The sequence below is a fragment of the Wasmannia auropunctata genome, unplaced genomic scaffold (genome assembly GCF_000956235.1).
Source record: "Wasmannia auropunctata unplaced genomic scaffold, wasmannia.A_1.0 LD336050.1, whole genome shotgun sequence".
Lineage (NCBI taxonomy): Eukaryota > Metazoa > Arthropoda > Insecta > Hymenoptera > Formicidae > Wasmannia > Wasmannia auropunctata.
In genome coordinates, this window is record NW_012026840.1 from 307,464 (window position 1) to 379,552 (window position 72,089).

Sequence of the window (72,089 nt, forward strand, 5' to 3'; positions counted from 1 at the left end):
CTTTAAAAATACGAAACCGATTATAGCGATTGCAATCGTCGTTCTCCATCGAGCGACTCGTCGGAAACTCTCTTTTCTCTCTCTCTCTCTCTCTCTCTCTCTCTTTCCCTGTCTCTCTTTCAGAACACGCGGACATCCGGGTTTTTGCCGAGGCCGAAGTTCGTAAGCGCATGAAACGACAGAGCCCCGCGCATTCGAATGCGTTTTAGCGCGGATCAAATGCATTACGCGTATTGCGTGCGGAGACCGCACGCATACACGGAGCTTATAGGCTGCATGCGGAAAGGATTACTGTTCACCGGGGAAATTATTGGCGCGCCGCGCCACGAAGAGCCTAAACCGGCCGCGACAGCGGTTACGCCGCCGCCGTCGAAACGGTTTAAACTGTCATTACCTGTCGATCAAAGAAAGCGGAGCCCCTCCCTCCCTCGATCGATGACCGCTCCCGTACGTCAGATTTGCGGATAACAATGGGCTGCGCGCGCGTAACGACCCCTTATCAGGGCTTAATAACGACTCCGCGCTGGAGATTTCGATTCTACACGGCAAAGTTTGGAAATTACGTCAGTACGTTTGATTACACCCCGCATACGTAAACAGTCTCGACGCGTAAACAGTGCCTGCACTTCGCCACGCAGACAAATTGCACGCTACCATCAGAGTCATTCTCTCCCGACTTTCTCGTTAAAGCGAAAAGGATCTCTATCCAGTTTTACAGACTGACAAATAAATATATATATCAACCGTAGCATCCCTGTTATTTTTCTAAAATTTATTAGGAATTTATTCGAAGGCGTCGTGTCTCTATTGATATTCGTGGCTTCGTTTTCGAACAAAGAAGAAAAAAAAAGGTTGAAATTTGAAACATCGCGCGCAGATTTCGCGAGAATCCAACAGGCGCGCGTTTATTAGACTTTAAAAATACTATTCTTTATTTCTTTTTATTTCTCTGTCTCTCTTTTTTTTCTCCATCTTACTAGGAATGATTTATTTCTTCGGCTCGCGACACGGATTGCTAACGGCTAGAGGTCGTTCTTAAGGAAGTCAAGCGCGAGTAGAAGGGAGTAAAAAGCGGCGGTGTAGTGCCGTCGTAAAAATTGGTGAGCTCTCAACAGGGAGGAACCTCAAATGCCCTCGGGGAGGTGCTAAAATCTGGGGCATAAACACTGACCGCGACATAAAATGAGTCCCGAAGTATCGAATCGTCCGCCTGCCGCTTCTTTTCTCTCGGCCGCATAAATCACCGCCGCCTTCGTATTTATATTCATAGGCGCGTTGAGGAAGATTGAAGAGCCGCGGGACCGTTGGGAGTTGCTCGTAAAATCCGTTAGATTGTAAAATATTGTTGCGACCGAGCGAAAGGCCGAACCCGTCTTCCGGCGGATACGGAAGGTTACAAGAAGAACCTCGTCATTATACATATATATGTATATATATACGTCGGCAATCGGCCGTCGGTTGGCGCTTCCTTTTGAACATTGTGTGTATATCAAATTACAGGGCGCGGTGAAATGACCTAATGATTTATCGCGGCGTATGATTGCGAGCGAGCAGTGAAAAGGGACAATTGCTCCTAACGACGATAGTATCGTATTAAGCCGCTATTTTCTCATTCTTGCTTAATCTTCGTTCAACTCTGTTGCGCATTGCAAGAGAGAGAGAGAGAGAGAGAGAGAGAGAGAGAGAGAGAGAGAGAGATTGCAACGTCATCTCCCGTGAACGAAAACGTCGCGTATATACCGCGCCGCTTCACGTGAATTATTACGGATTATAGTCGCTCTTGTGAGACGTACAGATTTCATTTCCTAATGGTTAACGACAACAACAACAACAAGGAAAAGGTAATTTCACGAAAAAGCTGTAAAGTCTGCTTGGGTACGCGCGTTATGCGGTACACCGCCGCATATCTCATCGGTGTAGGCCGTAAATATTTATCGCCGTTGTGCGGTAACGATATTTGACATACGATCTAGGAGGTCGATTACGGCGAAAAAATCGTCATCCGCGATATTACGTCATCGCGCGGACGCTCGCCGCCTGCAAATAACATTCGCGCCGCGGCGTTTAGGCGAGCGAGCGGGTGGCGTCGTGGGCCGCGCCGCGGGTCGTCTAGCTGGCGTAACCGCAGCCGACTCGTATAACGCCTCGTCTGGCGGAAGTCTACGAGGCGCACGAGACGTCGATGAGTAATGCGACGTGAACGGCCAGTTATTAATCACTACTCAAGCCCAAGGAGTCGCGCCGCGTGTTTAACGGAGGCATCTCCGACGCGCGAGCATGCTGTCTGAATATCGATCGCGTCTTCCGCTCGAAGAGCGGACGCGCGTCTAATTGCTCGGTTACGTCATCTGCTATACTCGTGACAAATGATTTTTTTTTTTTTCTAAGCGTGAAACAATTATGCCTTTTCGTGCATTCTTACTCGTCGCGAATTCTGCTTTCGAGCGATCTCTTACCAGTCTTACCTCACGATTTTCCACCCGTAATTCCAGCCGCACCTTCTCGGCAAAGCGCGAACGAATAATTCAGAACGTAATAGAATTAATCGACCGTCTCCTATATTTGTGGAAACCTCTCTTTGTTCAGCAACTTCCTTCCCTCACTCCCCCCCCCCTCCCCCGATGATACCTTGGAGCACTCTCTAAATTAGATATAGATCTCGCATCTCGTGCCGATTGCGTAAGCGCGCCAAGCGTTGCCCAAGCGAGAGGCGAGTGGCGCGGCATCGCAGCGTAATTGTTGATTTTGAATTATGGATCGGTTTGCTAACCTTTCACGTTCGCAAATATCGCATTAACTTGAGTACGGCCCGAGGCACCGTTTCGAGGCCTTGATTAAGCGGTTTCCTAGCATTGTAGGTAGTACCACTCCGAGATGCCTCGGTACGTATCACAATCGGGCGGATGGCAATGAGTACCTACTGCGGCGCGGTAGACGTCGCGCGCGAGATATCGCATCGACGTTTACAGACGTATATTAGACGTACAAGATTGGCGAGCGAGCACGGAGGCGAGCGCGAGACGTCAATCCATTAACCCTTCCCTCGTCAGTTCTCTCTCCCTCCCTTCCCACCCTCTCTCTCTACCTATCATCCTTACTAACAGCATTAATCGCGTGTATCGAAATTAGTTCGATTAGACGCACGAATGTTTCGCCGATGAACTCGCGTGATAGTAGTCGTGGAGGAATATAACGCTCTAAATGCGGGGTGGCACGTGTTTAGCGAGCCTCTATCAGCGCACGAAGCAACAACCTTGAGGCCACACCGGGAGCAGCCGACATCGCCGCTCGATCGTAATTAACGCAGTATGGCGCTTTATTTATATCCGCGCGTATACGCATTACGTGTCTCACGATATATATCCGTGTATACGCGCGCGTATATATAATATGTGTACGAAGCGATGCGCGATCGGGGTCCGGGAGCGTATAGACATCGGCACGTGTTACCGGGAATACGGAGGGAGGGTTCGATCCTCCCTTTGCCTCGTCGTCCTCCTTCCTCACTCGACGACGGCGACGCCACCCGGCCGACCGTAAGGCATACCGGGTGATGGTGGTGGGGCTTGACAGTGACAGATGACCGCTGTCCAGAGTCCAATACGTATACCCACTGGACTGGCCGACAGTCCATAGTGCCCTGGAAGCACCTCCGTAACATTCCCCGTTCTCGCGCGCGCGCGCACACACCACGTGCAGAACGTGCTACAACGCCGCGTGCTACTACACGCTAGTAATTCGACGCCGCAACGGCCACGGATACACCGCGAAATGTCACGTACCTATCTCCCGACGACACAGGTCGCACCATTCATCGCCACTGACATTTTAACCCCTCCCTTCCTCTCTCTCTCTCTCTCTCTCTCAATTTCGCCCCCGCGGCGAGTGCGCTCCGAATGTTAGCATTCTTTATATATGAAACGCGGGGCCTCGACAGACAGAGAGACAACCCATTGGGCTCATCGCGGATCACGGGTCACGTTCCATCGAATGGAGATCCGGGCTATTCATGATGCTCGATGGTATTTTGGAAGACCCGATGCGTCCCGGCGCGGCGCGCGGTGGCGTGGATATAATACCCGCGGCTTAATGGATGTATATATGGAAAAAAAAATGCGCGTTCCACAGGCGCGCGCGATGACGCGACCCGGTGCGCGCATTCGGCCGCCGCGTATGAATCGAAATTTCGCGCGGGCGAAACCATTTTCGGCCTTGATTAAATGTATTATCCCTGGTATTCGCTCGCTCCTCTCTCCGCGCCCGCGTGTAATGAAACGCCGCATTCGGCCATTTCGGAGTTTCGATTTTGGCATTCGCGGCTCCATTATGCGCACGTGGGTGAATACATTTTTCAGGAGGCGACAGTAAAAAAGCATTACCCGCGAATAATTGGTACACGTATGCGCTGTCGCGCGCTATTGGCTTCCTTAATCACTTAACAGGAATATGCTTTCGATTTTTAATGTTTTATCTTGAAAAATGTTACATATATGCAAATAAACATGTTCGAAAAATAATAGAAAAGGGCATTATTGGACTTGTCGGTTTTTATAAATTTTTGCTTTCGTGCGACTAATTATCGTAATTGTTTAACATAACTGTTCCATTCGCCATGGAAAAAGTTTAAAAACGTCTGTCATTTTATATATAAATTCTCTTGAAAAAAAAAAATACTTATTTCGCGATGATTATTTTCTATCTGTCAAACGACATTATTTTTTGCATCCGCGAGTAATTGACGAAATGGGAAAGTTTCGTATCTGCGTAGAGGATGGCCCCTGTGTACGTGTCCATCGTTATCATTAGCGGGGAGAATTCGGCCGACCGTTTGCGTTCGTGTAAGTAGTCGCGATTACTCTGCCGGAAACAATCGCGACACTCCATTCCGCGCGCGGGGCTAATCAATCAAATCCAAGCCGGACGCGAGACTTTTCCACGGTATCAGCCTGCGGATCCGGGCTTATCCTTCGTCCTTCGCCCAGAGAGAATCCAGCCCCCTCCGGTCTGTGTATGTGTGTATATCTGCCCGGGGATGATACCCGAACTCGACTCGGAATTCCTCACGGCACTCAAGCGACCCTTGACTAATTACCGAGGGATGACTGGCATCTTCTCTCACTTATCTCTATAGCCTGCTCCCTTTCAATCGAATTACTTTTTCTAGGTATTCACTGGCGCGACGCCCCAATTTTTTGGCTAATTGACCCGTGGCCGCTCCTGCGGGAGGAGGGCAGAGGATCGGGAGATGCGAGACGGCGGAGTGCAGCGGCACACATTTGTCTTGTCACCTCAGACAGATTGAATTCGTTGGCTCTCCTCCTCCGAGGAAGTAGACGAGATCCTCCCGAGATGCCGCCCGTTAACTTTTTCTCGAAGTCATCGCGAGTGATTCTCTATTTATCGAGAGAGCCCCGGAGGAAAAAAGCAGTCGCAGAAGTTTCACGACGTTTTTCCTTCCCCACGCGCGATTCTTCTTTATACATCGTTACCTTACGTCCGTTAATGCCCTTCCGTCTCGTACAAACGCGTACTAACTTAATCGCGACGTTACTACGCGCGCCACCGCGAAGTTTGTTATATCATCCTTTTACGGCGTTCTTCCGCAGCTGCAGACAGAAATGAATTTTACGATCGCGTATTAGCGATTCCCGCTGTAAAGTGCCCTTTTATGCCGACTGCCGAAATTGCCCTAACCGCAGATCTTGTTTGTAGCCGAGCGCGTTCTTTTTCCACCGCGCGCGGTGCATGCTTCCATCCCGCCTTAAGTCCTTCGAGGACTTTCAATTTAGCGTTTTACGATTGTTGATAATAAGGGTGAGGAGGACCCAGGTGGTGAGTTTCGCAGCCGGTACCGCTCCCGCATCCGTCGACTCCTCTCCCCGCCCTTCCTGCCGCCCCGTTCGTCCGTAACGACGATTTCGCGCGACGGCGGCATCGAAGGGCCTTTTGTAAACAGCCCTAATGCCTGGTTACGACTTCGGTGCCTCGTCGCGCGCGCGGCCGCCTCGCCCGGGCGTTCTTTATGATATTGCTGGATTAGACTGAAATATTTCACACTTGGAGATATCTTCCGTGCTTACGTTTTATGACAATGCGCCCCGTCCGCCCGCCTGCCCGCTCGATCCCCCGTCTCGCTTCCTTTCTTCCTGCGCTTCCTTCCTTACCGCGAACTGTCGTAAACGTACTAACTAGATGCGCTCCCGTCTCGCGAGATTCTGTCTGCCGAGATAGCGTCCCGGTTCTCTAGCTAATCTCCATTCGCAATTACATCTCCATTCGATGGTACTACCGGAGCTCGCGGGAGTTCCGGGCTCGTTCGCGTTTTCTTGCGTATAATTTTATTGCTATTATTCCCCGTACTACTTTACCTTCCTTAATTTGGAAACAGCGGTTGATTATTAGAAAAGTTCACTATTTTTTAATGACATGCTCTTTGGATGTAAACACGCATTTTATAAATTTTAATTAATTTCGAGAGATATATATATATTTTTTTTTACATATGTTGTCTCGTTATTTTTATGTATTTATCGCATGTCACGTTAATATCTATATTTCTATAATTTATGTGCTGCGCTTTGAGAAATGGAACGTGTTAATGTATCCGCGCTATCTTGGCACGCGGTAATAAGGAGACGAGTTGCCTTTCGATTGCCGGCGGAAACTGAGGCGTGGTATGATAGTGATATGAATAATTGCGGTGACAACGAGGATAAATAACACATCGACCGACGTTATCTGCCTGGCGATGAATTACGACTGCGCGAAACTTAGCCGCGGGCGAAGCGGCAAGTTGGTAGCTTTAAGGGGTAGATCTTAATCTTCTGGCTGGAACTGTGAAATGAGGGATCGTCTCGAGGTGACGAGGTCGAATTCCGACGAAAATCATCCGTTAGCTTCCCAATCTGATCTTGTCACGTATGTAATAAAGTGGAAAAGAGGGGGGGGGGGGGCGTGCTCGGCTCTCACCTATTGATTAATCTTTTTCGTAAGAGTGATTTCTGGGGAACAAATATATGAATAATATTTCACATCTCTGCGTGTGGTATATTTAAATATTTTAGAAATATTTTTATTCAGGGAGAAAAACGAGCGAGCAAGTTCATAGAGCTGTCAAAGCAATCTCATTAAAATTTGACGCGGTAGCGTTGGTCCACCCCGGACGGCGTGCCGTATTTTTTCCCCTCTCTTTCTCCACTTTCCATCTAAGCGCGGCACAAAAATAGCGTAATTTGATTGTTAAGCGCTAGCCTCTTAGGGACGAGAATACGGTTTCGGCGCGACCGGTCGAACATCTATACGAGTGTTTTCGGGGTAGGATTTGAAAAATGCCGAATCCAATTTCCTTGATGATGTCCCCCAGGGAGCAAGGGGCCGCCCTCGGTGCCAGTCCTCGATCCGGGATGCGTTTTCGTCGCTTTCGCGCACTACCCTCATCTCTCCCCGCCGCAGTCAGCTGCTGAAAACAAATAGGGTAAGAGATAACTGGTTTCCATGACCGCTTCGGCGATCGAGTTTTTCTTACGTCTCTACCCTCTAAATTTAGAAAATTAACAGCTTGTCTAAAAAGGGTGAGATCGGGTTACAACCTTTCGACCCGGGAAGCTCGTATTTCTGTTGAAAAAGGCTCGTCGGTCTTACAAATAGATGTCGAACGTGACGAACGCAAGACACAATGTTTTACCGACCAGACATTTCCAGAAGCATCGCAGTGCAGTTTTCTTGTAAAACACGCCTTTTAAAGTTAAAGTGCTTCACGTTGAATTCAATATACTGGAAATACACACAATATATCGCGCGTGAATCTGCCCGCATTATCAGTGAAAGATTCAATAGAAACCGTATTCAATTTGTCTCCGTTATCATTTTGTAGCATTCGCAACGGTGAAACATTTATATCCCGTGATTCAGTAGCCGCGCAATCAGCTAGTGGAATGTTGATAACTAATGCACACTACAAATCGACCGCATTGATCATTGGTCACGAAAGGGGCCGTTGCACGACATGGCTTCGACATTGTGATACCTTGCCATTACATTGCCACGATCAGCGCCGCCCGTATAATTACGGTAAATGGCCGGAGCTCGCGCGCGCCCGCTCTCATCAGCGTCACTACGTGCCACAGTTTAACCGTAAGGTCGCGAAATTATATCAACAAACCACCTGCACGAACTCGCGCCTTTCGAAATCGCGTGGCAGCGCGTGCACTGCAGCGAAACGTTGAATTAATGCCGCGGCCGTTATCGGGTTCTAGATCTGCTCGCGATCAAGGAACCTCACCGAGCGTGAAAGTCAGTCATTATCGCGGCGATTGAAAAATTCCATGGACACGGCCGACGACGTTTCCTCCCCGTCGCGGTCGCGATCGAGCGAACGCTGTAAGCAGTTATAAACAGTATATAAACAGTACGTGCATTTCTGTTGCTGTTGCATATGTATTGTATATAATTATCATCACGAGGAAAGGTCTGTGACATACGCCCTCGGAATATCTCGCCATATATACAATGCGGGAATTAATTAACGACGGCCGTGCTTAACCGGGTACAAAGTTCCCATCTTCGGGGTCGTCATCGGTCTTCAGGCAGTTATGCGTGGCGATCGTTTGGCAGTCGCGCTAATTAAGACTCGCGCTGTAATATCTCGGGCGCGCCATTCTCGCCGTCTCGTTGCTTTAAGCTTCGCCGGAACTTGCGAGGAGACCCCGGGTCGGGTGTTTCTCCGTGCGCGTTCGAGAAATGGGCTCGTTTCGGCGACGAACTGCGCAAGATATATCGCAAGCACATCCCGCCCGCAGGAATAATCCTCTGCGGCGCTCGCAGGAATTGCGTAACATTAAACTCCGCCCGTGAACTTAGCTCGGGGCCCAAGAGACGAACAATGAGGTGACAAATATCTTAGTCCATCGCAGCAACCCCTGCGGCGACTGCTTCGTTTACTTAAGCCGGACATCGGTAACTTCCAGTGGGGTCCGGAGAACCCGCTTAAGCGTCTGCAGGAGATCGGCGTGATACTACCAACGGCGAAATATTTGGAGCTGTAGCTCTTAATTAATATGGAGCGATTAGAATTTCTATAATAGAATCTGTCTCATTAATTTAAGTTTTACAACTCGCGTTTGCAATATCGCATTCGGATGATGACGATCGATTTTCTCATTATTCCCATCTCTCGGTTTTATTACTCAATATTCCCTTTATAGAATGTGTCGTTTTAGCATGTTCATTTCTGAGTCATCACAGACGATCATTTGGTACTAGCATTCCGAACATTTATCTTAGTCTATACGATGCTGCTTCGTGTAATATCTTTAGTTTCTGTTTTACTGCGACATGTTTGATCGGTGTAACCAACAGTTTGGAAAACGGCGATCGTTTCCTCGACGTCAATCCATCTTGATCGACAACATCGGCGTATACGTCTCGTGGAACACTATCTTCGACACGTGTCGGGGACGTGACTGGAGCCGACAATCGCCATAGACGGCGGCGCGTATAGTCGACGAAAGACAAAGAGATGCGCCGGCGGTGGCGTGACGAGGGCCCGGCGACGTTCATAAATAGCAATATCTGTCGGTTATCGAGAAGAGGCACGGTTCGGTAACGAGCCATCAGCGAGCCAGGGCCACATGGGTCCCCGATAATCCCGGGAAAAGGGGTTACCAAGTACTCTCTCTCTCTCTTTCTCTCTCGCTTCCCCCGCGGAATGATTTGCGAAAATTTGAATCCCGCCGCCTTCCCTCTTGGCTTCTCTCCCCGACCCGAAGACTCGTCTCCTCTCTCTAGTTTGCCTGTGGGTGCCGGCCTGCCTCTATTTATTCGACCATTCCCCGCCTGCTGTCCCGACTTGACAGTCGAAGCCGTCCGTGCGTCGCCTCGTCCCTCGCCTATCTCTTTACGCATTCTCCTCCCCCTTCTAATGATTTTCAGAAGACGTCTCAGTCGTGCGCCGCGACTTAAGCCGTAAGAGCGACACGATGTTAATTAGAATGGCGTCTCGGGGCGCCGCACACAGCCCCCAGAAGACGAGACTTAGTGACTTGACTTGATTTCGAGGTTTTAGGCCAGATTTGAATTAGGGGTGGCTGCCTGCCGGCTTGCATGCTGCCTGCTCGCTTGCTTGCTTGCTTGCCGGAGAGAAGAGGCGCCGTAGGCCAGAGAACCTTCGCCGCCAAATCCCGTAGGAAGTTAGCGCGGATTATAGGGCGCATCCATCACTCCACTTCTTTCGTCTTCTGGCGGCAGAGTCGCGCGGGATATTATTGTCCGTAATGCGCGTGACGTGGCGCTTGCCGACTCTTTCTGAACTCGCTATTCTTTACGGTTTGCTTGGAAAGTCGTTGCAATAGTGCCGGAGATATATCCAACTTATTCTATTGCAGCACTTCTGGCAAACATCAAGAGCAAGATACTTGCTGTAATTGCGCGTATATACAGTACATTGTATCTACTGTATACGCGCAATGATGTAAATATAAATTCATGTTTCTTGACAATAAAATTTCTTGGAACTACATTTTATAAGAGTTTATTATTATATTTGTCATACACGGAGAGAATTTTTTTTTTTAATTTACCCTGAAAATCATGTTAATTGTGGGACACTATAGTATTTAAAAAATTTTATTGTGCACTACAATAAATTTTACCGTATTTTTACTACTGTAAAATTTATTGTAGTGCACAGTAAAATTTGCCTAAATACTATATTGCCCCACAATTAACATGATTTTCAGGGTAAATTAAAAAAAAAATTCTCTCCGTGTAAGGAAATAATTGGTATAGTTAAATAATTATTTTATCTGTATTTTTATACAGAGACGATAAATACCACGATTGATAACATTTTCAAAATTCTTATATACTTTTATATATCTTTTTATTTTGCTTTTGAACGAAGAATAGAAATTAATAACTTTTAGCACTTTTACAAAGTTTCTAAATAACATGGTACATGCTTTAGTGGAGACAATATCCTATTCTAAAGAATTTAATTAAAATTGTTTTATATATCGCGTATATCTCATCAAGAAGGAGGATATGTAAGGGAGAATGCGAGGATTAAAATCGTAGGAGCTCCCGGGCGCCGTTGAGTAGACTGCAATAAACTGGATATCATATCTAGACGCTGCCTCGAAGTTTAAGAAAGTGTCGGAACTTTTCCCGGGATATTACCCGGAACCTTTCGAGAATTTTAGAATTTCACCAACTTTCGGCGACCGAGCGTGAAGTAACGACCCTTCTCGCGGGGATGATATTGTCCCCCGGCGGCTTCCCGCGCGGCACGGGACGAGGGGGAGGAGACCGAATCGAGGAAGCTCCGCGTACAAATGCGAAAGCTTTGATCCTCTGTCGCCCGCCCGACTGAAATTCACACCGCGCTCGCCGAAACGACGCTCGGCTAATTGTTTCGTTCTGAAACTCCGGCGGCATTGTGCCGCGGCGACGATCGCTCGTGACGGCCGATCGTTGACATACCCGGTCTGCAGCGCACGAAAGAGAAGCTTGATCTCCTTTTAAAAAGGCATTAAACCCGCTCGCGCTCAGAGGGGCGCGATCACGGAATAATATCTCATAATTAAAGCGAAGCCCGTGGCGGACGAGTATCAGTCAGACTTAGCGAAACGATCTGTCAAGCCGTGCCAACGAAAAGTCCGGACTGGAAAATCTCAACCCTTTTACGCACGGTCACGTGACCTGACAGGCGGGGTACCCCTCCTCGCCGGCACGTGGCTCCCGTGCTTGTGTTTTAGATACGCGTGTCAAGTCCCGAAACGTAACCTCCGTCTAACCGTTTCGTTCTTCTCCGTGTTTTTCTTCGTATTTCCCTGATTTGTTATTTTTTTCAACACCGAGCTGCCACTTGCAGAAGGCGTGGCTGTCGGCGTATCCGTTTGCCGCGACGCCAACCGCAAGCGTGCTGTCTGAAGGCGTTGGGTAAATAAGGAAATTCGTGTAAATTAAACGCACGACACACAAGAGCTCTTAATTGCACAATAATTGTATCGATCCGTTTCTGCAACCGTAGTATGTTTTGATATACTTACTACGTAACTCGTTATTAGCATGTTGTGGGAAAAGATTTAATAACGGCCAGCGTAAGTTATTAAATCTTTCCCGGCAATCAATTTGCCGAGAACATTCCGCATTCAGCTCGAGTAACTCGAATATTGCCCTTTGTCGAAGTTACGACCGCGCTGCGATACCGTAGAAGGATATACGAGGCACGAAGAAAGAACGAGTGGGACGGGAAGGGGGAGATTGGGCAACTCGTGGTCCCGGCTAATTCTTTTTCTAACTCTCTTTTGCTTCTTTTGGTCCTCTTTCACGGTGACGTCACGATGTCCAGCTCGCGTTCGGAATGGCGGAAGACGGCCACGTTAATGGCGTCGTAAAAGTTAACGACAATGTTCCCTTACGATTTTCCACTATCCTTTCGTGCCTCCGACGTAGCCCGCGCGTAGTCGGCTCCTCTTCTCAAACAGCCGCGGACTAAAATTATTGTCGCGGACATGGAATTAATTTCCGCCCTCGCTGCAGACGATTGAACTTCCGTGCCGTTTTGCAGCGGACTTCGATCGTACGTCGGGATTAGAAAAACTCGCTGGGTGCAATTCAGACGTTTTGGGCGAAACTGATTTTATGGGGTTCGACGACCGAATTACGGTCCGGAGAATCGCGAATCTCGAGATTATCAAAAACTTCTTGTTAACACGGATATCCGGATATCATTTCCTATCGTACATTTACAGACGTTTGCGAAATAAAGATTTCAAAGAGTATAATAGAAAATTGCATTTTCTTGTAAATCGCACGACTTTATTCTATATAAGTGATGTTAATTGTGTAAAAAAAAAAAAGAAACTGTATGAAACTGCATGAAACTTCGTAATCTCTTTACGGAAGATAAAACAAGATGTAACGTCTTTACATAATTATTCTCGGCGCGGTAAGATAACTATTTCGATCGTATCGCGAGTCTCTCTATTCCAGGCGATGTAATTCCGCGACTAGGAATCTCCGGTAATTGGTAGGCCGCTTAGCATATTTCTGGTTCTAATCACAGACACCAGTCAGTAAGTAAGGGCGGTTTAAAGTCTTTGGTCGATCCCTCCGCCCTCTCCCCGTCTTACCACCCTCGTTGTACCGAGATAGGGGCTTAAGGGTGAGACCAATCTGCTTACAACCCCCTTAGCCTGAATAATTAACCCGGGGGCAGTAGAAAGAAAGAGAGAGAGAGAGAGTGTGTGTGTGTGTGAGAGGTCGGGGAATGCGCGCGCTTTTTGCCCGTGTCATTTATTACTGAGACCACCTTGTTCGTTAACTTCGCATTTGAATGTGAATGGGTGTTGAACGAGCGCAGGAAGACAGGTACGTAACGCGACGGGAGGCACGGTTCGATCGATCTATCTTCCGGAATTTGTCACACCTTGGGCAAACACAGTGAGAGGGTGACTGGCGCTTTTTTCCCCCGCGATTTTCCCGCGCTGTCGCGGCTTTGAGTCTTTTTTCCTTTCTCCTTTTTTTATCTTTCTCTCTCTCTCTCTCTCTCTCTTTCCTTCGCGCCAGCAACAGCACCTGATTGTTCTCAGGTACGTTGGTACGAGCTCTCGGCGTTAATTCGCCGTCATTAGTCACACGTCGAATTCGGCAGCCGGGAGCGGCTGTGGAAAAATTTATTAACGCCCGTGCCCGGCGCTACCGGGTTTCGCGCACAAAAGTGTGTATTTGCATGCGAACGCCGCGGCTTTCATTTGCCTAAGCCGCGGAGATCCGAAACGGTCCGGGGCTTCGTTGAGGCTGATTTCAACCGCCACGGTTGTGAATGGCCGTCGCGCGGGGTGGCACCGGATTAATGGCGATTTTGAATATTTAATTAATGGAAGTGCGTGATTCGCTGGACTATGGGGTATTTATATTCTTTTTTTTTTTCACTATGCCCCTTTTGTTTTATTCAGTGCGTTTCTATCGCGTTATTTTCATGGGAAAAATTGGCGAAATTCGCCTGTAACTGCTTTATTTTATGTATGATAAATCAGTTTTATTTGTGACTCATTTATAGACGTATTATTTCCGTCTATTATTCGACAACAGCAAACTATTAATTTACGTGTGCATATAATGAATTTTTAATTTTTAATTTAAATTTATATTCTTCTTGAGATGCTGTATATAAATCAATAATGAGTGTGACCCTCAAGTAGCTCGTATTTCAATTCCGCGTTCAGTGTGGAATTTCAGAGTCTCTAAAAGTCTTTTGTTTGTCGGGTTGGACGGCGCTCGAGGAGAAGATTAAGGGCTGCCGCTGCAATTATCTCGATTTGTCAAGTGAGTGGATTATCACGCGAGGTCACTGGAACGTTACTTTTAATAACGAGGGTCGTTAGGCCTATGACAAATTTCGCGGGCGGCCGCCCGCTTCGCGCTTGGTTTGCCGGCAGATGAGAATCTTCAATAGGAATTCATTTAATCTTTGACACGGTATTAATTAATAACGGGCTAAAGATAGTATCTCGACGTGATACTGGCGGAGAGGGCCCCGATCGCAATATAGGCGTCTTTGATGTATTCATTCGCATAACGTAAATAGTAAAATGTATATTATTAATATATAACGTATTGTACTTAATTATATATTATATATTATTTATGTACACATATTATATGTATTATATAATTATATATTAGGAATGATAAGTGAAAGAAAAGCGGCAGGAAATAGAGTAAGATTGTAAAATGAGAGTGACGTAGCGTAAACATGTGACTTTCACAATAACTCGTGGAAATAACCGGTTTCGAAACAACTTGTTTACTGCAGGTACAGGAGAGTTGCGGAACAGCTGTATCCTCGTTGGAGACGTCTCCGATACGCTGCAACGTCAATTGACAAAAAAAAAGACAACACCACCGCCCGCTCTACCCTTGACAACGATCGTTAACTCTTGTTCTGCGATGACCTCGAGCCATTTGCGCTTTAGCCGTCGTCCGTGCACAGCGACTGAGTAAGTACAATCGTTTTTAGACCATACTGTATAAACCCCACGGGCGGAAAGGGGTTAGGGAAGATCATTATCAGAGGCTTAACCACGCGAGAATTTTTAATCAGAGGGTGCGCACCCCTCGGGATAATACCGTTGCTGCCGATAGACGCGAAACAATTGTCGCGCGGTCGCGCACGGCGCGGGATCGCGGCGCGAACCGGCGGCGGACAATACTTGCGCGATCGGCGCTTTTCGAGTAGGTGCTACCCCATAGGATTACCCGGTACAGGCCCAGTCATCGAAACCATGTGGTGACATTAGAAGCGCGCAGTGTTACGAGTTACCACTTCGCATTAGATTCCTCGCCGGTGCGAATGGCCCGATTAAAATATTTTAAATAAGTGGGATCTCGCCGCCCACCATTTCTCCTATGTGCCTGTTTTAATCAGCGCGAAAATTATGTTGGTCGACGTCACTCCGTCGTCAGAAGTACCTCGCGACACGCAATTGGCGAGATCACGTATACGTGTCTCGCAGTGACGATACAGAAAATAAGCTCTGCGACACAATCAGTCGAGCGATCGCTCACTCGAGCCTCGACGAAGATGACGTTACGAAAGTTCACAACACTAGAGTCGCTCGATATTAAGCTTCTCGAGGGTAATTCCAGCGTTCGACCCGGCTTTGACTCCCGAAAGCACTAAACTAAACGAACCGTGGATAGAATTCGGCTCCTGGGAGAGCACTGATTAGCATCATCTTAAAGTCGTATATACGGCGCCGTAAGTGTGCCGTCCCTTCGGCATTCATATGCAAAACTGACCAGATAGTGACCGCCGATTTACATAACGTTAGATTGACCGTGATTTCATTTAACCGAGGGTTCCGCCTCTGCACACGCCGACGGCTACCGGGGAGCTTTCTCCGAGACGCTCTGCCGGCCCGGAGGAAATTCATGCAAAGTGACATCTTGAGAAGGTATACCGCGAGCGCGCGAAGAGCCTTGTAATCGAAATTCCAAACATCCCCGTATACTATATAGCTCCCTGAATCACGCGATCCTAATTACGTTCGGTTGTATCGCAACATCGTTTCGTATACAATGTGCTCTCGGATGTGACGGGGAGATAATATATCGCTCAATATATACATATTATCGAGAAATACGTACGCGCGATAATTTCCATTTGCGTATGTATAAATCACCGTAACGAAAATGTGCCGTGTCCACGCGGTATTACTTATCGTTTACTCGCTAATGGCGTGCAAACGGCAAACCTTAAAACTTCGATTTGCAATCGCGTTTGTCACGTCAGGATTAACGCTGCGGAAAGGGTTAAACCTTTTATCGCTCGTATAAACGACGCGCGGATTCGGCCGTAGACGGCCGTGTCTTCCGTATCGAGAAAATCAATACCTACACGTCCGGAATACTTGGTTTAATATGCTTATACTCTGCTGGCGGAATCGCGGAGCCGTGAAACATGGTATTAACGGATACACCGATCCCTGATGGTAACAAATGATAGGAGCCTTAATGATCCGAGCACGTATACGCTCGTCTATATCTGTATACACATCGAACACGTCTCGACATGAGTGGAATCCACGCTTGTCCCTTTGATTGATTGCCTTTGTCACTTAGCCACCGTGAAAGGCTTTCGTGCGATCGTATCTTTTAATTACGAACTTAATTATCTTTCGCGTTCGCCAGCTTTTCTGTATTCGCGCGCCGCGCCGGCCGGCGAGAGAAATGGGGTTTGTATTTAAAGTCTTATTCCCCACGGGGCCACACGGAGGAGAGTCTGCAATACCGTATTGAGTTTGCGGGTGAACTTTTATGTACAGGGTGTAATAAAATTTTATATTTTACGCGCAAATAATTGTACCGTTATGAAATACTCGAGACAACAGTAACGCGGGAGAATATGTTTTGCAATGAAAAAAAAAAAACATATACAATGAGCCTGATATATTTAGTGCGGAGAGAGTTTGCTTCACGCACACATATTATTGGACGTTATGTAGGAACACTGTGTATACTAACGGAGCATCATAGGTATATATCCAGGGTGTATGGGATACGGGTTACTAAGGCCCCCATAATGACCGCTGCAATCCTGCCCCCGCACACAATCCCATAATTAAATCCGTTAATCAAGGCTTACGGCTCGGACTGACCCTATCGACTTGGTTTATTGTGATCTGTGTAATCTATGGTAAATTAAGACGTACCGTCGTCGCACATCTCGTTTGCGTAACTAGAACTATTCGCCCGCTATTAATTTATCGGGGGGCATTATATTTCAACGTTGATTGTTGACAATCCGACGTAATTATAATCTCGATATTATATTTGAACCGTACGATGTCGCGCGCTGTGATATCATCGTAGCGTGCAGTATACCTGTATGATATCGTCGCTTCAAGAATATTTTATAATACGCAGTAAATGTATATATTCTATATCTACGTCAAAATAATCTTGTTATTTTCAAGACTCAGAGAGGCGTACGCACACCTATATGCAATTCTATTTGAAACTGCTAATTAAAGCTCGAGTCCTTAGATTGTGCTAATTATATGAAGACGACGTACCAAAGTACATTTCGCAACAACTCGTACTCGGCGAGAGTTTCGAAAGGCTTGCGGAGCTCTTTAGCAGAAAACTGAGGGCGTACTTCCGTAAGCGAGTAAGTGATCTTTCATAACGAAGGCGCAACGCGCCTCCAAAGTCCCTCCATCTTCAGATTCGCCTTAAAATTAATTGTCCGGCTTATCTCTCCGCCTCGCTTCCTCGTCTCGCGCTTTATTGCGCCGAACGAGAGAGAGACGAGAACAAGGGACGAAGTTTTAGCATCGATCGTGGGTGCCCACGGAGGAGGATCTCTCACAACAGCGGACTATCCTCTTTCTCCGTTTCTCTCTTTCGTCCTTGTCTCACCGACGTTTCCGTTGGCTTTGAAATGACAGAAGTCAAGTAGAAGCGAAATACGGAGAACGCGGTTGAAGTGTAATTGGCACTGGAGTGTACTCGTCTTGGTTCATTAGAGAAAATATCCTCCCCATTGTCGAGGGGCTTACGTATAGCCTCCGAATATCTCTGTCGTCTTCCCTTCTTTTCGTTTTCCGCCGTTTTTCCGCGTCGGATATATATATTCCGTCGCGCTCGCACGCCGCGCCGCGCTCGCTTACGGGGATAGAATTATTTTTCTGTTTCGAGTGGATATAACGGTCACTCTCGATGCAACCGCCCCTCAGGGATAGGCCCCTCTTCTGCGCTACGTTGCGCAGGCTTATTGTGAAACGTGGAAAACGTAGAAAAGCTTGTGACAGTCTAATCTTCTCGAGTATCTCGAACGAATAGGCCCTAATTCTCGAGTGATCTCGAAGGGAATTGACCGGGATGAGTGTCCGACTTTCAATCCCGGATTTCAATTTCGCATCTCTTTCGGTCATCTCCTCCTCATCTATATTTTGATTATTTATTAAGCTTTGAACACTCGTCGTTTGCAGAATGAGTTTTCGTCTATTCACGACACGCCAAGAGAGATTTATTTTCGCTAAAAATATTTGCATTATGCAAATCATCTGTCATTGGACGCGAGATACCCATAATCGTTCGATACGAATAACCGCAGGCGAACTGGCACATCAGGGTGAGATATTCTCTAACCGCAACTTTGCCACTCGATGATTGCGCGACCCCAGAGGTCTTCGAGTGCGCGCCGTACAATGAAAACGCACGTTTAATGACCACCATGTTTCGCCAACAGCTTATTAACTGTGAAACGTTTCTGCACGCACATCTCGGAAATTTGTTTACGTCTGGCCGTACGACAATGTGCGCACTGCAATTAGCGCACGGCGGACGAAAGGAAAGGGGCGTGCGAGAGAAGAATGAGATGGAGAGAAAGAGATAGAGATAGAGAGAGAGAGAGGCGTATACTGCTGCGGCACACTTTTCGAGAGAGCCTCCTGCGAACTGTCGAGATGGAAAGCAGAAATATACGGGCCCGCTTTGTGCGCAAGTGGAGTGTGCACATGTAAGAGGTCTTCACGGGCACGAGTGCTTGCTTCCACATACCTGCGTACTTCAGCTCCGCGAAAGCACCTGTTGAAACCCACGAGCTTTCAAATTCCATGCGTTCACTTCCATGCCGATTCCGTGCCGCTTGTTCCCGCATCGGGAAAGACGATCCCGGTCAAACGATGATTCGCTCATTCAGGGTTATCAAACAGCCACTCGCGCCGGCTCGAGTACGCAGAGGTACGTTCTCCGCGATAATGTGGCGTGTTTAATTATAATTTAAAGTATCCTTCGAACAGAATCTTTCGGATTTTGACTGTACAAAGATGTTTTATTTCAAAGTTATTTTTTACGAATGCAGAAGAAAATATAGAATAATGAAATTTTCAGGCAAAAAAATTTAGTGTCACTCTCGACGAATATCATTCTGTTACAAACGCGTCCGCGAACACCTTAAATGTAGAACGAACAAATATCTCGTCGATTAGGCACCCTCGTTTATGTTCCGCGGTCCCCTCGACATGAGCGTATCCATGCCGCGCGGCATCACGAGAGGCTGGCAGGCGCTCTCGTAAGAGGCGAGAGACTCTGATTATTTATAATCAGCCGAGGGCACCTGCCGAACGGCGTTCCCATGCGCCCCGAAATAGCGCCCGGTGCCACACGAAGGGTCACCCGCGCGCGTTCCCTCCGATAAAAAGGCGAGCACGAGTTGTCGCATCTGACACGTCACAAGGTGGTGCCTTTGGCCGAGAGAGAGAGAGAGAGTACGCGCGCGCGCGCGCGCGCTAAATATAAACGGGTTCTACCATGGACGTCACTCGTTAAAAAAGACGAAACCACCGCCGCCGTAAATATAGCACGTCTCCCACGACGTGGTCGCGGCCGCCGACGTCGCCGTCACCGCCACACCGCTGCCAGATAGGTATATTTTCCCGTTTGTTTGGCATTACTCACGTTTGGCCGTATCTGAAACTGGAGAAGCCTACATCGCGTCGCCTACACCGAGTGCGTTCACGAGATGTATTATTGATCGGATTCCTCGGGACGGGTTGCTCTCTAAAGCGCGCCCGAGATCACGAAAAGCGTTAAACCCGGATGACATCCAGGGGGAACATCAGGCTTCCCTCGTAAATCAAGCCTTGCCCAGTCGTGGTTATTTATTTTAGCCGAATGTTTAGTACGCCAATGGCGCCTGCACGCGCATCGCTAATTACGCAACACCGTCGTTTTATGATTCCGTACGATTTATTGTCTTTTTTTTTTTCCTCGAAGAAGAGAGACATCGCGGTGCTGCAGTGAAGTCTAAAAATAGCACTGTAAATCGCCCGTGTCGCGTGAAACAAAGCACGCCTGTACGACGTTACAACGCTGCTGACGATTAGCGATAAAGTTTGATTAGTTGACGAGCAAACGTTAACGATGATTATGATACTTCGTATACCGCGAACATGCACACGTATCATTTATCTGCATCTTGTATAACATATTATACTTTGCGATCGAGTCGTTTTCTTAAGCATGCGAAAAATGCGGAAACGCGTCCGCGGTGAATGATACCTCGAAACGTCAAGGATCAAACGATAAATCAAACTTTTCGCAGACTGCGGCGGAGTTATAACTGAAAGGCGAGAGTGGTAGTGCGTCGACGACGACGACGACGGTGACGACGACGCTTCGAGAATGATGTATGGCGGGTGCCGAGATAAAAAGAGGCATTCCCCCACGCATCCTGATATAGATTTTATTGGGGAGTAAACCCGGGTCTACGTGACGGCTCATTACCCAGTTTCGCAGTGGACAGTCAGAAGAGAGCGGTCATCCCCTTGCCGTACGCACCGTACGCGCGCACACACACATGTACGCGCGTGTGATCACGAAAGAGCGGTAGATACACGGGCAGCCATGTGTTACAGCCTCTCATCCCGGGAGATCCCCTTTTCGGTCAACCATTCGCATTATAAAACCATAAAACGCGTCATTTTCGCGGCCACCGTCGTCCTTCATACGTGGGCCATGTGTCCGGCACTCGGTTTTTTTTTTTTTTTCAGAAAAATTGCCACCGGCGAGAAGTCACCACCTTCCCTTCCCTTGCCGAGGCTGCTTTGCGCCGCCATCGGATCCTCGTCCATCTTCGTGAGGGTCGGGGATCCAAATGGATAAAAATTGCTCCGCGAGTTGCCCGCGCGGTTGTTACGGGAGTCACAGCGATGTATTTTTTTTTTCTTCTTCTTCCTTCCATCGCGCTGCGGTGTATCATCCTCCATTTATGCCACGGGGCGCGGTTTATGCCACGTATATAGATAAGGAAAGCGAAACAGCCGCTGATGTTTCCAGCGGACGTGTTGACGCAGAACAGGCACCGCCTTATATATGCCCGGTCTGGTTATTATCTTCGCAGCTGTGTGCTGAAATATTACTCGGGCACTCGAGGATCACGGGCGAAATTTTTAATCGGGCTGCGAACGAAAGCCTCTTATCTAAATTGACGAATCTCGTTAATCGTGTTTTTCGCCGTTACATTTGCCACGTAATAACTCCTTTGCGAGGCGTTATTTATGGCCCGCGCGGCGGGACGAGACTTAAACGGTTTCACGGGTGGGAACTTAAATACGCAATATAAGATTCAATTAAATCACGGCAGTATTTACAAATGCAGGAATACCTATTAATTTGTACCATAACACACGAGGGGCAGAAACTGAAATTGAAGTACGTCAGGTATGACGGATACAAAATCGAGGAATATGAATAACATCGATTTGTGCTTGTACAAATATTTAAATAAGCGATTCCGGATAATATAAGAATTTTTACTATCTAAGCGAAGTCCGTCCCAAAGAAAATATCGAGTTATCTAATCCGGCGATGTGTTTGCGGACTCCATTGTGAGACGGCGGACAAATTCGGCTTTGTCCCCGGTGATCCCCCTCCGACGGCTGCGGTCTCGGGCGGCGGGAATCAGATTCCCGAAAAAAAAAAGGAGGACAGACACCGAAAGAGGTTAATCCGCCCGCGTCTTTTGTAGAGGAGCTGTCCCGGCTATAGGCAGCGCGAGAGAGGCCTGAATAGAATTAATATCTAATTGTTGGTGCGCGTGACGACGCGAACGCGCGTTGTTGCATGCCGCGATCTCCTTCGGCGGTGGGGCTCAAAGGCCCACCCGGCCGAAGAATGGTAGCCTTAACTAACTATAGACTCCTTGGACGACATAATCTCTATCCTAACATGCGAAGCGAGTGTGTTCCTTGCCGTTAAGTACACATTCAAGCACGCTGTCGCCCTCCTCCCCGCGCGGCCCCGCGCTCCTCTCTCGCGCTCGTGCATCGGTAAACGGTGTCACGCGTGTATATAGATGCGTGGTGGGTGCTGCACGGCGCCGTTCGTGTAAGGAAGAGGGAAACATGCGTGTCGGGGTATACGCGCGGGCGAGAGAGAGAGAGAGAGAGAGAGAGAGTCTACGATCTTTATGAGTCACCGTCATTCGGATAAAAATACCGGGGCGCTTGTACAAACAGTCACCCTCCGGGTGTCTTTTCGGGCGACGCCGTGTCGCCCGGGACAGGTTCACACGGCACTCGACCGAGGCCAGGTGGCCTCACCTGAAAAAGACCCGAGATTCTCCGGAAGAGAGCCAGTCCCTCTTCACCCCCCCCCTCCTCCCTCCCACCTTTCCTGCCGATCTCGCTCTCTTCTCTTTAAACGGCCAGCCCCGGAGGATTAGGTAATTCATCGTAACGCGAGCACACGTTACGGTCTAATAATGCATTTCGAAATCAAGCGCTATACCACCGTCGTCCTACCTATCGGCGTACCTAGTGTTTTATGGAACATATTCACGACGTGCTAAAGCGAGGTAAATTGAAAGATGGATTGATCAACGGCGAGAATGAGAAACAGAGGAGGGAGGTGGGGGGTGGGAAAGGGGGATCTAGTGTAGATAGAAACGATTGCATCGTCGTTATTTAATCGATATCAATTAGCAACATAGTTCCATCTACCTGGTAATTAGTCAAGTTAAAAAAAAAAGAACTGTTGCTCTCCTCGATACTGTACTTTTTTTTTACAGACTGATCGATCTGGTTGTAATATTACGGCTTAGCAGTCTATTTCACAATCACTGCGATTGTCGATGTGTTTGTTAGGAATATTTTATAAGATTGCAGATCGCATGCAAGATACTACGGAAGCTAAATTAAGGGATAAATCTGACCGTGTACTACGGATGGATTACAGGCTGTTAATTGATATTTACTAGCGGCAAGTGTCTCCTTCGTTCCGCTAGTTTTGTTTGAATGCAGCCATTTTTCCGACGCACGATCTTGCACTTTACTTGTACATCTACGGATTATAGCCGATTTCTCGCGGACTGAGCGCATGAGTTAAATGTAGAGCTTAGAGCGAATTACCCGGCTGCTTGCTGGTATTTATTAGCGACATAATTTCCACCGTCGCGCCGGCCGAGTAATCCTATCCGATGGGCGTAAAACGGTTTTGAGGGAAAACGTCAGGGCGGCGTTTTGCCCGCCGACGATTTACGAAGCATTAACTAATTGCGACGACGGACGCGCCGAGATCGCGTTGCGGAGAAGTCGCGCCGCCGCGCGCTCGACACCGCGTGCGGCGCTTATCGCCGTAGTTATTGTAGACGATAAATTAACGCGAAGAGAAGTACAGGTGTGCGCGGCGAGGCGGATTAAGGTGTGATTCGCGCGGCCGATACACGCGATATATCCGGGCTATAATTCTGCGAGCTGTCATTTTTGCCGCTCGGTCGTTTCGCAATTTCGAATTTCGTCGCCATCGCGAGAAGCGCGACGAAGAGAGAACGCGGACGGATCTTACAATAAATCTCCAGAAGCGAAGCCTTCCGCGCGCGCACGCTCGCGGCTTCCTGCGGTAGTCGATGCTGCGGGTCATTTGTCAAAGTGCGCGCGCGGGGAACTAAAAGGATACAAGCGACGCCGAGATATCATAAACTCCAGCCGCGTACCGTTACGAGTCTCTTATTCCGGTAAAGCGCGTGTATAATAAATAATAACAGTTGGAGGACACACATCTCCGATCTACAGGATCTATCGGCGGGGTCTCTCCGTTGGAGATCCTGTACGCGCGCGTATATAGCGAGGATTTTCAGCGCGACAGAGAGAGAGAGAGAGAGAGAGAGAGAGAGAGAGAGAGAAAGAGAGAAAGAGACAAGAAGAAGAGAGGCCAGGTAGATACGCCATAAATACGCGACGCGACAATACTCGTCGTTTGACGGTGATACTAATGATCGGCCCTCGAGAGCGATAAACCGATACAAAGGCGACGGAAAATCGGTGAAATTGAGCAGAACGGATATACCGCCGTGGGCCTTTGAAACGCCAGTTTCCGGTCGGCTAGACATGCTCGCCCGACTCCCGACTTTAATGATGGGAAATGACGGTTTATGAACCGACGACGGGGTTTGATTTATCTCACGTATATGCGCGCGATTCGCGCAGCCTCACCCTCGGAGAGGATTCCCCGGCGATATTCGCCCCGATGTTTGTACTTTCGGGTGAAAAGGTGTTGCCATCCGTGCCCCGCTGATTCGAATCGAGTCGATGTCTGACGACGTTTTGAATATCGATCAGGGCCGCGCCGTGCCGCGCCCTTCGTCTGCGCTGCGAAGTTTTGACAGAACGAACGACGGCCTGTCACGAGCCTCGCAAAATAAACGACGTCGGCTCGTTTCAGACGAGTGTTACCGCGCGTGGCGTTCGATAATGCAGTCTCGGATGAGCGTACATACATACATACCGTGGAGCGTTGGTCACTGAACCGGCCGGATATATCAAATTATCCGTCCGTCGGCGACATCTGCGACCGATTTCGCGGCGAAACGTGTAATTATACGCGTCGGGATACGCGGGGGAGGAGGGGGAGGGGGGAGGGAGGAGAAAAAACCTGCTTATCGTGTCGGCAATAAATTTGATTTGCGCCCATGATTAAGGGCAATTATTATTTTATTGCGCCGAAAAGGGAACGCAAATGTTACGCGCAACCCTGTAGGACCGCCACGATTTTCGGCTGCGAAGAGCGACGGGCGATTTCGTGATGCAGGCTAATAAAGTTGCACCGGCTAATTTCTCTGGAACCCTATATACGTGAAGAATCGACCTCGCTCGACGACGCGAGGGGGAAATTCGTCGTACTACGAAAACCACCTACGGCGAAGGAAATACGCTTTTAGGCCCACGAGGGCGTTTAGATTCCAATCTAATAAATACTTCCTTGCAGACCTTTCGGGGGTGAAAACTCAATGAGTTAACGTTTCCGGGATGAACGAGGGAAAGAGAGGAAGCCATTCCTTTTTTTCCGTGCGCGTTCGCTCGTTCACCTGCCGAATGTCACGTGTATCAGATATCAGGAAAAATATTATAACCGATTTTGAAAATGTATGGCATTTGACTCACGCGTCATGTGTTCGTCTGATGCCTCCGTTTTATTACCGCTCGCTAAAAACACATTACACACTTGATACTGTTTTCTCAGCGAGTGGCAGTAAAACGGAAACATTAAACGAACAACATGATTCATGGACGTATTTATCATGTTTTATTATATTATATACAGCGCTCGCGCATGTATATATACTGCGGAAAATAAATTAAGGGATAAATATAGTTATACAGCGATGAATTATAATACTTTAATCGATATTCGCTGGCAGTATAATCTTCGTGTATTGGATAGGTTCGACGTGCCTTATCGCAAATCGAATTTTATTCATCGAAAATTATTTTTTAACTTCATAAAATCGCTGCGCGTAATAAGAGTTTATTATATCCGATTAATTAATATTTAACGCTTTAATAATCGGCTTTGTTTACCGTGTTCGATCGGACGAAAGAGAAAAGGGGCAAATTTAACGCGGGGCGGGAGGGGGGGGAGAGGCTCTCCAAATGACACGGAGACAGAGATTTACGGGCAATCGACGAATGGCGCCGGCGATCGATCCGCCGCGCCGGAGGATCGATGCGCTCGCGACGGGCCATTATTATCGCGGCCAAATATACGCAAGCTTCTCCATCACTCTCCCCCTCCTCCCCCGCCCTCGGTGCCTTTATTTTATTATTCCTGCCCCGTCGCGCGAACGTATCGCGGCGGGGGCACTCACACACACGCACACACAACACACACGTCCACGGTCACCATAACTCACCGCGGCAAACCCGCGGCAACCGGCCGTTCTCCCCGTTCGTCGTGACGCAGTTTCGCAAACGCGGCGGACTCCGTTTTTCCGCCGTCCGTCACTACTGTATACTTACCGCCGATCGCGGTCGCGATACGATATAATTCCGCCGGCGATTTGGCGTGAGATCCCGCGGCATTCGTGCACACTCGCGCACAAGTTCTTAGATCGCCTATAGATATATATATATTTTTTATTAAGATGAAACTCTTCTCTCAGACAACGATTTTTCTTTCATTATTTATTTAACTCGGCTTTCAGAATACTTGTGTGTGTGTGTGTCCCACTCTCGAATTTTTTCTCTTCATTCAGGATTCACAGTTTTATTGATCTTAACGTTAGCGCAATAGAATTGCTATATAAAGGCGACTTGATCAACGTGTACTTAGCCTTATGCGCCCGTGTAAATAGATAAAGAGTAGCTTGGGAAATCTGACACACCCTGCTACGCGCGCATACGTACCGCCACGTTTTTCGTTGGTCACTTTTCTGCGGGTAGTCACGGTTGCTGAGTCGAACGACCTGGACACGTGCAACTTATTGTTTCCTTTTATTGTGGTCTTTACGATACGCACCGCCTATAGAAGCTTGATTTTCCCCTTTACGTGCGCGCGCACGAGAGATACGCACATGGAGAGTGTCTCGTTACTCTTTACAGTAAAACTCAACGGCAAAACTGTTGAAACTGACGAATCCGGACAAGAGGCCTCGGCGGCAATCCGTTTTAAATTTTTCCGAAAGACGGTACTCGGTTCGAATTAATCAAAGGATACCTCCCTGTCAGGAACGCTAAATTTGCGAAATATATCTTGCGTACCTGATCCGCCGTCGTTATTGCGAGGGAAAATTAGTTGCGAGCAAAGCAGCATATAATTGCGCTTTAACATAGAAAGGATGTTATGCGAAAGCGCGGAAGAGAAGTCAGTCCCGATGCGATGCTGCACACGTACACAACATGATAATTGTGCGCTCGATGTTTTGATTGCGCTATTACGCGTATATGCAGGGGTACTTATATTTCATAAGGCCGCGCGTCTGAAAATGCGACGTGACAGCTTACCATTACGAAACATCGTAGTATAAACGAGTACAGCATTAATCTAACGGTATTTCATTCGGAACGGTTTGAACGTGTGTCGATTAGAGCATTTATGTATTTTTCATGAAAGAACAATATAAGTATAATGTTAATAACATTTCATTTTCAGTACAGCATACCTGTATAATTATCACGTGCGAAATGGAATTTTCATTTTTTACTCAGAAAAATATTTCAATTAATCCACCGATTCGAGTCGCAAATAGCACGGTATGCATTAAGTGGCTGTCATGTATTCATCCGCGATTCCACCTCCCGCCTTTCGCCGTATTAATTACACGGAAGCCGTTTTGCGTCACTGATACTAACGACTCCTTCCCTTTGTGCTCGCGCGGCAGCCGATTGATGTCGACCTGAAAACGCATTGAACGCCCGCGCGCTCGGCCACCCTCGCGCGCTTCTCGCTCGCACGAAAAATCGCTCCAGCAGCCGAGTCCGGAAATTGCGTTTTGTAATGCTTCTGGCGCTACGGCGGTCCCCTCCCCCTGCCTCGGTCACCGATCTCGAGAGTGAAAAATACAAAAAGAGCGGAACGTGCGCGCGCGCGGAGGGCACGACACCGGGCGGTCGGTCCTTTGTACACGCTGTGTGTCGCGACCAGTGAAACAATACGCGCTTTCGGTATAAATATGTTCCGCGCATCACAATAACCGTCGTACCGCGGGGACGAGTAACTTTCGTCCGCGGATCCGTGCGGGATAGCACGGCAGGAACGCGCGTGAGGTCAAAAGATGACCGGTCCCTTCGATCGTCCGTCCGTCGGCGCCCCCTCGTCGCTTCGCTATAAAGCAGTCACGTGTCTGCCGACTCCCCCCCTCTGCGTCTATATATGAGGGTATCCCCCCATTCGCCACGTCGTGAATAGGCTCTATGGTGTTTCGGAACAGAGATGCTCTCACGATGGGGTCCTGCCGACTGCCCCCGATGGCGTGACGCGGTGGTGTGACCGGCAACCACCGCTCACTCATTAACGAGTAATGCCGATTCCGCAGCACGCCTACCTGCGAGCTGTGTGTGCGTCATACCTTCCCTTAATTTATTAAAATCACGTGTGTGGGAGAACGTCCGCGCGCGCTCTCGCGTCCTTCCGACCTGGGAGAGTCAGCTCCCTTATCGTCATCGAGCTATTTCCGGGGAGATCGCATCTCGTTAAACCCTCCGCTCGTGTCTACGATCGCCCGTCCTCGTCGGCGTTTACATGCTGAGTCTGAGTTTCCCTTACGTGCATATAACAATTCTACAAGTCATGCTTTAGGCACGCGATAGCGCACGCATGTCTCGCTTCGAATTTTGATTGAATTTTCAGGATTAAATCTTGACTTTCAAATATGAATGGACGCTATGTATTTCTGATGTATCTTGAAAATTTTATTTTATATGGTATGAATAATACTCTTCATTTATTCTCCATTTAAATGCATTATTCTAAACTCGACGCTTCATCACATCTTTTCAATCGCCATTTAGCATTCGATAAATTCCTGAAATTCATCATACTCTTTGACGTCGATTCTCTCTCTAAAAAAAAAAAGGGAAAAAAATTATACCTGCACGGGAAGCGAATAAACGACCACAGGATATATTCGTATAGCGCTTAACTCGGGTACAACGGGCGACGGTAGTCGACCACGCGTTAATCTCCGTTCATTTTTCATTTTGCTGCGGGTCGCGCGGCGCTAACGCCCGAGAGGGTATCGTCGATGAATGGATCCATCCCGGCGTTAATGAGAGGAGAACAAGCGGCGTCTATTCAGGATTGCGTTGCCACAATACAGCCAGGTAAACGGTCGACCGGGGCCCGGTTTCGTACCTCCAAGGCAGATACTATCGGCGCGAAGGGACATGGAAAGCCTTTCCGTCGGAGAGTAGGTCGAAAATGACGCTTGTTTAATGCGCTCGACGGGATGCACTTGGTTGCACTCAAACCAACACACGTACGCGATACACGTTCGCGTGTGCGTAACACGCGCAAATGGGCATGCCTGTGCAAACGTCGGGAGGGTGAAGAGCAGTGATATAAACACGGGAGCGGGATTTTTCTACGGCTGGTTCGGTGGCACGAAAAAGGGAGTTATGCCCGATAAGCATCGCGGCTCCCGGGGCTGCTCCGCTCGTTTATCACGTTTTTATCGTCGGGGCGTGATTACCTGGGCGCACTAGAGACGTTAATTTGCATTTCCTGGCCTCGTACGCCAGCGCCGCGCCGCCGCGCCGTGCGGAGTCCGCGATCAGTACGGCCGGACGCGCGGCGGAATAGCCGGCGCAATAAACGGGATCGAAAGAAGCGAAGACCGGTCTTCGCGTGTCTACTTTGTTTTACGATTCCTCGACAAGAGAAAAAAAGACGAGCGCGCGACGTCTCTCGAAGCCGTCGCACCGACTGTGTTTTTTACTACGCGTTCCGCTTGTGTCTCCAATATTGTTATTAATACCGAGACAAGTATCAGTAATTAAAATTTTAAGGCCGGCAATTATTTTTATCTGTCGTCTCGTATCGCGAACACGCTACCGTGTGTACCTTTAACGAAGGTCGTATCTCACGAGAGTGGTACGATTTTAGACTCCGATTCTCCTCGGAGAGATTTTATTGCGCGAGCGCAAATTAATTTATCGTTCCATTACCCCTTTCCAGAGCGTTTCCCTATTAGCGCGATATGACTTTGTCTTCATAAACGTATCAACACAGAGATTAGCGCGTAAAAGCCTTCGGCTAAAATTGTAAAACCACGTTCCCGCCGTTGCGCATTTATTCGCAGTTGAACTATAATTTTGAAAGCGTATATCTTAACGAGTTTTTCTATAGCCTTGCTGTGATAGATCATCTTCATATTAGATTTATTAGGGGCGTTAGATTAGGGATATTCTAATTTAATTCTAAAATCTTGTTTATCTTCGACGTCGACGACGACGAAGTCCCGGGACGATTCATAGCATAGACTTAAAATCCGTAAATCAGGCGAAGCCGAGTCATCGGCCCTCGCGCGACAAGGCACGACCAACCAATCGCATTATCGACGTCGAAGCGCCAGTTTAAGGAAATCGCCAACGATTTCTCTCGACTCCTGGATGCAACGGCGGAAGATACACAGCACGTGCGAGCGTATCTCGCGGGGTCGATTTCGTTCCGTGCGACTGCTTGAAAAATGCACGAAGCGAGTCCCTCTTGTTCTTGGCCTTTCTGCCGACGTGAAAAATTGACGCACGAAAATTCTGACGCGCCGCGATTTGTCAAATTCCCTCCCCGCTTCTCCGCGGGCCCCCCCGGCCCGGTGGACAACGCTTCTCTCTCCGATCCTTTTTCCCTTCATCTTTTTCTTCTCTCCCGATATCAATATCATCAACGTTCGCATAAAGATATGTACGCGGACGGAGAGGAAAGGAACGGTTATACGGCGGGGGTTTTGGGTTTCAAAATCATTGGGGTGAAATTGGGGTAAGCCGATACCGTTTGGCTACCCCCGACGGCGAGCTCTTCTCAAGGGTGACGCGCGCTGGTATACACTGGTCAATTTAAGCCCCACATGTCACTCAGAAGAAAGGAATCTGGAAAATCGTGCCCGGAATCTCCTGTCTGTTTATAATGATTCCGAGTGAAGAGATCCTGTTCCTTCCTTTTAGTGTAGCATACCTTATTTATTGTACACATAACTGGATATATCTAAATCTTTTCTTGACGCTCTATAGGATCTGTTTTTATGTTTGCATACATAATAATATATAGAGTATTGATTTCGATATATAATATCATATGAGGTAGGCGAATGATTTACACTCTCTCCCTCTCTTAAAAGTAGTCAATTCCATTAACTTTTAATGACTCATTCTTTCGCGTGGCTGACACGCACAACCGCTAAATCTGCTGATTTCGCTACGTCCGGTTTCGAGTTTCACCTGGGAACGAATCGATCTCCCTTTCGGATCCCTTTTTTTTCTCTCTCTACAGCTGGATTCTCCATCTCCAGAAAATGAAGATGGACAGCGTCCACGTGTCGGACGTCGGTTCCATTCATTTCATTTGTCTCGCGATGACCACCGTTTCCATCGTGCGTGCTCCATGTATATTCGTGTCGAAAACCCCATTGACAGCCGGCCAGCGTAAATTGACGAGCGTCAATTAGTCGTGACCAATTCTCGTGGTCTCGCTAAGACACGTCGGGACTCGTCTCACGGTACTTAGGATTGTTCCACGAGTGGCTTATCGCAGGCCGATTGTTGTCGAGCGCTCTCGTGATTGCCAAACAACAGTTCGGCCGGCCGTGTATTGTCGGTCGCGGAGAGCATTAGCTCGTCCTACGCTATGGGAACTGACCAGTGGTCAGTTCAGCCTTTAGACCTTAATCCGTTAGTAACAACCGTAAATGCGGATGTCAGTCATCTTCGCCACCTTTGTCACCGTTAACTTTTGTTCGCGATACTCTCGGCGGTTTCTGACGAGGAAACGAGGAACGAAATCGTATAGGATTTGGATTTTTACGCTTGTCGAGCACGATGAAGATGTTAACGGTGCTAAAGCGGCGCACGTCATTTGCACGATTGGACGCAGTCCCTGCAGTTCGGCTCTATTTACAGTAGTTTGGGGGATGTACTCGACAAACAGAGAGAGACAAATATTCACGAAAGGCGACAGTCCAGATTGGCGGGCAGATTGCGATTTTTGTCAACGTCCATTTTGCGCGCGGATTCTATTTGCAAAATCCCCGGTCGGAAGCCAGCCGATTGTCTGTCAGACTAGTAGACCAGTCATCCCGGGGCTGTGCGACATAATAACGAATATCTGCAGGATAATGGAGAGCCGGGGTCTTTTGACTCAGCACGCCAGGCGGAATGCCCGTCGGCCCGCAGGATGCGAAGGCGAAACTCAATTCCCCGATATCTGAATACCAGCCAATTACGCGTGATGTATGAAGGGTGCGTGTCATATGTATATTTTCTCGTCATTTTCTCCGCGCACGAATTTGAATGTCATCTCCGTCTCCCGCTCATTCTTCTCAATTTATTCCGGCGCGACACCGCGAGCATCCCGCTGAGTCGCGGGATGATTTGCATTTTCGGAAAAAAGAACCGCGCGCGCTTTTGCAAGTCAGATGGCCGATATCACACGTGCGGCGTCGTGATAAATCGTTCCTCCTTTCAATCGTTCACACGTCATGATCGAATAACGGTTTCGAAATTGATATCATCTGGGGGGATGAATGTAACGTTTTCTCGATGCGCTAACTCGGTGTTCAAACGAATATTCGCAGTTTCCCGTTCGCACCTCGCACTGTGTAGTTTTGATTTTACCGCGCTTGTATTTATATTCTTATAGTAGTTTTATAAGATTTTGGGAAATTAAATTACAGCAGAAAAAATATTTTATATTGCAATATATACATAATATTTAAGAATAATGATAAAAGAAGTAAAAAAGGGCCAACGAGCCAAAGCTTGGATGTTATATCGCTTCAATATGTATTTATTAATTTAACAAATTCATTATTTGAATAACAAACGTTTCGACCCCGAACGAGTCATTTTCAATGTTACAAAAAATTAATTCGTGCCTAACATAAAATTAAAGAACATAACAAAACTTGATACGCATTACAATTCGCATTTACATAATAGCAGTTTGCAAACGTTTGTTATTCAAATAATGAATTTGTTAAATTAATAAATACATATTGGAGCGATATAACATCCAAGCTTTGGCTCGTTGGCCCTTTTTTACTTCTTTTATCAATATTGGAATAATTTGGAGCCTCGACTTTAAATTTTATTTTAATTTAAGAATAATTTATAATTTTCATTTTTTTTCTCTCCCTCTCTCTGTCATTTAAGACAGATAATTAAGAGAGTAATTAAGACGGTCTGTTTTATTGTACGACGAACCAGAAAATGTGCGATCACTGATGTGCTATGTCTGAAAGTAAAAAATCATGCAGATTTATTTACACGGGTTTCAGCGAAATATTAATACAGAAAGAGAATATCAACGATGCACGCGCTGATGGACAAAGTCAGGAACATCGCTCGACTGTTGTCGAGCTCTACAGCTTGTATTTGCACAGGAAAATTAAAGCTCTGTTTACGTACCGCGTGTGTCCTCGGTTGTTGAAAAGATCGGACGAGCCTCGTAGCCGTGGGCATGGTTACGTTACCGCGCTGCGATATTCATAGAGAATATCGCACGCGCATTGCATGCGGAGTCGTACTACATACGCGGTCCGCAAACGTCTATAACATATTCCGTGTGATCAATCCCCTTTTGATCTGCCTTCGGTCACCGGCCAGTAATTGCTCTAAAACGCGCGCCCAGTCGTCGAGTTTTAGTTTGTCATTTTCCCTCCGGTCACTCCATATATTTCCCGTGACTCACCGTTCGTTTAATGATTAACGAGCGCACATAGTTTCTCATTTTTCCTTTCGCTTCGTCCTCCCATGTCCTACACGTACTCCTGCGCCAAACAATCGTTTTTCTTTCTCTCTTTTTTTTTCCGTATCCGTATAGGTATAAGATTAATCAATCGTGAAACGAGAGGCACGAAACTTTTTTTTTTTTTTTTTTAGAATTGCGACGTATAAATCACGCGATGTTAAGTACAGCGAATCATCAAAAGCGGATCCTCATCGGGATGGGATATTTCTCTGAACGAGAGAGAGAGATTCCCCTTGGGGACTTCATCTTTATGTCGTCTGAGATTTTTATAGGTATATAATATTTCCAAAAGCCGGTGCACGACGTTCCATTGAAAGCGGCTCCTTTGATCTCGCGAGGTAGACTTTATTGAATAGCGGAGCGCGCGATTGGTAAATTTCAATCATACCTTATTTTGTCAATATTAAGGAAAATTTGCAATTACATGGATTAGGGGAGATGATATACGTCTCGCATGCGCATAGATACACCGAGTTGAATTAAATTACCAAATAATAGCGTGCACGAAAATTTTTTAACGCTATATAATAATAACGCACAGCGTAGTTAGCTCTTCTCAATGTTTCTGTACTTCATAAATTTATTCCTTTTCATGTCTTTATATGTAGTAAATCTAGAAAAAAATCAAGATGAAACAAGCGCATACCCGACTGTTGTTGTGATCATTTGGATGATTGCGACCAATAGTTTCGTGCCAAGGGGTTGTAAGAAACCCGCTGTTAGCTCTTGTCTCCCTTTTTATCTTAACCGACAACAGAAACATTTTCTTCAGTCCTTTGTCATGTCGGGTGTGCGCTTTTTCCCGTAGACCGTGTAACTGATACAAGCGCGAGGAGGCTTCATATCGCTCAGGGGTTGTAAATTATTTTTTTTTTTTGTTTTACGCCTTCCAGCGGCGGCGGCCGCGACGTATTTGACGGAGTGACGCCGAGCACGCATAATAGTGCTGGCAAGTTTTAGTGATAGAGTGTACCGTCGAGACGCGATTATACTAATGCGTTGACAACACGACATGAATAAATCCCACGTTGCAAACAAGGGTTAATGAAGTCAGCAAAAAACGATATTTCATTCTCGCCAAATTATTAATTCACGTCGTGTTATTTTACATATTCATACATTATTATGGAATCTAGTTATTCCGTTACTGTATTATTAACAGTATAAATATCTGTGTGTATTACCAATTCATAATAAATAATAAATCGTGACCCTGAATTTTAAATCGCGCGGAATCAGTGTCGTGGAGGAATAAATACGTAAGTATCTCTATAAGTGTGGTAGAGAAAATTAATAGATCTCGCGAAACAGAGGCAGACGACGTTCAAAAGACGTTCCCTAGCACGGTCGTTGCCCCTTATCTTATTTCAACTCGCACGACGTCGACAGGAATGTACTCGCGATTTACATGCGAATTGTACCACCCTTTCCGGACGGCGGTAGGTAGCGGAAAGGGGTGGTAAGTGACACGACGGCCCGGACATCGCCATTACGACTGGCCCTTCGCTATTTACCCCCGTAGTTTAAGCTACCCCATAAAGATTCAGATAGCGCTGGAAAAGGCGCAGCCCTATATATAACGTGGTATTTCGCAGCGAGGCTTGGCTACAACCCGTGGTTGAACGCTAACTGCCGTACGACAGGTTAGACGAAAAAAAAAAAAATTCTCGCCTCTTGCCCCTCTTCCCCTCCTTCTCCCTGTCGCCGCCTTGTGTCCCTCGTTTCAACGTTTGCGGCGACGAGGGTGACATTTCGTCCCAAGGATTCCCTTCCATCTAATCTACCGGTTGTTTCTCTCCATCACGTGGGGGGGTAACACTGCGAAGAGTTTTAAGTGGAACACCGTCAGGTGCATAATGGACTTCGTCGTACGCGCGTTTCCGCACCTTGTAGCGCCGAATACAGATAGACATCAATTTTTTGCGGAAACGGGGTGTAAACACGGGGTAATAAAATTAATAGCGCGGGGAAAACGATCCGCCTGCGCGATCTTGTGCGGGCTGTCATTTCGGAAACAAGTACCGCAAAACACAGGGTATGTGCGGCGCGCACAGGATGTATTCGTCGCTAGTATTTATTGCGTCCTGAAATGAGAGACGATGACGTTGCATGCGTCGCTTTCGACTTCCATTTCGCGGAACACGACCTTCGTGTTTGGTCTAATCACCGTGATAATCACGATGTGCGGTTTGTCTCCAGCTTAAAACGACAATTATCGAATCCGAAACGAAAGGTGTATTTTGCTACTCGTAATCAGTCTTCCTATTCTCTCTTTCTCTCTCTCTCTCTCTCTCTCTCTCTCTCTCTCTCTCTCTCTCTCTCTTTCTCTCTCTCTCACTCCACTTTTCACTTTCCGCGATTAATTATCGGAGCTTTCTGGATACGTGCGAGCGCGCGCGACAGGTTGTCGACGTGCGAGAACGTTGTAAAGGGCGCTCGGCTGCGTCACCCCCCGAGGGGGCAGTCGTGTCAGACATTCTGCTGATGTTTCCGCGACAGCATTTTTAATCACGCGAGCATTTTAGCGACGCGATGCCTCGGACGCTCTAATATAGGAGCAATGCGGTTATGCATAGTGATGAGAATGTACTACAGGCGAGTTCGGGACAGTAAGCGTGAAATGCTCCGGCTAAAAACTCCATCTGTAGGCAAATTGTTTAATTACTTACGATATTGCCAGGGGGTTGCGGTGGTGGCCTCGGAAATTTGGACCGATGAGACGGCGGGATGAGGAGGCGGAGGAGGGGGTGGTTTTAACGAAGAAGCGAGAGACACGGAGAACGATGAGAAAGTGAACGAAGAGGGATGGTAAACGGGGAGAGCGAATACACAGAGTTCCGTTCCGCAAGTCGATTTTAATCTATGCGGCCAGCGAGCTCGACTTCGTTAATTTCCCAGAACTGTCGGCCTCGTTAAAGAAATTTAATTGCGCCAAGTGCGATTGATTAAACCGTGGAAATCGCTTCGCTGGAAATTGAAAAGAAGCCGGCCGCGATGTAGCGTAACCTGGTTTTCTCCAACTTTTCGAATATCACATTGTTTCCTCGTTGCGACGGAGAGAACGAATTGCGTTGAAATCCGGACGGTGGATTAACTCTATAATGTTTGCAAAGCTAAACAGAGATGCAAAGCCTCCTGAAGTGTGTATATTTTTCGGAAAGTACTTCATTTTACCGCGTATACAAGCATTATTGACTTTCGCGATGTAAAATTGATACGCGCCGCGTTAACGAAAAAGCGGCCACTTCATCAATTTCCAGGCTTTCTTTCCTTTCTTTTTCTGTTATCATCGTGTTTAACGAGCGGCTCTTACGTTACACGCGAAACGCTCTGATGCGTTTAACGTTGAAAAGAGGAGACCGTAGCGTGAAACGCGAGTGGACCGCATTTTGCGTGCACCCTCCTTTAATGGAAAACATCGAATTTTTCCCTGTAAACACTGAGCATCCATCGCGAAACTCCATGCATCCCTGAGAGACTATCAATATGCCAGGGTGATTGCTCTCTATTCGCGTATCACTCGCCGGTCGATTCTGTATAAACGCGCCGCGTCATATTTTGCATGCGCAACCGCTCTCTCAAAATTGAATAAAATCCATTAAAGTCCCTCGCGAGGATATTTTCCAGCGGCGCGGTAAACGATGTTCACCCGAAATTATTTTGGCGTAATAACAATAACGTACGTTCTCCGAAAATGTAGATAATATTAAAAAAGAAATCCTAAAGTATTTTTTTTTTTTTTGCTTTTCTGACACTCACTTGGTCGTCTCTCGTGCGAATTATAAAATTTTAATTTCGAGATCTTGTATAATTTATTATACATTTTCACGCCTTTGGAGACATCCGAGATGTCGGAGGTCGAACTCCTTTATAGGGGCGGCAGATCTGTGTGATTAAATTATGTGAATATAACCCATCGCGTGATATCCCAGACAGAAGGCAATATCAACAAAGACGGGGAGGAGGGGGGAGCAAGGCGCATCACTCGCTGTGGATAACCACAGACGCAGCGTAGTCTTTTGTCGGAAGCGACGCTGCGGAAGCTACCAACAATAGACTCCATGGAGTCTCCATGGCCCGTCGATTATGATTATGAATAGCCGCCGTGGCCTCCCCCGTCGTAATTGTTAATTAGCCCCGGCATTTCCAAACTCCGCGGGAATCCATTCAGTTCAATGTTCTCGGGGGCACGCGGTAGTTTCTGATTCGACGATGTACGAGCGAGAGCTAGTTGGCTGGCTGGCTCGTTGGCCTGGCTCTCGAAGTTACCTCGTGATTTAACATGAGAGCCACCCTTGTTTGCGCAAGTATTCAGTCCTCCGTCTCTCTCGCTACGGAAGTTGGATTACCCTTCGCATGATAGAATATCGTATCTATACGAGAAACGTATATAGAAACACGAACGAGGTATATTCGACCACGAAAGTGCATTAAATACTCGGCATTTTTTTTATTTATCAATTACTAATTTATCTTGATATGTAATTAGAGGCGTCTGTGCGTTATCAGAGCGCGCGAGAGAGGGAGAGAGAGAGAGAGAGAGAGAGAGAGAGAGAGATGGGATGCTCGATAAATTGGAAGACTCGCGAAAGTTTGTCACAATGTCTTTTCTCTTTCCCGGGCAACAGGATGCTCATTACGCAGCTTAGAAGGGTCCGATGAAAACAGTAATTGTTTTTAATCGCTTGATGGGCGGGGGGGAAGGAAGTTCGCCGAAAGGGGTGAGAGCCGATGGCGGTTAGCCGGAAACCATCCCTCGTACCCACTTTCACTTAGCGTCGCGGCGCCTTTCTACCCTTCCCCGGAACATTATAACAGGGAGAGTATACACGAGCGAAATAAACAAATGCGTAATAAATCAATTAACGTTCACTTAGCTGTTGTGCGTCCGCTGTACTTCACCGTCGACTCACATATGTCTGATGGCCCGACTGTTATTATTCTCTTTATAATTGGATCGTTGTTTCTATTTCTGGCGGAATCGTAACACGTGTCATTTGATCGGAGTGTGCATTCGTAAAAACGACACGGCGCGCTTCGGCTTATTTCGGTAGTCGATTATCTCGACAGATTACGACACGTGCCGCGGTAATCTTTGCGGCGCGTTTGTTATTCCACGGGACGGTCTCGATTTCTTCTCGTAATCGTGTCCAAACAATACTGTTTGCGTAGGAGTCGACGAGCGCCGCGTGCATCCGACAGCGGTAATAGACGGATGGACGCGCGCACACGTATATAATACATATGTAACTGTCGTGCGCGTGTTTACATTAATTTCTCGTAAGTGCGGGACAGCGGCAACGGCCGCGTCCGTCTAATGCGACACGAAAGCGCATAATTTGCATTGCGTCACGGCACCGCAATACATCGGTAATTATTGTATTTATTCCTGTGTTACGCGCCGCTCGCGTTCGACCGGCGCGCGGTCACTAGTTTACGTACACGTTACAACGGCGCGGCGTACAACGGGAAGAGAGAAGGAAAGAGAGAGAGAGAGAGAGAGAGATTACGTTGTAATTGGCCTTTACAACGCGCGGAATAATCGAACTGTGCAAATGTCGCGCCGATAAATTAACGCCCGCCGTCTTCATTCAATGGAATTGCGCGGCTGGAAAATGGAATTCCTACAGCACAATACCGCCGATGGCCGACGCGAAAAGCGTTCATTTGCGATTAAATCGTGCAACTCGATTACGCCTGAAATTGAAGTTTTTCGAATTAAAATAAGAAGACATTTATCATTTTGTCCGCGTATAATCGCACGGCAATCGCGAATGTAAAATATATAGAATCTAGTCGCGAATCGAAAGCGGCAAGTGGTAAAATAGAGCATAGTTCCACGTTCAAATGAAAGGTTATTGTTGCTGGCACATTTTCAAAACAAATCAATTTGCTGCAATAATATTACTTTTTGTTTTTAAGTGCGCGCTGTACCATCGCGAGGAATGTGAGTAAGGTGGTCGTAACCACCGCTATCTCATCGCGCAGACATCTCGTTAGTCCTTATTGAGGGAATCGATGGAACGGAAATCGGTGCAAGAAACCTCGCGAGCTCATCTTCCAGAGTCAATAAAGTCGAACCGGAGCGTGTTGTAACGCGAGAGGCACGACGGGAGCGGATAGGACGGCGGGTGGAGAGGGGGGGGGTCCGAGCGTACCGGCCAACGCGCGGTAATACACGTTAGCGAAACTGACAAACAAGGCTCGTAACGGGTTTTACGCGCGAGGCAATTATCAGAGTTGTCAGGCAGTCGGTTTAACGCCTCCATTTATGTGCGTATAAACGCGAACGGGAGTCGAACCCGCGAGAGCCCAATGAAATGTAAAGCCCAGGATGCATTAATCCCCAAGTCGCGGCCGCGCCGCACAACGTTCGAGCCGTTACAAAATGCCATTTTACACCGCTCAGCCCGAAATTTACTCCACCCACTCGGGCTTGTTTAATCCGAATCATACCGTTTAACGGTGCGATCCGTGACTAGTGTCAAACATATCCATCGCCGGTCGATGATTTACACGATGGTATCTCGTAGATATGTAGGTAGTGTATATATATATATATATATATATATATATACATACATACATACGTATATGTATGTATGTATACGTGTTTTGTCTATTTCGACGGTTTGTTATACTTTCACTGACCGACATGAATTTCTGATGGACGCGATAATATATATCTCCGTCCCGTTTGCACGGTCAACAGTTATTTGAGGCCAAATCAGGTTACATAATTTTCTCTCTGCATTCCACATTTTGTAATCAACGCGCGAAGCGTTAATCGTGTATGTGACGCCTGTCGAGTTTTCATTAGCCGAGGTAACTTTTCCATCGCCGAATAATCACGATATTTACGTTAGGATGATTTTATATTACGCAAATACGAGCGAGTGTATCATTTTGAATTGCATTAATACACGATAAATACAATTTCGTGTGGCGAGCAATAATTTTCTTGTGTAATGCATAATATTTGTTACCGACTTCTATTTATTGTTTCATTTAGAAATAATGATCTACACTTATCAACGTTATTTACTTTTTGCTCAATGCACGGATAAATTGTGTCGCTGTAATTAATTAATTTCACGCCATTTCCTTCGCGAGAGCGATTCTCCGTGATACGACTTCCGGTTTAGAGCCGATGAGTCAAACGATATTTTGCTTCTACTCGGCACGCTATCCGACCATTAGATCTATCGGCGTAAGGAAACGGCGCTTTTGGAGAAAAACTCGCGAGGGGATGAGAGGCTTGATCGACGTTACAGTCGAACTCCGACCTAATGGAACACTATGCACGACCTAACGTATACAGGCCTAAAGAATATCTAATTATCTAACACGTGACTCGGCACGTGTGGGAAGCTCCCGCCGCTATTTTCTGATTCATTTGCCGGCCGCGTCTCGCGGAGAGAATGGCCGTGCTTTGGCCCCCTCGGTGTGATATTTTGTAAAGTTTACTCGCGCGCGGGCGGCGCAGTGTGAAACGCATGCTGTTATTAAGGCCGCCGCTCTCGGGGGCACATATACACGCAGGCACCGCACGCGTATCATACCTGCGTATCTCCGCGGGCATTATACACTTGCATTACAAATGGCAGTTAGTCATTCTTTGATAATAATAATAGAACAGAAGGTATACGTAGGAAGAAAAAACTTGAAAATATTGAGAATTATGATCTTGATCTCTTTCCTGGAAAAATATTAAACTTTTCTACGTACGACACAATCTACGTTTATGCCTTTTATCACTTTGAACGCATACAGAGGGTCCAGTTTGTAAACACCTGTTATTTCGTGTACTTTTCTAATCCGGAAAAACTTTGGCGCTTGTTAAGATTGGAATCAGAATTTCTTATCTTTTTTCTTTATGGATTTTTGCCACGAAAAACAAATTGTGTAATGTTGTGAAAAAGAGACGGTGCTTCGAACGTCGTTTCTTCGATACTTGCGAGCGAATGCTGTAAGTATATGTGGAAACAGCAGAGTGCGAAATTGCTACCTGCACGTCGCGCGCCGAAGTGTACGCGGCGAAGAATGATACTTGAACGGGTTCTTGCACCGGCGCTTGATATTATGCTTCGACAGAGTTAGGTTCGTCTCTGTGCAAACACAGGCAAGGACGACTCGCTTCTGTGCATTTTCCATGAATATTCAATCATGTAAATGCATACGCGAAGCAGAGTCGGTCCATTACCCCGTCGCACTTGTATCCTTCTATAATTTACGATAGTTGCCGTTAATTGACTTTGCCACGATGCCACTTACAAGCCGCGATGATTCACCTCTGCCATCGAGAGTCTTAGATTACAACATTTTCACGTACGTTGAAGTCCTGACGCTTTCCTTCCGATTAGTGTATTTTAATTGGATTTTCTAGATTTCAAGACTTGAGTGTTTCAAGAATTTTTACAATTTTTAAGACTTTCGAGAGAGAGAATCTTCAATGTCGAATAATATTCTAAAGTCATTTCTTTACATGATTGAATTATTTGAAAACTTTCGAAAGAAGATCTTGAATGCGTTTGACTCTTACCTACGATATAAATAAGAAAATATCTGTGTACTATTATTTACGTTTCACCGTGAGACATCAGATGTGATGTTTGATGTGAAATAAATATACGATATCTTTTTATCGTTCCTAATCTTGAATGCATTTAACTCTTATATCTGTAATATGATAAAAAAAAGAAAATATCTTTGTGCGTACTATTATTAACGTTTCATCACGAAACATCGTAGACGTAGTATTTGATATCAAATAAATAAATATACATATCTTTTTATCGTTCCTAATCATAACTCGAAGGGAGCTGATGTTATATTTTCCTTGTCTTCATGTTGTGATGAGACGGTCCTCGGCTCTCTCTCTTTCTCGAACGACTATACGGACACGTTTAGAAGTGTTTCTCATGCCTGTCGAATCCTCGTCTCTCCTCCAGATAAGCGCACGCGGCTCGCTACGTCTACTCGGGCAACAATCATTATCGCTGCCCGATGACTCCGCGCGCGACGCGCTTGAATATTTACTCTCTCGCATCCCTCGAGCACCCTCGTAGACCCGTGTATCGTGCCACGGTCGAACGCCATCGGCCGTCAATATGCTTCGATCCTTTCGCTGTCTGTCCTACGGGGGCGCCAAGAGGGTGGCGTACTCGCGCGACGGCGCGCGGAGGGCAGGGGAAAAAATGGTGAAACGGTTACACGGCTAACAACTATAAGAGCACGGTCCCTACAACCGTGCCACGAATTGAAAGTGGAGTTAATTGATCGGAAGTCTTGAGGCCGCACGTGCCGGTTTTGCCATTGTGCGATGCTCCGCAGCGATCCGTACGGAATCGAGCCGATGTCAGGTCCGGGGCGATGAGCGCGCATACACAGAGCAATATTTTATTTGTCCGGATGCGTCGCGGATATCGTTTTCGATTTTGCCCGTCGAATAAACGCGTATTTGTTCGCGTACAATAATGTATTGACGCAAATGCAATTACGCGCCGCGATTCTCCTCTCCGTTTCTGCGTACATATCATTTAATGCAATGACGATATCAAATGACAGCTCTCATCAAAAGAACACGTAATTTGAATTTTCCGCTTTATTAATCCACCGGGCGGGGGCGGGGCCATCGTCGAAAAATATCAAAATGCAATATTAATTAGATTTCTGGTGAAACGAAAACATGTTAAATGCCAACGTTCGACTTTTTGCGAAACACATTTTCCGCAATGACCGTTTAATTTCCGTAAACAGCATTACGCGTATTATTTTTGTAACGACTCACTCGGAGTTTAATCGGGCACACATGTGCGATGCGCGGTTTAAGGCCGCGAAACGATGGAGATTGTCGATTGGACGCGCGGATATGGCGAGGAATAAAATAAAAGCGCGCTCTCAGATAAGCTCGCGCGCACGTTAACGAGATTGCGAGCGAGAGGGAACGTCGAGTGTGTACTATATATAATCGAGTTTCCATCCTACGTCGAGAGAGCAAGAAGGAGAGCGCGTGGGAGAGCAGGGGGGGGCGGCAAGGGGGAGGCGCGGAAGAGAAGCCACCCTGTTTTGTAATTGCCGGTATTTATAAGCGATACCCGACGAGGAGAGAATACGCGCCGCGCCGGTGCTTTCCTAAGCGTAATATGGTAATACGGGCAATGGCCCATATTGACATGAACGATGCCCGCCATTAGCGGGCCCGGCGCTGGATGACTGTTTTTAATTTCCTCGGCAAGTGAATTTCTGCCCGATGGGTAAGGGTGGATATTGCCGCGTATCACTCATAATCACTCTCCTCCGCGAAATCGTCCGGCGCTTACCGTTTTTTCGTTCTCTCCGTGTTGGATTTTTTTTTTCCTCTCTTTCGGCCTCCTCGTATCCGGCGGCCGTTTGGAACGTGAAATATGACGGGCGAGAGCGCGACGGAGGGACGGAGACGTAATTGAATTTCGCTCGAAGGGCACACGATTAGGGACCCGAACGATCGTAATGAAACAAATTTAAGTGTGATAGGTACGTGTGTGTGTGTATGTGTGTGTGTGTGTGTGTGTGTATTTAGATTGGACAAGTTGAAAACTCGTTCGGATACACCAATGTACAACGATCGCTTGAAATAATCTAGAGATAACTTTTGAAATTGAAGAGGATGAATTTTTTATTCGTCACCAAATCATCGAAGTTCGTACTCAAAAATAGTAGTCACTACGTTAACATTTTACTTGATCTCGCAGAGTTTAACCGGTTCAACGTGTTCGATTAAGCGTAATTTATATCCGGCGAAATATTGGTACCGATCGCCACTGATTCATGCTTCGTCCCAGTCAGAGCGACCCCGCACGTGTGTGCGCGCAGGAAGAATAAAACCGTCGAATCGCTCGAGTTAAACTTCACAAGATTAATTCGGTACATACGGTCACCCTCGAATTCACCCCAAATTCTACAAAGCTCATACGTTTTATTTCAGATATCAATCTTCCGGTGCGCGGTGCATGTGGCAACTGGAAAAGTCATCGCCACGCTAATTTCGCTCGACAAAACGAGCGCGGGCGGGCGTGTTTGACGTGTCATTGCACGTCATGCTCCCAGGAGCGCACCTGCGCGCGGGGAGGGATCTCGACACCCCGCGACCCCCGTGCGCGTGTGTGTCAAGTGGCCATTAAGCCACCTAAAAAGCGCGGCATCTACGACGACGATCTCACGTGCTAGGAATTAAATCACCATTACGACCGGTTGCGCTCACGGCAGATCCGCATCGGTGTGGGACCGCGCAGGTGTCCTCGGCCGCGGTTACGCCACCCGTGTATAAAACTGCAAGCCCGCTGCAGCCCGCCTCTCTCACTCTTTCTCTTTCTATCTCGCTTTCTCTATCTGATCGGCGATTTGTCGAGGTGCCTTTCGCGGTCGCCTCCATCGCCACCAGCGCGATATCCCTCCGCTCGCATCCGCTCCGCGTCCGCTTATCGATTAATTAAGTTAGATTATCGCGGCACCTCGTGGCCCGACCGATCAATCAGAAAGCAAACTGCAATCGAATTCTCTCGGTGAGCCCGTCGATTACGATCAGTTATGTCGCCTGAAATCGCAGCAGCTTTTTCACAGTGCTTGTTCTGATAAAAAAAAAAAAAATTGTTAGTGGACTGACAACGAGATACAGAAAGTAATGCGCAATACCAAGCTCACGTTCACTTTATTATTCGAAATACCTGCATGACTATTATTTTTAATACAAAGAGACTTACATCTGTATATATAATCATTAAATGTGTCGCGTATTCTAATAGTGAATAACTAAAAGGCAGAAGAAAAGAAGTGTGGGCTCGACGCGGTTCGACGAAATGAAATAAATGCCGCTCGAGAGGGCGGGAGGACGAAAAAGCATCGTCTGATCCTTTTGCCTCCTGAAAATCACGCGCAGGAAATCATCCTTTAAGCCCCCGCGCAGTAAGCCGGCCTCGTTTGCCGGTCGGGGAATCGTTAAAGCTCCCGAATTCTTTCGCCGGGCGCGCCGAGGAGGTCGAATAGGAGCGACGGAATAAAGAGAACCGGGGCGACCGACCGCCTCGGCTGAAGAGATTCGCGAAAGAGGAGAGCGTGGAGGCGCGTTCAACGAGCGCCTAACCAGGAGTCGGAAGCCGGGGGGCAACCGGGAGAACAATAAAAAATGGACAGAGAACGAAAAGGAACCGGCGCGGGTATAGAAGACGTGGCGAGGAAGCGGGGGAGGAGAGGAGACGTCTCCGGTACCTCGTAAATTACTGGCGGGAGAATACACCGCGGCGACTGACTCTCGTTTCGGGGAACATCGCGAGGTTTATACGTTTTAATGTACTCGTTAATAGGCCTCCCCCTTTCGTCGGGCCTCCCCTGCCTCTCCCATACCACCCCGCCTTTTAATCCCCCGAGGTCCCCCACTCCGCGGATTATACACCGAGAGATATATGCTGATGGAATCTTATATATGGTTTATAATGCGCTCGCGCTCCGCTGATGAATACCATTTATATTGGCGTCAGGAGAGAGGAAAGGAAAGAGAAAAGGAGAGAGAGAGAGAGAGACAGAAGGAGACTCCATACGGAGTGTGCATCTGGTTATTACAGGAGTATAATTAATATTGTCTCTTTGGCTGGCGCCCGGCGAGGAATTATGATTACCCTTTCTCGTTTTACTCTCTCCCAAGGTGGGAGAGCGAATCCCCGGGTCTCGTCTTAAACCCTCGAGAAAATTTTTGCTGACGACTTGACGATTTAATGCAGTTAATCGGGTTATACGTGAATGCGCAGAATGCAAAATAACTAATTGCCGTCTCCAGGGATTTCGACCAATGTTTCTCCTTCGCCCGAGTACTCCCGCGAGCGCCATCGCAGGATGGCCGGGGTTTGGCGCGATGGAATACGTGATTACTGAAGAAATGGAGCTCGCTCATGAGGGATTGGGCCACGTCCCTTATGTTTCGCGAATTATCACACGTGCGATCTTGTTTCATAAACTGTGACAACTGCGCGATCTCGCACCGTTGATAAGAACGCGCGTGTCTGACTCCCGCATGCGCGGCCCGGTAATTTTTCGCCAGTTTGTAGCTTAATGATCTGCGTCGATCTAGACAAATAATCGGCGGAGCGGTATTTCCAAGTATTAACGGACAGTCGATTTTTGTGTTTGGCTTCTGAACGCGCGCGCGCGCGCGGGCGCACTTCCACGAGAAACCATTATGTGAGGAGAAACACACGCTCGCTCGCAGAAAGTCGTAAAGCGTAAGAGGTTGTTTTAAAGCCTGGCTCTCTTAATGACGTCCACGTGCATAATGCTTACGCGGAAACGAAAGTTCCTCGTGATTATTGGGATGGGGGAGAGAGGCTAATGCGCGCCGACGATCGCGACGAAATTATTGCGCAGCGCACAAATAAGCTCCGTGTCCGTCATCAAACTTTTAGCGTATTGCAGCCGCATTGTTGCGAATATCCGTAGAACGCCTTTGTTTAGCCGAAGAAAAGAACTGGATTCAATCTTACGGATAATCGTGTAATAAATATATGTCAACACATTTGACACTTCGATCTTGCTTTCATGCCGCTGAGTTTATCGGCGTTTGTTTTTAATCGGAGAACATAATGAAACAAAATTAAATTTTTTTTTTAAAGCGCGACATCCGCGTACTACATGCACGGAATTATATAAGTAATTATTTTTAGCAACCGTCCGGCCGGCGTACGCTCATACATCTCCGCTTCGTGTACGTTTTCTCTCTAATCTCTGACACGACGCGGAAAGATTTTACGCACTGCGCGTACCGTTGGAGAACACGCAAGCGCCGCCAGGATTTTCCCGTTCCCGCACGCGCGCGCGACGTTATTTATTTTCCGACGGTATACGCGGCGCTAACTCTTCCCTTTCGTTTACGGACATAAATACTCGTTTAAGCCTCCCCCGTGGTATCTCGACGAGGCGATCCGTCTCTCGTCACTCATCCGGGATCATCAATCCTTCCCCCGATCGTCCAGAAATTGTCGCGCGACCGACGTATACGTCTCGTAAAATGCTGCTCTTTGCGACGTACCACACACGATAAAAATAAGAAACTATCTCTTTTTTTTTTAAATATCAAGCAACTAGATGCACAACCACGCTTGCTTGTGAATGAGTCAACATTCGTTAGGTTTAATCAGTGCACCTGCAGTAGCAAATTTAATGCGTTGGAAATTGAATGAAAAGTCGATAGTATATATATGCGCGTGATATATGCATGGTGTAATTGACAAATTGTGCTTTTCAAAATAATATAATTTATTGAAATGCCATTAAGCTAAAAAAAGAATGATTCTATAGCGATAAAGCAGTCGTTTCGTATCTAGGAGAAGTATCTTTCGCCGCGAGCGTTTTCCATGTATACAATAGCCGCGCGAAGATAAGAATGAAAAATTAACGATCGTTTTCCGCCCTTTCCGCCGGGTTATGACCTCTCGAAAACGCGTCCTCGCGGCGGAATCGCGCGATCCATCCGGCAATAAAAGCGCATTCGCGGCGGATTTGTCCTTTATCGGAGCCTTCGGATCGCGGATCCGGAATGGATTTGTCCGTTCGTAGGACGATAAAAATTAAAAATTCACGGCCAGCCTTTCCCTCTTGCCCGGCGGGGTTGCGGGGTATGTCCGAATGGCATACGATGCCCGAGGCGGTAAGTTTTTACCGCCGTACAAGATAATGATATACCTTCGTCCCGTTATCTCGTGCATTTATCGGAGCGGTACCTAGCCGCGTACGTACGCGCGTGCGCGCGTGTGTGCGTATACGGTACGTTTGTACGTGTAGTGGCGTAGTGCTATCGTATGCCACAAAACCCCGGGTTTGTTTTATTTCCTCATTCGAGCGCGGCGGAGCTGTCTGCGTAATGCGCTGTCTGGAAAACGGTTTACTCGTAGCTCGCTCGCTCGCCCGTTCGCTTGATGCTCTCTCGCCAAACGGTTTCGCCGTTGCGCGTCCATCGCGTAATGACCGGTTCGTACGGACATTACGTAGAGTCTCTCGCCCCGGTGTTCGACACCGATACCGTATCGTCGGGCGCGACTAGCTAGTCCATCGTCGGTAATACCGGAAGATTCGGTGTCCGCTCGCGCGCGCGCGCAAGAGAGAGAGCTTAGATTTTACGAGCCTCCCGTTTATGCCTTCCTATAGATTTTTCGTTATCGGCGCATCTTTATGCCTCTGCTGCCTGTGGAATTATGGAGATTGTTTCGTTATCCCGACACGAAGCCTCGTAACGAGCTGCCTGTTTTTACCCAAAAAAATCGAAGCTCCGCGTAGTTTATTTCGCCTAAAAAGAAAATATTATGAAATCTCGATATCGTTTTATCGAGCGCGCAAATTCCTAAATATCGATTGATAAACGAACTTTAAACAGATATGAGAAGTGCGGCTATCCTCGCTCGGACGAAGATAGCAAGCGTGGTTTATATACGCGGCTCCGAAGTTATGTACTTTATCGCGAGACAGAAATCTGCGAAGGCGTGGCTGTGCAAACATCTTAATCGACAGCACCGAGTCTGTTTGATCAGTTGGCCTGGGCCGTTTCGCGCTTTCCGTAATCCGGCGGAGAGACTCTGCCGTTTGTCCCCGAGCTCAGATCTGGATTTCAGACTTCGCGCGTTGTGCACTTAAATCCCATCGAACGGCCACGGTGTCTCCCCTCGTAGAGCGGCAGATATCCGTCGTTAGTTGGGTCCTTCCTCTCCGAGATCTCTTTCGTTCGCGTGAAAGAGGCGAAACGTATGAAACGATATAGGATCGTGCCGTGGCGGGAGGGAGGTGGCACCGCAATATCGCCCGCTCGCAAATCACGGCTTAGCCTTCGTCTACTTTTTACTGTTATGACCGAATATTTTATGGGGATACTGTAAAATTAAAAAGCGGCTCTCGACACCCCATCCCGACAATTCGGCTTCTCTCGGTGATAATAAGGGTGCTAGTTTCCATGGGGGCCATCGTGTATACGCGCCAATGGCAGCGACACACCATATGCCCTCCACCCTCCCCTCTGTCACCATGTTTTCTCCCCTCGCGTCACCCGTGCCCCTCGCTATCCTCGAAAACGTTTTAAACTGCGCGGGGTGCCAGACCGCTATTTGACTTTCATTACGTCTTATAAAAGGAGAGAAATTTATCGAACAGATTTCTCCCGATAGGATTCCTCGGTGACCCTCGATCCCATATATACATTTTTCTGTTATAATCGCACAAGCGAATGAATCGATGATCCACGAGAAATTTATAGCAATTTCTGTACTTTACATTTTTGTTTGTGTTATATCAACATGTAATATTAATTAATTAGATTATTGATTAATTAATTTTTCAAGCTCGTTTCAAGCTCCTTTATTATTAAACTGTCCCTATATATTCAGTGCGAAAACGATGGTCGGAACTGGTCCCTACGGAGAAACCAGATACGCATTAACGCGTCGTGCAAGATTTACTGTTTCGCGGTTTGTTGTTTCGGGGATATTTGTCAGATTGACCACGCGACGCACACACGCCGGCCAGGGGACAAAGACAATAGGCGATTCGTCGGATGATTATTTCGATTTAGGACGCGGTCGTTCATCAAGTTCCGGCACCTAAATTCTCGGTTAAGGCCGGACTGACAAGGGAGCAATTTGCCAGTTGTTTAAGTGCCAAGTGTTAAGTGCTCTGTCGTTTATGTTTCGCCATTATTGTTTTATGTTTTGGCCGCCCCTCGTCGTGCACCTACACGCGCGCGCAGCGGCAACACGTATACACGCGCCACGCCGCGCCGCGCCGCGCCGAGCGCGCGCACACGTGTTCGACCGTAGGTGCGCGCGTAGAACGATTGAAATTAATTCGTGTTTATGACCGGCACGTAAAGCCGGTACCGAGTGTCGGGAGAAGATAGGCAACTTATGCGTACCGTACCGTGCTTTACGTACCACCGTCATCCCATTCAGCCGAGTCTATTTCAGTATTCATACCTTGCGAAATCGCGGTGATCGCGCGGCCCCGGCTTTGTCCTCGCGGGGGCGCGATTATTGCGCGCCGCACGATGCGAAATTTCGACGGCGGGAGAACGCGGACTCGCATACTCACGGGCGTGTCATTTATAATTAAATTCGTGCGCGTCGCGAGTTGCGACAAAAAATTAATACGTCGTGTATAAGCAATCTGCAATGAATGAATAATTAATTCGCACATCAAAATTACCAATCGCGCACGAAAAAAATTCTTTCAAACTGCTTTATAGTAGTATATACGAAGGTATAGAAAAAAAATCGCGAAATCATTAAGGAACGTTTCTTCGAACGATTTAGGGAATTCCGGAGTAGCGGTTGTACAATTTACAGCAATTGGTTAACTAGTAGGTACGTGCCTAATCTCTCGTGCACGATGGCCGATCGATGAAGCGCACAAGCTATCGCTGGTAAACGCGACTGATGGAGGAGCACGCGCGCCGAGAAATTCCGACTGCGCCCTTCTCGCGCGCAACCCCCTCTCGCAACATCGTAACGCCAACGCGGGCAGTAAACCAAGGTTTAATCATCTGTTGGATTAGCGCGTGAATCTCATTCGGTTTTACGAGTTTTCAAGATCGACAACCCCCGAAGAGATCGGCACCGGCGGGCGGTGCATGGCCGAGTGTAAATCGCTTTCGCGCCGCCTGCGCGTATAAAAAAAAAGAACGAGGGTGGCGGGGGTGGGGGTTTAAACCCGGGGAAAGGATCTTTTTCATCGCTCGTTGCCCATCGCCGATCCACGGGCGCCACGCTGACGGAATTGCGGCGGAGGTTTTAAGCCGCCGCTGTAACGAGATCACGTATCGGTCGCGAGCCCCCGATGTGGCGATGTGGATATTTTGCGGAGCTGCGCCGAACAGTTTGTCCGTGCATTACGGCGCACCTCGACGCGCTTGATCGTCTGCGGCGCCTTTTTTTTACGGTCCGGATGTTAAAGCTTCTGCGTTTTCTCGTGATAAAGATGAGAGAGATATTTATGTATCTATATATATATGTATAAAGAGAGAGAGAGAGGGAGAAAGAAAGACAGAGAGAAAAAGACTTGAACTCTCAAAGGACCATATCATTTTAATCGATCGTGAAATTTTATAGGCGCGATAACGAGGTCAGCCACCGAGTGCAACATGGGCGCTCGCGGGAAATCGCCTCTCCAAACATTATTTTGTAACGTTTAGAATGCGCCATTGTGATGTATATAGCGTCACGCGTGTGCGATGTCACGTGTCCGACGCTCAATGGATCTTTATCGCTACCCGCATCTGTCTTCGGCGTATAATGGTGGTCAGTCGGTAGCGTGCTCCAGATCGTAAATAATATGAAAATATATTTGATTCGTTAACAAAACGTGACGGACACGAGATTAATTTTAATTGATCTCTTTCAAGAAACCCGTCTATTACGGTGCGACCATTCTCCCAGGGGAAGTATCCGGAACAGTAATCCGCATCGTGTGTGTGTGTGTATGTGTGAGAATGAATGTCGTGCGGTTCGAAAGCGGGTCGTAAACTATCGCGTTGGAAAACCGCGTAACGATTCGACGGGGCGAGCGATATATAGGTGTGGATATGCGTTTTCGGGAGCGGAGGAGGGACTGGAAGTACCCTCCCGGAAAAAGCGTTTCTGGGTCATTACGCGGCGATAATCACTCTCATAAGCCGGAATCGCGAGACTCGAAAACTATTAGCATATTAATGGCCGGCAGTTCAGTTAACCCTTTCATCGGCGTCGGGCAGATTTGCATCTCGCTGCGGCGCGGCGGCGGCGGCGGCGGCAACGGCTTGGACGGATGGAGGCGGACGGTGGAAGCGGCGGAAGGCGACGCCCGCCTGCCGTTGGGACGGTGGCAGCGCGTTAAAAGCCCAGCTCGGCCACCCTCGTCGCGCGGCTCTCGCGAAATTAACATGACAAACTACCCCCAGCAATAAGAGGGTCGAAAAGATATATCGCGCTGGATATGCGGGTGTACGGCAGAAACAATAGATAGCATTGGCCGCGCTCACGCGGGGGGAATGTGCGAGAGAGGGGGGGCTAAAAAGCGAACTGGATGAAGCCGCCAGTCGGCGTTTATATATCGCGTTCGTGTCCTGATACCTTGCTATTTACTCGCGATGCTACGTCAACCGTTAATTCAGTCGAGTCGCTATTTGCTTTAATATTTGGTCAGTCCCTCCACGTGTATTATTGTTAGTAAGTTGATCTATTGTTGACACATGTCGCTCGATTCAAAATTAACGATTAGGGAAGATTTCGTGTTAAAAAGAAATTTTGATCCGAAGATTATTTTAGAATTATATTTGAAATTATTCGGAAATACACATAATTGGATGTACTTCTTTATATATTATTTTTGCTCTAATGATATGTCTGCATTGTAGTGTTAATTTAAACATTATTAAACGCATTATTTTCATAAATGAGACCCGTGGTAGATCCGGCGTGAAATGTATAAAATCATTAAAAAGTAAAAGTCTGCCGCCGTTCAAAAAGGTGGACGAGGTGGGAAAGAATTAGCATATTAATTTACCCTCTCCTCGCAGACTCGTAAACTTCAGTAATTAACGCTTCCATCCGCTCTACTCTCCCGCCGCTCTTCATCCTAAAACTCGTCCGAAAGTCTAGATCCAACCATTTGTCTTGATAGTGCTCGTTACTATTAACTCTCTCTCTCTCTCTCTCTCTCTCTCTCTCTCTCTCTCTCTCTCTCTCTCTCTCTCTCTCATATTTTTCGCGGATCCATCTTCGCGTGGCGGTTAGCGGTCGCTCTTACATCCTCGTCGTCGCGTCGTAATCGTCGCGACGCCCGTTTCTGCGGACTTGTCGCAATTTGTCGCTCGCGTTTATCTCCGACTCGACCCTTTTACGACTTTCTTTTTCCACGACGGAGGAAAGGAGGCAGAGGGCAAGAAAGAGGCCCTTTTGATGCAGCAACGGTGCTGGTAATGAGGAGTCAGGATCGTTTCTCGAGGACGTCCTATATAGAATGCCACCGTCGCGGGATTTGATAATTACAAGGATTATTTCGGATTTTAAAAGAGTCGGCGCGGCCCCTTATCACCAGACCGCGAGAAAATTCTAAATCAGCTCATTAATTGTGCCCTAGGATTTTTCTCTCGTACCTTCCTCTTTATATTCTCCGGCGATTTTTCGCAACCCCGTCCGCGTCTGCGTCATCGATTTCGTCGCGTCTCAGCCTCGACCGCCTCATTGTGCCTCATTTTAATTGGGCCACTCGCGAAATGGTAATTAATTTTTAAGTTAATTGATACCACTAGAGGGGAAGGGGCGGCGGGGGAGGAAGTATCCTCTTTCTCCCGTAGAGGCTCGCGTGATTCAAACGATATCGCGCGCGACTCTCTCGCCGCTCTTGAAAGCTCCGACTCCCGCCCGTGAAAACGTCACTCGAATTGTCTACGTCGTTATCGCACGCCACTCTTCCGGCCAATAGACATGCCGCTGCCGCTCCAAGACGTACTTCTCAGCTTGTCACGTATAATTCGCGCGTCCCTCATTCCGGGGGACTATGTAAATACTATCTCGACTTTTTCTCCTTCGCTCGCTCCCGACGAACTACCGGGCTCATCGTTAAGGCAACGAAAACGAAGGAATAACGTCTCGAAGGTAGTACGTCTCGTTAGCAGCTACTCGTCGAGTGGTCGTCTTAACGGAAATAATTGGCCGTCGTTAAGAGCTTAAGGCAAGCTTGCATTAACCGCCCGGACCACCTCCCTCCTCTCCTCTCCCCCTTTCTTTTTCTCTCCCTCTCTCTTCCTTCCTGCTCCCCCCCTCCCCCTCGCCCATTCTCTGTTTCTCTCGTTGATAAGTCGACCGTTTCTCCGAGCGCGTCCGCGCGCTCGCCCGTCAGAGCGAGCGATGAAAATATTTTTGATGGGTTATTAAATTAAACGATTTTTCTTATTGGCATAGCCCCGCCTGCATCGTACCCCTCCCCTAATCCCGCCCGGGTGTCCCGTGGGGCACTTCTGGTGTACTGTAACGCAGGGGTCGTTCCATAGCAACCCCTATACAGTAATTATGCTTTTCTTTTTATGTCCGCGCCATTTCATTTCGGTTGATATAATAAGGCATTGTTGCCGACGGGAGGGTATACCGAGGGCGGGATAGCGTTTTTAGGATACTCGCTTAATTAGATCTCCTTGCCTGTCCATCCGGATCGTATTTTACAGAATCATCTTAAGCCGCGCGAACCCCGGGATAACGAACGTTAGCGTCAATATGTCGGCGTCCAATTGGCCTATCCGTGAATATACATATATATATATATATGTATTATTCGCAGCCTGCACAATCGCGTGCAGCAACTGCAACCGCACGTGAAAGCAATCGTCATACACAGTGTACGGCTCGCGCCTCGCCAAGTCAATTAACCTACTTGCATGCTATTACTAACGTAACGACATCGATTTTATTTTTGTTTGTCCAGCGCGAGAAGCGTTTCGCGTTCTTTCCGACGCTGAACAGACGTTACACGCATGTATGCATGCGCGTGCTGTGAAAGAGACAGATAGCGCCGATACAGTTTGTTGCGCTTATATGAAGCAGCCGACGACGGCGGATGACCTTACGGGCACGATCGATAGATCAAGCTATAGGATCAACGTAGGACCGGGAGGCGCGCGCGATTGCTTTAGAAGCGCAACTCGCGTTGCAACATCGCCGTTCGAGTAGGCGGACGCACATAATTACGATTAGATAAAAATATTTCTATAATTGCGCGTTCAGGCCGTCACCGTGATTTATTATCCGTGCCATTGTGCGAGTACGGGCAAAACGGACGAATACACGCACCGCGCTCGCGCGCGCGCGAGGAGAAAGGTTGGGCGGAGGATGGCGGGTGGGGGAGGGGAGAGGGGACAAGAAAGGTCTGCAGCCTGGAAACAAAATCTCCGAACAAATCCCCGACGTTTATGCCTCCGATTTGCAACGACGCGAGACGCGCAACACGTACGTATCACGCCCACCCATCAGGATAAAAGCGCGCGTTCGTCAGGTTTTGCAATCGTATGGAAATAAGGTGCTAAGTAAGAGTTAAGGTGAGTGTGTTTGACCAAGTGGCGCCAGTCGGTCTTTCTCCTATTCGTCGCGCGTCTCTCTCTCCGCTCCTCCGCGTCGTCTCCTCTTCTCGTACACGCGGAAACGCTCGATTTGCAAGGAGACACATTCGAATCCATGCATTCTATCCTCCCATTGTGTGACGCTCCGGTTATGATGGAGAGGGATGTGAAAACAAATTGGAACCCTTGTATACCCTTCGCCTATACGTCTTCTTTCATTAGGAAAACACTAACTAATAATTAATAATTTTTCGCGCCCGATGTGTGTGCGTCACGTTTCATTTGAATGTTATCCGGATAATTCGCCGGGAAATTTTCGTTCGACCGTTTATTCTCGTTACTCGCGCGCTTCCCGACTCACGTGTTCCACTCATAAACCTCCGCTAGTAATTAACCCGGGGATACTTTATTGCCTGCAGCATTCACGTCTCGTTAGAGGTAATTAGCTTGCATAACATTAGACATTGGAAAATTAGATTCGCTCGCTGACGAATTGAAACCGGCTTGCGGTAATGTTCGAAATGATAAAATTTCGTTGCGTTGCGTGAAACCCGCCTTTGAGAATTCTCTCCGTGAATACTTGGAAAGAGATAATAAATTTCGTACTACGCACCTTCCTGGTTGGAACAGCACGGGTTGCTCGTGATGTATGAATCCTTTGTGCTAAATTGTGAGTTGCGACAAATGGATTGCGCCTTGCGCGTGACAACAGCGACGCGAATATGAGTGGAGCGTCCTACACCTAATAACTATTCAACGATTTTATTATTTATTTAATAATTTATGTAAATTAATTTTGCACGACATTCTATTAAATGCAGGTATATTGTATGAAAATTTTGTTTAATCCATTAATCTAATTTAAATTAACTGTACACGAATTCTTTTGTTGAACATGATTGAATTTATAATCTGATTGTGAGATAAAAAGATTCGAACGGTAAACTACAATATCCTTCGAGCATTGCAACGGGATTATTTCGAGAATGTTATTGCGCGTAAAGAGGTCAATCGTCGCTTGCAGGGAGCAAGAAATTGATTCGTCTTCCGTATACGCGGGTCACGGATTTTCCACGAGAGCTATTCTCTGAAGTAACAGAAATTTGATCTTGCCAACGCAGTCGGGTCACTTTCGACATTTAGGTCAAAAATCTCTCCCGCGTCGCTCGGGCGTCGTTCGGCGTCGTCGCTCCTCTTCCGCGACACAATAAAATTTGGAGTACACAAGCGGCGGCGACGGCAGGCGATCCCTCCTCTCCTGTCTCTTTCTCGCAACTTTCTTTCCGCGGGCTCTATTTTAATTTCCCAGTCCCCCGGATATCGCCGACCGTCCGGGGAACGACCACCTACTGAAGGAACGTAGAGGGAAAGAGAAAGAGAGGATCGAGCTCTCGCTCGCTCTTTTCTCCCGCGCGTTTCCATCTCGAGTTCGCGTGTGCGTGCATATCCGTAACGCGATCCGCGAACTCGTGAAACGCTCTGTTCTCCCGCGACTCGAGAAACACATCCGAGTTTCGTTCTCCTCATGCGCCCTTCGCCGGAGCTTTTACGCGACGTAACTTACGAGTCGACGACGGCAATCTAGACGAGCGGCCAGGACGACGATATTACTTCCTTGGGTTAGGTTAGTATCATTCAGAGGAGACCAGGGTTACCGACCCGAGTGCCTCAACGAGCACGACGCTCACCGTATCGAGTTCCTTTAATGCGCCTCCCTTTCATCCCTCCGCGAAATCCTCCTTGTCCATCCTCCTATGGCCCGGCTTCTCGCTTCGACCGACATTAAAGCGCGACCGCGGTGGAGGAGAAGGGAAGCGAGAGGGGACGACAACTATGTCCCTCTCTTGTGCAATGTTGAGCCATCGTGCCCGGGTATGACCGGGGAGAGTGTATGCCGTCATCTTGCTGAACGGAAATTCGGACGATATCGAGCTGGCTCGCGTTGCGGGGACTCGACTTCGGATTTCAGCGCCTGTTCGAGAGCACTTAAGGTGGTATCCGAGCCGGATGAGACGATGTCGCCCGACGTACCGATGGCACGGTGTGGACGTCGTTGTCGATAGTCGGGAGAGAACTCTGGAGTAGGTAGGATATTGCATAATGTCCCCAGGGCTAAGTTCTCGGGGAAGAGCTCCTCTCGCGCGACTTCGACGACGGCACGATCGTAACTCTACCGAATATTACCGATATTAACGTTACTATCCATAATATCGCCCGGATATCGTTGGCATTCAACCCTTCTCGACTCCTTTGCGCCGTAGATTGCAGTAATACCGCACTGATTTTAATAACCCGGTCGATCTTCGTGGTTTCAATCTTCGGCGTATTAAGTCTGGCAAATATTTCTTTACATAGCTATTATTATACTGTCATATAATGGAATTTATTCTTGTCATTTAACTTTTTATATGCTTCGCGATAACTATTTATTAATACATGTAATTCTTTACAGTATATTTAAAAAGGGATAGAAATTTCACATTTTTATACATTCGAAACTTCTGAAATCCTTTTATTCTTTGCCTGAAAGAATATTATCTCTTGAAGAAAAATTATACCCGTGTTGCAAGAACTTGGGTGTTCCACAGTGACGCCTTTCACCGGAGAGACGGTATAAAGAACATCATCTCGTGCCAAATATAAGTGTCGCGTCCAAAGAAGAGGGATTGCTTAAAGCATTTTTATTCGTATCCTGATGGAAGACCGACGACACGATGGGGAGGGGAGGGGGAGGGGAGATGGGGAAAAGAACGAGGTGCCTCGAAGTTTTTCGGGGTGGTTGTCGGATATAATCACTGCAGGACCATCCCTCCTAGTCTTCTCGCTGGTACCCTTCCCGTTCCACTTTTTACTCCGCAAGTCCTGTCTCTTTCTCTCCTTCGCTGTTTCCTTTTCTCGTCGAATCCCCCTCCCTCTCTCTCTCTCTCTCTCTCTCTCTCTGTCTCGTATTTCGTCTCACGGCATTGTCCCTTTCAGTCCCTATGGGATTGCGGGGCCAACACGGCGGGATATCGGATCAATTTTTTAAGCCGAGGGTGCCGAGACTTTACACTTCTTGAGAGACGACGTTGGGGTGGGTCCCGGCGCGCAGTCAGAAACCTCCGCGGCTGCTCCGCCGTTCACGGGGGTTGGTGTCGAAATCGGAATGAGGGTGAAATCAAGCCGCGAAGAAAATTAAAACGAGGAACCGAAGGATCTTGAAAGGATCGCGGCCAGGATGCTCACGCATCTCTCCATCTCTCAACCCGGCAGGAGCACCCCGCGACAGAGCGCGCCCGCGTACACAGCTCTTTCACCAATCTCGTCCCCGCAAATACGAATCCTCCTTTTAGCCTTCCGATTTTCCTTCCCCGGACGAATTGTCGCCGCGCAGAAAACGACGCGACGTCTTGCTCTTCGTCTTATGTCCGGGGCACTTCCCTTCCCATCCGTCTCCCTACTCCCGTCATCCTTTACACTTTCGTGCCTTAATCTTTTTCGTGCTTACATCCCGTCGATGCCCATTGTTCGTGTTCGTCCAATTTTTGTAATGAGAGTCGTTTCTTAGACGCTACCGCATATTTACTGAGAAAGGAAACTTCAAGGCTTTTTAAATCAGTTGCAGCGCAATCTCTCGCGATGACGGTCACTTATATACAGTTACAGCAAAATATATTTTGTACAACGATATATGATCTAATATTTGGTCTACAATCTTCCAAATGTTCAGAAAAATGGTCGGACAATATAAAACTAAAAAAACGAGCGAAAAATTAATTTAATTCTATTCTGTTTCGATTGCAGAGAAAGTTCATTGTGTGTTCGGCAAAAAATCGAAATTGCGTGTTTCGAAAAATAATGTTTAGTATAAAAAAAAATTAAAATTTATCGTTTTATTTACGAACATATCCGTATCATTTATTAATATTCGTTTTTGTTACGATTTATTAAAAATGTGCCGTATTTATCTGGCCAGAGAGCTGCAATTCCATTTTATATTCCGTACAAGAGTTGCTGGTGAACTTTAAACCTAACGTGCAGTTCTTACGCTATCTTTTCCATTTCTCTTACTTTATCCTTTTTGCCGATATCTTCCACTTCCACGCTTTTTATGCTTCCCCTGGGGTACGCGTACCTCGGTACCGTCGATCGAAGTTACGCGAAGAGTTTTTAATTTATCTCGACGACGCGACTCGCTTCCTTCCCTCGTCGTAAGACTCGGGGAATTTGAAGTCGCAGTAAACGGTAAAACGCCGATCGAATCCTCACAAATGGATACTGCGGAGAACGAGGGCGCGTTTTATAAACAAGCAGACGTGCGCAACGACCCCGTGAAATGTGGGAAAGAGAGAAAGAGAGAAAGAGAGAGAGAGAGACGAGGAGAAGCTGCGCTTTCGGGCGCGCGAATAGCCGCGAGAAACGGTTACTTCGTTTTAGAGCAAGCGACAAAAAAGCTGTCGGCTGTACGACTCGCGATACCTGCGAAAGAGCCCTTTCCCCGAAAGCGGAAGCGGGGCCCCGGAGTCTCTCTCTTTCTCGAGTCTCGGGGGCCGCGAATACGGGCGTTTTTACGAGAAGAGTAATTTCGATTCGCGCGGCCGTAAACGCGCGAGCGAGACGGCGCGATCCATAAAGGCGGGGGTGTGTGTTCGCGCTTCGATCGAATTTCCGCTGCTGCGCGCGCGGACGGCGAGAGGAGAGCCGACCGACGACCGACGGCGCACTCTTCGTGAATCGCTTCATTTCCCAGTCGAGGATTATAACCGCCCTCTCGACCGCCAATAATAAAATAAATCACGGCCTCGTAAAGGCATCCGTCATGCCACGGCGTGGCGCGGTGTCTGATGTGTACGCGAAAAACGGCGCGGCCTGGCGGTGCCGTCGCCGTTCGGCGCGTTGCGGTTGTAATATAGTTTAGTGCTAACGCACGAATGCTTAGAGAGAGAACGGTTGGCTCCTCTCACCCTCTCTCCCCCTCCCTCCTCTCTGCGCTCCCGCCCGAGAGATGTGCCATAGTGGACGAAAGCCAAGTGAGGCTATATTTCTTTATTTAATGCTGGTAGTAACGCCTTGATGGCAAATCCGTTTTATTCTTACGCTGACTCAGCCCACAAAAGGTACGGCCGGGCGAGCTCTCTCTCGCTCGTGCTGCCGATCTTATATGGCACCCAACAAGCATTACTCGCCTCTTCTCGCCCTTTTTCTCGCGCGTCATTCCCATGCTCGTTGTTCGCGCAAGCTTCGATCGCCGCTTCCGCGTTATTCCCGGTAAATAAGACGAACGAAAGTTACCGCGCGTGACCGTGGATTTTTTTGGATTTTGATGTCGTCTTGTCGCGCTTTTTGTGGGTCGAAACGCGAGAGATTGTACTTTTGCTGGCATCGCTTTAATCTGAATAATCGTACTAACATTCTACTAAAAATTTAATATTTGCGTCAAATAATCTCTCCTGTATACGTATTTAAAGTGAAATAATCGTTCCTGTTAAAGAGGATCCACTTACAGGTGGAACAATGTTGTCGAACGAGACAGATAGGATGCATTTTGTTAGACACGGTTCGTGCATTCCGCGGGATGGGACTTAGCCGCTCGGAATTACCTTCAAAACTCCGTCTGCGCGCTATAAAGTACTCACGGGAATTGGATAGTCGGTCCCTCTCGTGCGTATACGATCGCGCCACTCCAATCCATTTTCGAACTTTTCCATTGAAACGTTGCCACGAAAACATTGAGTAGCCATTGGGACCGGAAACGAGTAATTATAGCGATCGTCGAGACACTATCGGGAGCCGAATTTACGGTCGCCGTTATACGCGGACACGTTTAACGACCCGTCTGACCTAATTGCGCGCGGGAGCGACGGGCGGCGATATAGGATACGAGCGTCGCGCCGATAACTTCTGCAGCGGCTCTTTAGCGGCGCCCTCCCCGAATTTGCAAATAACGACCGGGGTTTTTTTTTCCGAGCATCTCGAAATATAAAAAGCTTTTACGATTACGTTATGCACGTCTGCACGCGTTATAGAACGCAGGATCTACGGCAGGAGGGTGGGCGGAAATATACCTACGCGGATGCGTGGCGCACGCAGAAACCAATAAAACGGAAAATAATAACTGTGGGGTAAGGCGACGCGCTTCGTGGCGTTCTTACGACCCCGACGAGAGCGAGAGCAAACCCTTCTGACTGAAAGCCTGGTCCGAATTGTTTGCATTTATTTGGCATATTTTTACGATATTTATTTCCCACCGCGGCGATACGACGCCCCTGTCAGTCACAGCCAGCTGTTTGCTCGTCGTTTCTTGAAGCGAGAGAGAAGAGGAATCGTAAAGGGGGTATCTACGCGAGGATGAAGAAGGAGCAACCGATATAAAACGCAGGAGCATGATAAAACGGAAGTCGGTGTCTTTGAGTTTTCCCTACGACCAGATGCGAGCGCTAAGGCTTCTTAAATTCGTCTCTCTCGAGATTTTATGAGAGGCCGAGAAGATTTGTGTAATATTCCACGCGCTTTGACGTCTGTTTTGTAATTTTTATGTTTTTTTCAATTTTATCTCTACAGCCGGCCGCCAGCTTCCTGGCTTGTAGGATCATTAGCCGCGCCTCGATGCGTTTCTGACATCGCTCAAACTTAGGCGTGGTAACTAGTCCCGTGCAGTGCATCGCGGTTAGCATACAAAGTTTACTGTTATGTAAAGCGTGCACTCACAATGGGCGCACGCGTGCGCTTTCGAGTACTTAACGGGCATGCTTGGTTTATGCGCGGCGTTCCTTCGCGCGCCGTGCGAAAGAAATTGCGCAATCGACGCCGTAAATTCACCGGTTATCACTATTTTTGATCTTTATTAAATACTCCAAACGAAGAAAAGTTCGATACAGAGAGTAGTTTCGGAATGCCAAAAAACTGCGACGAAGAATAAGATCGAGGAATCGCGGTATGATTTTCATATATATATATTTTTATATTTATTTATATATTATTATATTTAAAGATATATATATATATTTAAATATAATAAATACATTAATGTTTATACATTAAATTTTAATGGTTTCACGAAATGCTCACAATAATACCCTGAGAGGATATTGAATAAAAAAAATGTTGGTGCGTTCGAAAACGACTGCTCGTATTCGACGATTCCTTCGTCGCCCTTCTTCACGTCCGTCATCCCCCGGCGTCGTCACGTTAAAGCCGGCAGTAAGTGATAACGCGAGATAAATATTATACGCGCGATGGTAAAAGAAAGTGCGTGACGGTGGAAAGAACGCGCGGCCGTAAACGCGGCCGCAACAACTTATTGCGGCCGTCGAGTCGTAGGGGCGTTAAGTGCCGCCCGTGAAAATCGAATGTGAAGGGGAAATTAGCCCGCTAAGAGTGCCACCCGCCACGCCGGGATGGCCGACTGTAAAGATAAAGCCGGCTCGGAAAACGACGGAAAATTTCCGAAGCCGCGAAATAAAAGTTCGCATACGGCCGGCCCTTCCCTCTCGCCCGATCGTACCTTTTCTCGGGCTTTATTCGCAGCATAAGCTCGTGTGGCCCTCGGTTGCCCTCCACGGCGTTTTCTTTTGGGGGAGACGGGCGCAGTAGGGTCGGTTTATCCTGCGGGCTGTCTTTATTATCGAGATGAAGGAGATAGAGAGAGAAGGCCGATCGCCTTTCGCCTTCTTTACAACCGCGAATGCAAATAGCGCCCGTATCCGTTCGCCGTTCGCACGACTTCCTGCAGTCGATGGATGCCTCCCAAATCGCAAAGGGCCACCATTACTTAACTGCCACGGCAGAAATAATAAAATGCAGATCTCTGGCGGAAACGTGGAAACTCGTTAAAAGCGAGTCCAATGCGTTTCCAGAGAGTTTCGAAGTAATTTTATGGCGTTGCATTAATTAAGAATGTACGCGCCGCTTCTCATGCGAATTTTGTTACCTTTGAGATGAAGTCAGGGAAGCGTTCACTATTTATCCTTGTGATGCGTTGACTTTAAGTAATAATAATAATATCAGTTGGAAATTATGACAAAATTATTTTCACACGAATTATGATTTATTTAAGGATATAATTTTGATGAATACATGTATTTCAACTCCAAATCGATGCTTATATTATAAGCCAGATGAGAGATAACCAAGAAGATTACGTTTGAATTTTCACAAACGCGATACACAAACGACATCAGATTGAGCCCAGTGGCGAATAGAAATGCGGAAATCGATGGCGTTGATATAACGTGCATGCGTGCGCGCGCGAAAGAGAGAGAGAGGAAAGAACGAAGGCGGGATCGAATATTTTCTCGCCCGATTATTTACGAGCGTTTTCCCAAATGCAATACGCCGGCAACGCAACGCGGCGGCGACGGCGGCAGCAGCGGCGGCGGCGGCGCGATCGTTCATTTTTTTTATTCGTGCCGGCGCGCCCGCGACGCATCTTCGGGGAGAAAAACGCGTCGCCCGGCCTCCGGGCATTAGCAGTGATATTTTATTCATGAAGCACCTTATATACACGGGTGCCTAACCCAAACCGAGTGCGCGATGCGAGAGCTACTAAATAAAACATCCATACGCGCCTCACCCATAAATTTGTACACGGCTGATAGATTTACAAGCCGCCCTTGCCGAACTGATATTTAAATTAGTCCAACTACGGAGCGCACACCGCGCGCGGAGTCACTTCGCCGCGGGTGGGCGCGGGTACCTCTTCGCCACCCCTCCCCCCTTTTTCTGGCCCCGGGAAAAAAAAGGAAGAGGGAGGGAAAAAAAGGACATGCACGTCATCCCCCGCGCAAATTCCGCGGGTGGGCGGTGTTGCGACGACGACGCTTTGCCTCTCGCGTTTTTGCGGGAAAATCCACTTCGCCGCAACGGTATATCACCCGCAGGTACCTAGTTGGAAGCGAAAGGTCGATACGCGATAAATCGAATTCTCCGTGGAGCACGTATCTGGCTACATATTGGAGTGGATTTCTCTTTTCCCCCGGCTGCTTTCCCTATTAAGCCGCAACGGCGGTAGAAATGTATACACAGATTTTGCCGCTCCTATATTTCTTTCGTGCCATAGATCCGCTGACAAATCTACAGTTTTTTTTTTCTAACGAAAATGTCAGTACCAGTGATTGTTTTTGAGTTATATAAGCAATTGAAAATTGAAAGTCTTTTAAGTCAGTAAAATATTAATTTTTTATGTGTACATATAATTTTTATTTTAATATTTATGATATTGTCACACCATTTAACTAGTCAACAATCGCAATTAAATCCTCGTGTCGCGCGCCTCCGCTCGTTTATGAACGCGCGTGTTTTTCAAAATTCATCAAAAGATCGTTAGGCAGTCACTTCACGCGTCCGATAACGCTTCCTTGTCAGTATCTTCAGCAGCCTAGTGGCCCACTTGTTCGGGGTTGAAAAGGGGTTGAAAAGACAAGGAGAATTAAGTGTAACGCGCGCCCCCGCGCTTCCTTCCAAGGGTCGCGTCGCTTCACATACTCGGCTCGCCTTTTGCCTCAGTACGCGGAGGGTGTAAATAATGAACGAAGGGATGATACGAGGAGGAGGCAACGAGGGTTGTCGCTTTAGTAGGTCAATACCTCGCGACCTGAAACGCGCGCGTTTCTTTCTCTCGAAGAGGCGGGCGAGCTAAGGGGATGGAAAGAAGCGTCGTAGAATTGGTAACGCGATATTTGTCGAGTTCCAGACGTATTTTGGTTCGCAAACAGTCTCGAGTGGAGGTCTCTCCGTCCGGAGGGAGATCGACGATCCTCTAATGGTAACCGAATCAAAGAACGAGTCCGACGAAAGGCGAGTTTCCGCGGCTTTGAAATCGCGTCGGTGGCTATACAACGAGAAATGAATCTTTCGTATATATGTATACCCTCGATGATCCTCGACGAGGATCACGCACGCACATCCTCGTGTGTCTTCGACGTCAATCGGGGAGCGATGGTGCGCGAGAGAGATCATCCATTCGCGCTCAACGATGATCTTCCGTGATCGCGGAACCATAGTTTTACGACACGACGTCGTTCTCTCTCTCAATGCATCGAGAAGCGCGGCTTTACGCGCGGAATATGCTAAACCGAGTCCACGGAAACTCAGACCACGTTTCCTCCCCATGCAAATAGCTGGAACGTCTAATGACGATCCCATGCCATGGGCGCAAATCGACGGAGCCACCGATTTTTCTTTTCTCCTCTACTGTCTCCCAACGCGCCTCTCCACTCTTCCCACCCATCTCTCGCGCGCTTCTTCAGCTCCCTTTGGTGCGTTCCGGCTATTCTTTCGCGGTACGAGCTGGCGCGAGCATTCGGATGCAAAGCGAGTCGTATCACTTTGCTGAAAGAATCTCCTCCTACGGTTCTTCATCGGCGAAGAGCGCACTTCTATCGCGAGTTCGAAAAGAGCGTGGAGGGTGAGAGACGGTACGGTAAAAGTAGCTGCCGACTAGTACGTGCCTTAAAGTGCGACGGCGCGTTTGCGTTAACATCGAGATAGTCGTAAAAATTATTTCGTCGTCGTAACAAATGAATCGTGTAGATATCAAACGTCGTGTGTGAGACGCATATGTGTTTTGTGTGTACGATTTAGATATAGAGAACACATGACGTGAGATAGGCATTTCTATTTCGGGACTCGGGCATATCGTGACGAAATAAAAAGGGATAGAGGGCAAAGGGCTCGGCGTATACATGTCAGCCTGGCGGACTAATGACACGAAATTCTTTTTCGTGACCAAATAAATGTCTTGATTCATTTAATGTTTGCCTGCTCATTTATTTAGGGCCAAATTGAGGGGAAATTAGGTCAAATGGGGGGCGGTACCGTGAAGCAATCGAAGACACGACACGGGACAAATAACCCAAAGTCGCCGGCAGGGAGCGTGTAGGGACTGCCGATAAGGGCGTAATCTTACACCTTTTCCTTTCGGGCTTTGCCCACACGAGGTCACGTTCCTTCTTGTTTGTCCTCTTTATTACGTGTAGAAGAGAGGCGCCCAGTTGCCTGGAAACCCGACACATCCGATACAAACGCGACAAGCCGCTCGGCAGGAAAAAAAAGAGGAAGAAAGAGAAAGAAATGGATCTTCTTTGATGAGAGTAGATACAGGCGCGGGAGTCCTTGTGGGGGACCCCTTCGCCCTTCGTCTTTCTCCACCTCCTTCCCATCCTGCCCGGGGATGAAGTGTTCTCCGGGACTGGAGAACCTTTCAAATAATGTCGCATCAGCGAAAACGAGCCGCGGCAACGGCGCAATTATGTGCCATCTTCTGTTTATTTTGCAGGAGAAACCGTCGTAAGCGAAATTTCAAAAACGCTTGTGTGTAGTGCGTTAAATTTTAATGAGCGCGCCTCGAGCGAGTCCTAAGTCGGACTGCAACGCCATCGAAACAAGTTGCGTTTAATTTTTCCTCGAATTGCGAAATCCGTATACGTAATCCACGTGCGACAACGACGCAAATAGTGGTACTTAATAACTCGATTTTGCTCGAAATTATTCGTTAGTATTATAAATAAGCATTCTTTTTTTTTTATCACGACAAAGTTTCGTCCACTCTATAGAAACTTTTCCATCGTCGTGTGAAATCATACGAAATTTTTTTTCTATTAATTCGCCACGTTCCGAATGAATGGAAAAAAATTTATCCAACATCGAACAGATGACGTCTCACCCACGGACCGAATTCGCGGCCGTGTTGCGGCGCAATGTGCCGTAATTAAATCCGCCGTAATGCGGAGAACGATACGCCGTCGCCATTCACCCTCGCGAATCGCGCGTATATACGCACACGGTATATACCTCGGTTTAATATTTATCGCGTAATAGAATATAACCCGTCGGTGGCCGGAACGGCCGCGTTTACGTGGTTGGTTAACTCAGGAAGCCCCGGGAACGTAAACTCGAAACTAAATCCAAACTAACCGAACTCTCCGTGTTTATCCCTCGCGTTCCATCTCATCCCCTCCCCCTCTCCCCTGCCCGTTTATACTCGCTTTCCCCCGCCTCCCCCGTCCTCGCTCTCGCGACCGGTTATGTTCCATGCTCCATGATTTCGCGGTGTTTCATCCGCGGGTATCACGCTCGGGCATTGCATCCGTCGGCGATATATGTATCGCGTGTGTATCGGTATACGCATTCTGCCCGAATATACAAGCCGCAGAAAATCCGATTCCTACATAGACATATGAAAACTCAAATACGGTAGCTGTTGCAGAAAGCCTTACTGAAACATAAGTAATTTACGCGTTTCTATCTTAGAATCATTATATTATAATTTCATGGCTGAATGCTTTAATTGCTGTCTACTTGATATAAATTTTTGATACACTTGCCATAAAAGTTTCAATTATTATTTATTGTTATTAAAATATTTACGACGTAATATTACATGAAATAGTAGTGATGTCATACATTAATAATAATAATAATAATAATAATTGGAGTCAGCATACAAGCATTTAAGACGGCAGTTCACCGCGGTGGATTTGTGTTACGCGTTGTGGAACGTATACGATCTCTTCGCTCGTGCGTGGCGCACACACGCGTGCGCCACGCGCGGCCGTGTGTGTCACGGAATCGTAAACCGGTGGATATTAAACTTTTACAATCTCAGCTCGTTGGCTGGCTGGTCGGACAAGAGGTTATGATGATTAGATGTAACTCGATAATACGCGGGAGGGGTCCAACCATCGCGGCGCAGCAGCGGCCCCCGGCCGCGGTGGCTTCCAGTATGTTGGCAAAAGCCACGGTCGTTAAAGGTGCCGTTAAATCGGCGAAAGCTAAAAATCGTAAAAGTTTTCTCCCCTTCCTCCCCCTTCCTCTCTCTCTCTCTCTCTCTTTCTCTCTCCGAAGAGAGAATCGAGTCGCGTATCGAATCGGGAAGCGCGTTTATCTTCGGCGCTTTAATTAATAACGGTTACTCACGATGTACGCGCGATACGCGTTTGTGTTTATGGGAGGATATTGCTTTTCTATTCGCGCTTCAGTTATCGTTTTACATTTACATGTATAGCTGCCTGGAAGTAGCGATAACAAATGCCATGATATATGGTTACTAAAAGGACACGATTGTGTAACCGATGTATGTATTGTACAATTACTTATGAGAAAAAAAACATATAATTATTTATATTGAATCTGCTTGATGATGCATGTCGATAATAAAATAATAACGATTGCAGAACTGGTTTTTGCGATTGCGTCGTGTGTCTTTAATCTCACTACCGATTGCGCCAGGATTCGTAAAGCCGGCTGTCACAATTGTAATTACACCGCAACACGCTGTGCCATATAGGTAACCCATAGTGAAATCGATGTAAAACGGTCATTGCGAATCTTAAGTTGAGGGATTATGCAAATGGGAAACGCGCTTCCTGTTATTTCGTTGAAGATCGCACAATTTTAATGAACTACATCCGCTCGCGCTGCTGCTGCTGCAGAATATATTGTTATTTCTGTCTACGAGAGCGTCTATATACTTTGTTCCGCATGCGAACGCAAAAACGTATTTCACTCAACCGCCGTTAAAACGTCTTTCTACGGAGAGATGTAAGGAACGGAAACCGTCGTCGACTCGGAAGAAACTCGAGTCGATCGTCGAAACATACGGCAGTCGATCGGGCATCCGGACAACGCATTTTTATGTCCCGACATAAACGTAACGGCGAGTCGTAACGCGTGCCACGAGCAAATGACATTGCATACCCAAGTGAACCTACTACTATTACTACCACCACCACCACCACCCTCCCGGTCCCGGTCGTCATCGGTCCGCATAATAATTCTCGGTATTGTCAAAGCCGAATGCGCGCGCTCGCCCGTTATTAACGTTTATATCGAGTAAGATAACGCGCACTCCGCGCGCGCTACCGCGAGAGAGTAACGATCGCCATCCCGCAGAATCGCTCGGTTTAGGCAAACCCATCGGGGGAGGGTTACAATTCTGGTTATTGGACGTAATTCGTGATTGGCACCGACCGTTTCTCCCGGTCTTAGTGCTAATAAATTCGACCTGCCGCCCCTCGAGCGCGGCGGAGGGCGCGAAGGCAACCCACCCCTCCGACCGAAGGAGGTGGAGATCTCGGTAGAGGAGAACCTCGAGATATAAAGCGGTTTTGCTCCAGCAGTTTTATGAATATGCTTTCTCGACGCACGGCACCCCTTACTGGAACAGAAGTCGCGGGACTCTACGTCTACGGAAAGGGAGGGGGAGAATTGAAAGCCCCCGGGCGAGTGTTATAGGTGGACGATAATTTATCGATCACCCTCGTGAAACAAGGGAAACCTTTCCACGCTGCTCTGAAAGTTCTTCCGAAAGTTCCTATACTGGAGTTCTTAACGCTTACAATTAGCGCAGTTTCGAGGATCTGAGGCGAGTGCAAATTCGCCGATCGTGCGACGCGATAGTTCGAGAACATTGTATTTATTTGTGATACTCGAGACACTTTCTATTGCGCAAGAACGAAGAGAAAAAGAACAGCGTACGACGCACTGTATTAATAATTGGTACTTGGACAATCGTAGAATCTGTCAAAATTGAATAACTTTATCCGTGTTCAATTTTAAGAATTAGATAAGTCATTTCTTTAGCGATAGGGAATTCTGCAACTGTAGATATATTTTTCGCGATATTGGCATTCACAGAAGGGAATGTCTGGCCAGTATTTAATTTCATTTGGCTGCCTCGAGAGATTGACCTCTTCGACGAGGATTCGAGATAGGCAAAAGCTAAGAAAACTCGTTTACGATCGAAATTCAGTTTCGGCGTACACGACGCTGCCGGAGTTGCTCGCAGTGAGTGGCGAGTTTCTAGTGAAAAACTGAATTTGCCGACGCGGGCGAGGCAAAAGGTAAGGAAGCAGAAGCTTTCCGGCGCGCGTCTGACAAGCTTATCGTTGGTTTAATCTGATTTTCAGGAGTGCATTGTTTGCCCCCAAGGTAAATAATTTACGGCATTCTCGCGTGCATAATAGAGTTTCCGCGGTCCCCGGGACGAAGCGCGATTCCTCGGTTGATTGACGAGGAACCGTGAAATTATCCCCTCCCCTCCCCACCCCTCTCCCTCTCTCCGCTCCTCGTCCCTGCGTAAGGCACAACTTCAAAGACGGAAGTCGATGTCGGGGCTGAGCGAATATTTTCCCCGGCGAAATTCTGCCGCCCTTCCCTTCGTTGCTCGTGATAGCCTGACAAACTCGTGTTTTATCGCATTATTTATTGCCGCGAGACACACGAGCGTTTCTCGTCCGTGCTATAGCGGACCACCCCAGCATATACCTCCCCCCCCCCCTCGCCTGACGTTCCTTGGGCCGTCGACGACGGTCGCACACGCGTGCACACGTATACTCGTCTGAGCGGCCGTTATTGATGGATTCCACCCTTATGAAATATCTGGAAGCTCCGTACGAATTTATTGCGAGCAGTTCGACCGGCTTTATCTCGTATTGTTCATGATAAACCCGCAGTGATATTCCACGAGATATTCCGGAGACTCCTAAAAAGCCCCCGATGAGCCGTTATACGACTCCTTTTTTTTTCCCGCGTCTCTATCCTCGTCGACGTGTATAAATACGCGCGCGCTCGCGCGACGTATACGCTGAACGCTGGCATTAATTCGCGAGGGGATGATAGATCGCGAAAAAAAAAGGAGAGAGAGTTACTTCCCCGAGAGAAATGTTGCTTCTCGTGAATTTGAGTACCTTTCACGTCGACTATTAGGAGACGTTGTTTTATTAATAGCGTTTTCCTCGATCTCTTGGATAATCTGGACAAAAATGTTTATTAAGTCAGCGTTATTAATCCCTGTAGCCGTCAATATGTCACTGTATATATATATATATATATATGCGAAATAATATCGTACACCTTCAGCTCCGGTGTGAACATTAAATGCGCATGCATATACGATACGATTTATGAAATATTTATGAAAACGCGAACCTTACTATACCGAGCGACGGCGTGATCGTTCACGAGCGATTAAAAAAAGCCGTGAAATTTTTCTCGAGATAATTTCGTTTGATACGGAAGTAACTCGAAAAGTTCTCTTCGTTTTAAACGAGCGACGACGTAATTATTTTTTTCTTTTATTTATTTTTTTTTTAGCAGCGAGCAGCGCGTGCAACGGGGCTGAATGAGCGCGATTGCACGCGAGCGAGATATTTACTAAAGAAAATTTTCATAATCGTACCCGCGCTACCGTACCGCGTTGCTTTTCCGAGGCTCCGGGCGTCGTTAAAAGAATTTTGCACGCACTCCGTCAGCCGCTCGCCCGTCCGTGAAG